Below are 72,089 nucleotides of genomic sequence, written 5' to 3'. Positions count from 1 at the left end.
CCCTTCTCCAGAGGATCTTCCAGGCCCAGGGATCGAACCCAGGTCTCCTGCACTGTAAGCAGATTCTTTACCATCTAAATCACTAGAGAAGCCCCTTGAAGATCAGCAAGCCTGAGTTTAAATCTTAGTTCCTCTACCTATAAGCTGTTTGACCTTAAACAAGTTAATTAACCTCTCTGAGATTCAGTTTCTGCCTCTGTAGATGGGATAGGACTCTGCCTCTCAAGACTGTCACAAATGCAGTAATTGAGACCTTGGACTTGGAGATCAGGCACGTTCTCTGTTCTTTATTAGCTGTGTGACCTTGGGTGATTATCTAACCTCCTTTGAACCTTCATTTCTCCAGTTTTTAAATGGGCATTATAATGTTACCTCCTAGGGCTGTGGAGATGGAGTAGGATAAAGTGTGTTAAATACCTAACATAGTACTTGGTGCATTATTAGGAATTTTTATAAAGGATGATTCTTCTGCTGGTAGACCTGACTGTAAGGAGTGGATGACCCAGATTGCTCAGTGGTTTTTGGTTGTTTCCACTTTTGCTTGCCTGTCTGCCTCTCCCGCCCCTAGGCCTGACAACACACACCTCATCAATCCTCCTCTACCCTAACTGCTCCAGTCATATTAATCTTCCTTGTTCTTTCTTATCTTCCAGCCTTTGCTCCTGTCAGGAGCAACAGAGTGATACTCCCTCGCCTCTCTGCCAAACGAGGCTGAGCACCTCATTCATGCCTTTGTCAAATTAAAATCTTCTCCATGGGGGAAAAAAAAAAATACCATGAACAAAGTAAAAGGACAAACCACAGGAATCTATTTACATATTTATATCCACACAACATGAAGAGCTCTTCCAAATTAGTGAAAAAGAATGATCACTCAATTAAAAACTAGGGAATGGACACATAAGACAGTTTCTAAAAAGGGAAACAAATGGCCAATAAACATATGAAAAGCAGCTCAGACTCACTCACGATGAACAAAAATGCACATCAGAGCAATGAGATGCCATTTTCACAATTATGCTGGCAAAACAGTGATGACCACATACGATCAGACAAGAGGATGGGGAGAAAGCCAGTCGGGTACTGTTAATGGGGATGTGAGCTGGCGCAGACTCTTGGGACAACGGTTTGACAGATTCACCAGTATTTTTAAAGCTTGTCCCCTTTGAGAGGGCAATGCCGCTGCTAGGAGCTATTTCACAGCTTTAATTACATGTACACCTCTGTTTGTTCAGCAAATCTGCCGTTACCCCCCACTGTAGACGCTCTTCTCGGCAATGAGGGGAGGGCAAAACACAGCTACCTCTGGATTAGTTTCTTACGGCTGCCAGCACCGATTACCATGAACCGAGTGACTTACAGCAACATGGATTTATCGCCTCACAGATCTGGAGGTCAGGTGGCCTACCATCGAGGTTTCAGCAGGGCTGAGCTCTGCTGGAGGCGCTAGGGGATGATCCTTTCCCCTGATTCCCCAGATTCTAGAGACTTCCTGCATTCCTTGGCTCATGGCCCCTCTCTGACTCTGACCTTCCTGCCTTCTTCTTAGGAGGACACTGTGAGACATTTAGGGCCCACAGGAGTAATCCAGGACGATTGTCCCAACCCCAGATCTTTATTTTGATATTTTTATGTATTTCCTTTTGGCCGGGCTGGTCTTTGAGGCTGTACGGCTTTATGTCTAGTTGCGGTGAGCGGAGACTACTCTCTGGTTGTGGTACGTGGGCGTCTCACTGCAGTGGCTTCTCCTGTTGTGGACCACAGGCTCTAGGTGAGTGGGCTTTGGGAGTTATGGCTCACGGACTCGGACTCAGACTCAGAGCACAGACTCAATAGCTGTGGCACATGGGCTTAGTTGCTCCAAGGCGTGTGGGATCTTCCCAGACCAGGGATCAAACTTGTGTTCCCCTGCATCGGCAGGCAGATTCTTATCCACTGCGCCACCAGGGAAGTGTCATAGCTTTAATCACAACTGCAAAGTCCCTTTTGCTACAGAAAAGAGCGTGGCCAAAGGTCCTGAGGATTAGGATGTGGGCATCTTCCCGGGTGGTGCTAGTGGTAAAGAATCTGCCTGACAATGCAAGAGACATAAGAGACGCAGGTTCCATCCCTGGGTCAGAAAGATCCCCTAGAAGAAGAAATGGCAACCCACTCCAGTATTCTTGCCTGGAGACTTCCATGGACAGAGGAGACTGGTGGGCTACAGTCCATAGGACTGTAAACAGTTGGATATGACTGAAGTGTGTTCTGCCTGCAACACAGCCTCATGGGGTTAATATTCTAGTGATATTTACGCACAAAGATATTCATAACAGTATTACTTGTAACAGCAAGAACTTAGCAAAGAAAAGCCTAACCATCAGTAGTAGTGAACTGGTTAAACTAGATACGATACACCCACTTAGTGGACTCCCGGGCTGCCTAGGACCTGAACAGTAGAGCTATGTGTAGTCCCAGGGCTTCATCTCCCAGACACTTTGCCAGGTGAACAAGTGACCCCAGAGCAGGATGAAGAGTAAGTTGACAACTGGATAGACAGAGCAGCACTTGTACTTCTACAGGTATAGACTATATATCAAACTATACACAGGAAATTACTAACGAAGACTGAGCTGGGGAACTAGAGTTTGAGTCAGAGGGAAACTTACTCTTCATAATATATCCAGTCATAATTCTTTTTTTTTTTTTTTTTTTACCTTTTGTGAAAATAACTTTTCAATTAAAAAGAAATCTGGCCAAAGAAAAGATAGAAATGACACTCTCAGTGTCTTACCTGTCACCTCCATCACGTCCCCAAAGCTCTACCCCATCATCTTCCTCCATGACCTCCTCTCCCAGGTGCCCCAAAGCAGGAGGGAGTTTTCTGCAAACTTGAAGCATCAGATACCCCCATCCTCGGAGGACTGGCTAGAGGGCCAAGGGTGCTCAGAAACTTCAGGCTGAGGCAGTGACAGAGTGTGGAGGCGGGATCTGAAAAAGAAGGGAAGTAAAGGCAGGAAAGAGAACCCAGCTAGTCTTCATTCATTCACTCAACACAGAGATGTAGGGAAGCCCTGTGTGTAGGGTCTGAGTCAGGGCCTGGGAGGGGCAGCTTGGAGATAGCCCAGGGGGATGAGCTTGAGCCCTATCTCATAAGGTCCCCCATCTCATTTCAGACTCAAAAACATGTGTCAGTTGCCCACCCTCTGCCAGGTCCTGGGCTGGAATTCTGCCCCATGGAATAATGAAGTCAGACTTGAACATTAGAGACCCCTTTGGGCTGCACGGGGCCCAGAGATTGGACAGGCCGCAGATTAAGGCAGGAGATCAGCTGGAGGCTGGTTCAGGGGAGAGGGGACAAAGATCCAGATTGAGACAGTGGCTGCTGGGGAAGAGGGAGAGGATCTGAAGGTGACTTGTGATAGAAATGAAAGGACTGGGGGAATTGAAGCGCTCAAGCCAGGAACTATTGGCTCTCTGAGAGACTGCTTAGATGACAGCATCTTCAAGCAGGAGAAGCGATCTGGTGAGAAGGTCCTAGGTTGGGTCTGTGCAGTAGAGGCACCCGTGGGGCACTCAGAGGGTAGTGAGGCTGCAGCGGAGGAAAGCCGAGGGGGCCCAGGCAGCGGGGGTAACCCCCAGGAGGGACAGAGCAGCAGCCCTGCTGGAGCGGAGAGGCTGTGTGCACATGTGCAGCGCTCTGGCTTAGGTTACGTCAATAGAAATAGCAAGGTCTTCTAAGGTGTGTTCAGTCAAGCTCTACTGCAGAATGAGAAAACATGCGCTTCATGGGGAGCACTTCACTCAACATTTTTTTTTTTTTCCTCTCCTTTTTCTTCTTCCTCTGATTTGGAGGGTGCTTTGGGAGGCAGCAGGTGGAGTTGCAGGATAATCACCCTCAGCCACCCCTTGGCATCATCCCCACTAGGGAGCATGTGGACAATGAAGAGAGAAGTGAATGCCCATTTTTGAGTCACAGGAAAAGGGAAAGAAGCCAGGGAGGAAGGCGGAGGGAGAGTCAGGGGGACAAGTGGAGTGAGACTCCAAAAAAGAGTGAGAAAATCAGGGGGAGAGAATGTTTCAAAAAGCTCTATGTGCTTTTTGAATTAAAAAAAATTTTTTTTGAAAGGAAGTAATGATTAACACAAATATCTCCAATATTTATGTATCTATCTATCCATCCATCTACCTAGTCTAGTAAATACTTAAGACATGCCTGCCAACAACAAGACATCACATTAGAATCTGTAGGTAATGCTATTAAGGCACAGTATACTCTAGTCAGTTGAAAACTGAAACTAGCTATAAAATATTTAAATAACATTTTAACCCTGGAGCCACAATGGAAAATACTGACAAATTTGACTGCACAAAAATTAAAAGCTTTAGTGCAAGTGGAAAAAACCTTCAGGACAAACTGTAAAGGTATTTGTAATGCATATGACAGACAAAAGACTAATTTCCTTCATTTACATTGTAAGAATCATTCTGAGACAGACCCCAAATGAGCAGATGTGAACAGGAAGTTCTCAAAAATGAAAGCTGATATGAAAGTAGTCTCAACCTAACGCATAATTAAAGAAATGTAATTCAAACCTTCATTAACCACATCTCAGGCTGGCAAATATGAAAATGCTCATTACCGTCCAGTGCCATGCAGAGTGTGGGGAGACAGACAGCCTCTTGCTACTGGCACCAGTTAACCGCTGCAGAGCTTTTATGGGAGGTGATTTTGGACCAGGTCAACATTTAAAATACATATCTCATTTGACCTAGGAATCCCATCCTAGGAATGAGCTTTACAGGTGTCTTGCATAGACACCAAGGTGGACCAGGAAGGAGCTCCTGGTGCAAAGACTGCACACAACCTAACATCCATCAGCTGGTGAGTGGAGAGATAAGTGATGCTGTGCCTGACTGTGGAATATCATGTAGCCATCAGGAAGCCATCAGCTCAGCAGAGAGCAGTGTATCATCTCTCACTATGACATGACACTGATAAAAATTATATACATGATATACAGATTATATTTACATTTTGTTTTGGAAGAAGATTCGTGACGTTAATGACCATTTCTGTCTTGAGACACTATGTGAATGTTCCATCAAGTGAGATAACAGATACAGGTGCAGGTCTTTGGGTGAAAATCATGTCTATTGACTCTTGAGTGTAAAGTATACTTGGGAGGAGGACTGAACACAGTTCAATATAGAAAGGAAGGCTGCTAGTATCTAGTTTATGTTTCCAAGTTCTATATGAACTTTTAACATTATGTGCATGTACTATATTTTATAATATATAAAATATTTTATAATAGATTTTAAATAAATTGCCTATTAAGGCAATCCTTGAGCTGTTGGCCCAGGGCCACATGTGAGAAACACCATTCAACTTTTCCCCCAACAAGGGCCAGGATGGGAATTCTTTGTGATCACCCCACTATACCACAAGTTGTTTCTCTACCTTGTGAAATCCTTTCATCACTTTTTGTTCATGGAGGTCCTTAGGAAAAACCCCTGAAAGATTCCTGAGATGCGCCCTGCCCCAACCGCCACAACCAACCCCACCATCTTGCCTCAAGATAACCATAACAGGATTTTGTTCTGAACCATTTCCATTTCCCTGTAATCCCCAAACATCAAAGTATGGTCTTAGCCAAAGATCTAAAGAATCATGCAAGTGGCACTAGTAGTAAAGAATCCATCTTCCAATGCAGGAGATGCAAGAGACACAGGTTCCATCCTTGGGTCAGGAAGATCCCCTGAGGTAGGAAATGGCAACCCACTCCAGTATTCTTGCCTGAAAATTCCATGGACAGAGCAGCCTGGTGGGTCATAGTCCACGGGGTCGTAAAGAGTCGGACACGACTGAGAATGCATGTTGACACTGACATTTAACACATCACTGATTTGGACAACTGTGTGTACCTGTGTGCTTGTGTGTGTGTGTGCATCCCAAGGTGAGCAGAACAGTGTAATCAGTGGACAGAGCCCTGAATCAGGGACCAGAGGGCTTGAGTTCTAATCCCCCTCAGCAGTTAACCAGCTGTGTCCTGCGGCCATCACAATGCCTCTTGACCTTCATCACTTGTCTCTTAAAAGAAGAAACCCAACTTAGTCATGGTCTCTAATGATCCTCGCAGGTCAGACATTCTGGTTTTTCTACATTTCTTTCCTGGCCCCAACTCAAAGCTTGGTTATATATTCTTCCATTTCTCTACTTTACCTAGAACCTCCTGTAGGGCTGATCCTGCAGAGGTCTGGTGTGCATGGCTTCCTGGGGTGGAGAGTTTGGGCCTTAGAGGCAGATAACCTTGGCTTTCAACTTCATTTTTGCTCCTCAACAACCATGGAATCAGCCAGTTATCCTCTCTGAGCCTTGATTTCTCCATCTATAAAGTACATTCAAGGCGGTGGTACAGACTAGAGACTGCCACCTCCATCTCAGGGGCTTGGCACATGATGAAGGTGAGTCACTTCAGTCGTGTCCGACTCTGCGACCCGTGGACTGTGCCCCCCCCCCCCCCAAGGCTCTTCTGTCCACGGAATTCTCCAGGCAAGAAGACTGGAGTGGGTTGCCATGTCCTTCTTCAAGGGATCTTCCCAACTCAGTGATCAAACCCAGACCTCCCACATTGCAGGCAGATTCTTCATGGTCTGAGCCTAATAGGTGCTCAATAAAAAGGGAAATTCTTCTAATGGCATCAGAAAGCAATGGCAGAAGGGCACAGGATGCCTCCTTCCTTACCTCCTTCAAGTCTCATCAAACACCCTTCCTCCCTCTGGGCGTTTGAGTCCTCACTCTTCTGACAGTGTGTGTTGTATTCTATTGAAATTGTCTGTTGATGTCTCTGTTTCGCCCACTAGACGGTGGAATCCTTGGGATCCTGAATCATGGTCCCTAGTACCTGGCACATGCGTGCACTGTGATACATAGAGGTCTATGTGTCTATCTTCTATGGGCTTCCCAGCTGGCTCAGACGGTAAAGAATCCACCTGCAGTGTGGGAGACCTGAGTTTGATCCCTGGGTCAGGAAGATTCCCTGGAGAAGGGAAGGACTACCCACTCCAGCATTCTTGCCTGGAGAATTCCCATGGACAGAGGTCACCAAGAGTCAGACATGACTGAGCGACTTTAGATATATGGTCGTAGCCGAAGATAGAATGAGTCACTAACTTGGACAACTGTGAGTGTCTGTGTGTGTGTCAAGCGTTACCTGTCACAGGTAGGTCTGGGAGGCCTGCAGACTTTGGGGGCGGTTTTGCCTCAGGCTCAAGCTATCCTCGGCCCACATGTTTCAGCTCTGACTGAGCTAACCTAGGAGGGTTCCTGTATGCAGTGGGGAGTGGGGGGCTCTCTGGGCACACTGATATAAGCAGTGACCCCTCAGCCCAGTGCCTGGTGCAGACTCAGCTGTCAGCCAGCCAGGAGTCCCAGGGAGAAGCAAGTCCATTCATCCAGGAGATAAAGAGCCTTCAGGTGCAGTGGAGAGCATCTGCAGGCGCCACTCACCAGAGGAGGAGGCTCATTTTTAATTAATTGCAGCCTCTTTCATCAATGACAGCAGGGGCCACAATCAGCATCACAGAATCACTTTAATTGCCTCTGAGAACTCTCCACACTTCGGGTGTCCTGGGAGGGTCTCCTCGGCAGGCCCAGGCAGCCGCACGGTCTCTCCTGTTCACACCAATTGCACAACTCCTTGAGGGTTCCCACAGGTCAAACCCAAGCTTTTCTCTCCCTCAAAATGCCCTCTGCTTTGGTGACTAGCACAACTACAGTCCCGGGCACCCCAGCCAGGAGCCCAGGAATAAGGCTGGAGTCCACCCTCCTCTCCAGGCATCTGGTTGGAGAGGCCCATCCCGTGCCCCTTTCCCCTGTTCAAGGCCTCGACATCTCTTAGCTGGGCTGCCATGCCAGTCTCCTCACCACTCTTGACCCGTAAAAGTCCAGCCGCCCCCCACCCCAAACTTCACCCAGCTCCCTCTTCCTAGAGCGTCTTCCCTCTGCCCTCACTCCTCGAGCTGACTTTATCCACTCCCTGCCCTGGGGGGAACTCTTGCTAGAAGCTGCCAGGGATCTCCATCACCCCCCAGTGGTTCCGTCCTCCTCTGGGTCCCTGGGTCTTGTATTTAATGGCCTAGCTGTCTGTGGATGGTTCTGTTTCGCAGTTGGATGGAGAGTTTTGGAGGGTCAGGCTGCAGGTTGCCTCCATCCCCACACCCCTACACCTGACAGACACAGTGTGTCTGGGCAGAGTATGTTGGAACAAAGTTAAATCCAACGTGTTTATAGTGGAAACAGCCAGAGGAGACAGACAGCTTCTGCCAAGAAAAAGATGAGCTGTCGCGTGCTGGGGGTACCGCCTGAGGACAGAGGGCGTGAAGAGTCCCCAGCAGCCCCTGGTTACTGAGGGGCTCACTGAGACCCCGGGTGTGCCCCTGTGGCGGGGTCTCTGCTGCCCTGCTCTGCCACCTCCCCAGGCCACTGGCCATCCTCAGGCAGGCCTGGGATGGGGCGGCTTTTCAGAGGCTTTGGCCCCCTGGTACCCGGACCTTAATTCACAGATGGCATAGTCCTGAGACTATATGCATGAAAGCCCCCTCTTGGCTCTTTTCTGACCTCTCTGGCCAGTCCTTGGAGGAAGCCCCTAGTTAGGGGGTTCTCCATGCACAAACTGTTGGAGATGTTGAGGGTTGGGGGGGCTTGGGAAATGACCTAGTCTGATCCCACCTTGTCCAAATAAGGAAATGGGTGCCCAAGGGGAAGGACCTGGCTGGAGGTCACTTGACAGAGTAGAGGCTGGGACTCAGGCCCCTGACTAGTTTGATGCCTTGTCATTGTAGAATTCTACCTCAGTCTCCTCCATGCTTTTCAGAAGTTCTTCCATCAGACCTGCTGTGGTTGCCCCCTCCTCCTGCCCAGCTTCTTTTCCCTGGGCTGTGGGCATCCACAGCATTGGCAAGAATGGGGAAGGACATGAGCTTTGGGTCAACCTTGGGATTTGGATTTCTAGCCCTGCTGCATATCAGCTCGCTGGTCCCCCAGGGTAAAAAATCTAACCTCTCTGAGCTTCTTAGTAAAATAGGAGCCATAGAATCTCATGAGATTGTTCTGAAGAACTAATGTATATAAAGAACCTCACACAGTACTAGTTCACAGTGAGTACTTAATGAATGGGAGTTCGGCAACACCCTAAAATAAAGGTGCTGACCCCCTAAATGGTCCCTTTTGAATGGCTTCCGTCCAGGGCCAGCAGTAGATTGGTTACTACCGGGCATCAGGAGGAGAAACGGAGGAGAGAGTTTCGTGGAGGCCCGGACCGGGCACAGATGAATCATATTTCTTCTGAGCGGTGGGCTGCGTCCAGCCTGGAGCCTTTGCGGGGATCCGCAGCCTCTCTAGTTCCGGCCCTGGCAGAGCCTGGCAGAGACTGAGGTCGGAGCCTGGCGGGCTGAGCACGGCCTGCAGCGCCCCCTCGTGCCCGCAGCGGGAAGGCGGCCTCCCCAGCGACGTCTGCAGGCCTTGTGCTCTGAGAGGAAAACGGTCCAGTTGATTCTGCGGAGTGGGTGTTTGTGGGGCAGGAGACTTCCCCAGACTGTCCCCCGGTCGCAACCCTGCCACCGTCTGCAAAGGTCAGTCATTGCCCAGTGTTTCCCGAGTTCTTGGAGTCCCCCAAGCCTGTGGTGCCAAGCACCTTCTGTGTTCCACACAGCATTCTTCCCAGCCCCCAGCAAAAGGGGCAGAGGGCCAGAGCAGAGCTCCCATCTGCTTATTGCAGGACTCCAATCAGAAAATCCAGAAAAATGTCGTTCTAACATGCATTTTAACAAGCATGCAAATTTCATTTGATGGTTTGTATGATTTTGAGTAGGGCTTCCCAGGTGGATCAGTGGTAAAGAATCTGCCTACCAATACAGGAGATGCAAGAGACACAGGTTTGATCCCTGGATGGGGAAGATCCCTTGGAGAAGAATTGGCAACCCACTTCAGTACTGTTGCCTGAGAAATCCATGGACAGAGGAGGCTGGAAGGCTACAACCCATAGGATTGCAAAGAGTTAGATACAACTTAGCGATTAAAAAACAACAACATGATTTTGAGTGCATTTAGTGAGGAGTTACCATACAGCTGTTTGGTTCTTTAAGATTTTATCATACAGATTTGGGTAAGTGGTAGGGAAGGAATCCCACTGGTCCTGGGCCTGGAAGAGGGGAGTTCAGAGCAGAGACCCCTCGGGTCCCCGCATTCGTGGACCAGACCAGCCCATCACTCTGTGCTGACGTGTTCACTTGTGGTTTTCCCCCTGAACCCTGACCTCAGAGGTCACGAACTGGGTTTTTAATTTTTGTGTCAGTGGCTCCCTGCATAGCACCTCACATGGAGAAGGCACTGGTAAATGCCAGATTAGAGGGGCAAAGGCAAATGTGAGAAGGTGAGGTTGGGAACACGGTTGTGACAGGTGGAAGGAAAAGAGAGGTACAGTACAGAATTAAGCACAGAGGGGCCCCTGTTAAAGACACCCCCAAACTCCCCTGGTAGGACATTAAACCACATTCATTCATGTACCAGAGCCCCCAAATTTTCCAATCCTGCAGGAAACAGGACTTGACCAGGTGAATCCTGGGTTAAGGTGGTGCTCAGCAGGGTGGATGGAGTCAGACTATGCAGTTTTATCAAGGGCATGTCCAACAGGCATGTGTGCGGAGGGCCACTCATCTCTGTCATCAGAAATACTGGGTTCAAATCTGGCCTCTGCCTCTTGCTAACTGTGTGACCTTGAACCCACAGCTCCTTATCAGTGATCCTAGGAATTCCTAACTTGCAGATTGTTCTGAAGTTTGAGAATATGTGCCTGGCAGAGGGAACCCTCAAGATAGTTGCCCAAATACTCCTAATGTTTCCAGCGAAGGTGGCCATGCAGCCCTGCCCACTCCAGCTTCAGATCTTTCTCTCTCCATTGGCCCAGGACCCATTCCTCCCCAGACCCCACTCAGCTGCTGACTTTGGCTCCTGCCCTCTGAGAAGATAGAAACAATCAGATGAGAATTCCCTCATCCCTCATCTACCAAATCCACTGGCTTCCGCATCTTTATTCAGGTTTCCACCTTCCTTCCTGCTATCCTAGAACTATTCCTGTCCCCGCCAATTGCTCAGAACCCTCTAGTCCTCCTAAAGATCTGGCTCGTGAAATCGTGCCCTCCCTCCTGAATTATTAATTGAGCCTATCTACTATGCTCATTCCCATCAGCATAGAAACAGGACTTCATCTTGTTACAAAAAATAAAGCCCTCCCCTGCATCCCAGCTGTCCCCCTCCAGCTGCAGCCCCATTGCTCTCCACAGCCACACAGCCAAATCGTCTGCTGGGCCCTGCCCTGTCCTGTCCTGTCTGCGCACCAGTGATGCCCAATGACAGGCAGGGAGACTGGGATGCAAAGTCTGAGGTCGGGAGGGGGATGGACCCTGATGAGTCCATTTATTGTTTACATTAAATACTTTCTTTTTTCCTTTTTTAAAAATTTATGTTTACATTTTTAAATTGGGGGATAATTGCTTTACAATGTTGTGTTAGTTCCTGCTATTAAACGAGCTGAATCAGCTATAAGTATACAAATATCCCCTCCTTCTTGAACCTCCCTCCCACTCACCCCAAATCCGTCTGCTCTAGGTCATCACAGAGCACAGACCTGAGCTCCCTGTGTTACACGGCATCTTCCCCACTAGCTATCTGTTTTACACATGGTCGTGTATATATGTCAATACTACTCTCCGAGCGTCTGTGAAGGGTCTTGAATGATCATAATAACCCAGACTGAGCATTTACCACATGCCAGGCAACGTTTAACATGCTTTCCTTTAACTTATCATTTCTTTTGGTTTTTCTAAACTTTATCTTTTACTTATTTGTTTTTATTGGAGTATAGTTGCTCAACAATGTTGTACCAGTCTCTGCTATACAACAAAGTGAACCAGTTACATGTATATATATATTTTTTTTTTCCAAAAACATGTTTATTTTTTCTGCACAAGCACCCTTGCATAGTAAAAGTATCTACTTTTTGCTCATTTGTTTCATTGCTCTACACATTATCTACAATTTAATTACACATATACAGCAAATAGGTAAGCATGGCTTTTATATCCTTAATGATTGTTTTCTCTTCAGGTAGATTTAAAAAAATAGTTGAACAATTTGCCCAGTAATGTGACATGTAATGCATGTACCTTGTTCTCATATTTTTTAAAATATGTGTAAAACAAAGGTTCAGTAATTTTAACTCAGTATTTATCTTTTATTTATTTTTAATTTTTTTCCATTTATTTTTATTCATTGGAGGCTAATTACTTTACAATATTGTATACATGTATATTTATATTCCCTCTTTTTTGGATTTCCTTCCCATTTACGTCACCACAGGTCACTGAGTAGACTTCCCTGTGCTATACAGTCGGTTCTCATGAGTTATCTGTTCTTTACTTAGTAGTGTGTATATATCAATCCAGATCTCCCAGTGCTTTCCCCTCCCACTTCCTCCCCCCCCCCCCCGACCTTGGTAACTGTAAATCTCTACTTCTGTGACTCTATTTTTGCTTTGCAGATAAGTTTATCTGTACCATTTTTCTAGATTCTACATACAAGTGATATCATACGAGAGTTTTCTCTTTCTGAGTTACTTCCCATCTATAGGTCCATCCACATCTTTGCAAACGGCACTGTTTCATTCCTCTTTATGGCGGACATAATATTTCATTGTATATATGCACCACAGTTTCTTTATCCATTCCTCAGTTGATGGAATTTAGGTTGCTTCCATGATACTGTAAATACTGCTGCAATGAACACTGGGGTACATGCATCTTTTCAATTATGATTTTCTCCTGATATATGCATAGGATTGGGTTTGCTGAATCATATGATAGCTCTGGTTTTAGTTTTTTATGAAATCTCTGTACTGTTCTGCACAGTGGCTGTATTAATTTACATTCTCACCAATAGTTTAAGAGAGTTCCATTTTTCTCCACACCCTCCCCAGAATTTATTCTTGGTAGATTTTTTGATGATGGACATTCGAACTGGTGTGAGGTGATACCTCATTGTAGTTTTGATTTGCATTTCTCTAATAATTAGTAATGTTTGGCATCTTTTCATGGGTTTGTTGGCCATGTGTATCTCTTCTTTGGAGAAAAGTCTATTTAGTCTTCCACCTATGTTTTTGATTGGGTTTTTTTTTTTTTTTTTTTATATATATTGAGTGCATGAACATGGCAGAAAGTGAAGAAAAACTAAAGAGCCTCTTGATGAAAGTGAAAGAGGAGAGTGAAAAAGTTGCCTTAAAGCTCAACATTTAGAAAACTAAGATCATGGCATCCAGTCCCATCAATTCATGGCAAATAGATGGGGAAACAGTGGAAATAGTGGCTGACTTTATTTTTATGGGCTCCAAAATCACTGTAGATGGTGATTGCAGCCATGAAATTAAAAGATGCTTACTCCTTGGAAAGAAAGTTATGACCAACCTAGACAGCATATTAAAAAGCAGAAACATTACTTTGTCGACAAAGGTCCATCTCGTCAAGGCTATGGTTTTTCCAGTGGTCATGTATGGATGTGAGATTTGGACTATAAAGAAAGCTGAGTGCTGAAGAATTGATGCTTTTGAGCTGTGGTGTTGGAGAAGACTCTTGAGAGTCCCTTGGACTGCAGGAAGATCCAACCAGTCCATCCTAAAGGAGATCAGTCCTGGGTGTTCATTGGAAGGACTGATGTTGAAGCTGAAACTCCAGTACTTTGGCCACCTATGTGAAGAGCTGATTCATTTGAAAAGACCTGATGCTGGGAAAAATTGAGGGCAGGAGGAGAAAGGGATGACAGAGGATAAGATGGTTGGATTGCATCACCGATTCAATGGACATGAGTTTGGGTAAACTCCGGGAGTTGGTGATGGACAGGGAGGCCTGGCATGCTGCGGTTCATGGGGTCGCAAAGAGTTGGATATGACTGAGTGACTGAACTGAACTGAACTGAACATGACCTGCTTATATATTTTGGAGATTAATCCCTTATCAGTAGTTTCATATGCAAATATTTTCTCCCATCTCAGAGTTTTATTCTCATCTTGCTTATGGTTTCCTTTGCTGTTCAAAAGCATTTTAGTTAGGTCTCATTTTTTTTTAATTTGTTTTTATTTCCATTGGTTCAAAAAACATCTTATGGTAATTTAGGTCAAAGATGTTCTGTCTGTATTTTCCTCCAAGAGTTTTATACTATCTGCCTTTACATTTAGGTCTTTAATCCATTTTGAGTTTATTTTTGTGTATGGCATTTCAGTTCAGTTAAGTTGCTCAGTAGTGTCATGGACTGCAGCACGCCAGGCCTCCCTATCCATCACCAACTCCCAGAGTTCACCCACACCCATGTCCATTGAGTTGGTGATGCATCCAACCATCTCATCCTCTGTCGTCCCCTTCCCCTCCTGCCCTCAATCTTTCCCAGCATCATTTGGGAGCATGCTATTTTGATTCTTTTACATGTAGCTGTCCAGTTTTCCCAGCATCACTTATTGAAGATACTTTTCTCCACTGTATATTCTTGCCTCCTTTGTCATAGATTAGGTGGCCATAGGTGATTGGGTTTATTGCTAGATTTTCTATTCTATCCTGTTTTATTGATCCATATTTCTGGTTTTTGTTTTTGGCAGTACCATACCATTTTGATTACTGTAGCTTTGTAGTATAGTCTGAAGCTGAGGTGCCTGATTTCTCTAGCTCCATTCTTCTTTCTTTAGGTTGCTGTAGCTATTTGGGATACAAAGGATACATTTTTTTGTTCTAATTCTGTGAAAAATGCCTTGTAATTTGATAGGGATTGGATTCAATCTATAGATTGCTTTGCATAGTATAGTCATTTTGACAATATTGATTCATCTAGTCCAAGAACATGGTATATCTCTCCATCTCTATCATCTTTGATTTCTTTCATCAGTATCTCATAGTTTTCTGAGTATATGTCTTTTACTGCCTTAGGTAGGTTTATTCCTATGTATTTTAGTCTTTTCAATGTGATGGGAAATAGGATTGTTTCCTTAACCTCTCTTTCTGATTTTTCATTGTTAGAGTATAAGGATGCAAGAGATTTCTGTGTGTTAATTTCATATCTTGCAACTTTACCAAATTCATTGATGAGTTCCAGTAGTTTTCTGGTTGTGTTTTTATGATTTTCTATGGATAATATCATGACATCTGCAAACAGTGACAATTTTACTTATTTTCCAATTTGGATTCCATATACATATATTTTTCTCTGATATCCATGGCTAAGACTTCCAAAACTATGTTGAATGAAAGTGGTGAGAGCAGACAGCCATGTCTTGCTCCTGACTTTAGAGGAGCTAAGGACCTCCTACCTCAGTGTTAGAGGAAATGCTTTCAGCTTTTCACCACTGAGTATGATATTAGCTGTAGGTTTGTTGCATATGGCCTTTATTATGTTGTAGTTTCCCTCTAGGCCCACTTTCTGGAGAGTTTTTATCCTAAACGGGTGTTAACTTGTCAACAGATTTTCCTGCATCTATTGAGATGATCGTATGCTTTTTACTGTTCTATTTGTTAATGTAGTATATCACAGTGATTGATTTGCATATATTGAAGAATTTTTGTATCCCTGGGATAAATCCTACTTGGTCAGTGTGTATGATCCTTTTAATGTGTTGTTAGATTTGGTTTGCTAGTATTTTGTTGAGGAGTTTTGCATCTATGTTCATCAGTGACATTTGTCTGTAATTTTCTTTTTTGCGAGATCTTTGTCTGGTTTTGATATCAAGGTGATGGTGGCCTTATAGAATGAGGTTGTGAGTGTTTCTGCCTCTGTGATATTTTGGAAGAGCTTCAAATGGGTAGGTGTTAACTCTTAGAATTTGCCTGTGAAGCCATCTGACCCTGGACGTTTATTTGTTGGAAGATTTTTAACTAGTTTCAATTTCAGTACTTCAATTAGTCTGTTTATGTTTTCTATATCTTCCTGGTTCAGTCTTGTGAGATTATACCTTTCTAAGAATTTATTTATTTCTTCTAGATCATCCATTTTATTTGCATATAGTTGCTTGTAATAATGTCTTATGATCCTTTGCATTTCTGTGTTGTCCTAACTTCTCCTTTTTCATTTCTAATTTTATTGATTTGAACCCTCTCCTTTTTTTCCCCTGATGAGTCTGGCTAAACGTTTATCAACTTTGTATATCTTCTCAAAGAACGAGCTTTTAGTTTCATTGATCTTTGCTATTGTTTTTTTTTTTTTTCTTTGAAAAAAAATTTAATAAAATAATATCAAGCAAGATTGAGCAAGAAAAAAGATAAAACTTCAAATTGACAATACAAAGAATTAAGGAGGGGACATTTCCATATTTTCTTTTTTAAATTTAATTTTTTTTTTATTAGTTGGAGGCTAATTACTTCACATTTGCTATTGTTTTATTTGTCTCCATTTCATTTATTTCTACTCTGACCTTTATGATTTCTTTCCTCCTATTAACTTTGGGTTTTGTTTGTTCTTCTTTCTCTAGTTGTTTCAGGTTGTTTATTTGAGATTTTTCTTATTTCTTGAACTAAGATTGTATTGTTATAAATTTCCTTCTTAGAACAGCTTTTGGTGTAGCCCATAGGTTCTGGATTGTTGTATTTTCATTGCCATTTGTCTCATTTGCCATTTTTTATTTCCTCGTTGATTCCTGAAGTGATCCACTGACTACTTATTAACATATTGTTTAGCCTCCATTTTTTTTAAACTGTTTTTTTCCCCCTGTGTTGATCTCTAATCTCATAGTGCTATGGTCAGAAAGGATGCTTGATTTGATTTCAATTCTCTTAAATTTACCAAGGATTGATTTGTGACCCAAAACGTGATCTATTCTGGAGAATGCTTCATTTTCATTTGAGAAGAAAGTGCATTCTGTTGCTTTTGGATGGAATGTCCTATAAATATCAATTAAGTCTAGTTGGTCTAATTTACGGACTGTATTTTCTTATTAATTTTCTGTCTGGATGATCTATCCATTGGTTTAAGTGGGGTTAAAATCCTCTACTGTTATTATGTTACCATTGCTTTCCCCTTTTATGTCTGTTAGCATTTGCCTTATATAGTGAGGTACATATATATTATATACTGTGTACATATATATTTCTAATTGCTATGTCTTCTTGGATTGATCCCTTGATCATTATGTAGTGTCCTTCTTTATTTCTTATAATGGTCTTTATTTTAAAGTCTGTTTTATCTGATATGAGTATTGCTACTCCAGCTTTCTTTTGATTTCCATTTGCATGGAATATCTTTTTCCATCCCCTCACTTTCAGTCTATATGTGTCCTTAGGTCTGAAGTGGGTCTCTTGTAGACAGTGCATATGTGGATTTGTTTCTGTATCCATTCAGCAACATCTATACTTTTTTTTTTTGGAGCATTTAATACATTTACACTTAAGGTGATTATTACTATTTTTAAATATTTTTATTTATTTATTTTGCTGTTCCAGGTCTTAGCTGAGGCATGTAGGATTTAGTTCCCTGACCAGAATCGAACACAGGCCCCCGGCACTGGGAGCATGGAGTCTCATCCATTGGACCACAGAGAATTTCCCCAAAGGTGATTATTGATATATATGTTTCTGTTGCCATATTCTTAATTGCTTTGGGTTTGCTTTTGTCTTTTTCTTCTCTTGTGTTTCTCACCTAGCTAAGTTTCTTTAGCATTTGTTCTAAAGCTGGTTGGGTGGTGTTGAATTCTCTTAGTTTTTCTTTGTCTGTAAAGTTTTTGCTTTCTGTGTTGAATCTGAATGAGATCCTGCTGGATGGAATAATCTTGGTTGTAGGTTTTTCTCTTTCAATACTTTAAATATATCTTGCCACTCCCTTCTGGCCTACAGAGTTTCTGCTGAAAAATCAGCTGATAACCTTATGGGGATTCCCTTGTATGTTATTTGCTGCTTTTCCTTGTTGCTTTTAATATTTTTCTTTGTATTTAATTCCTGTTAATTTGATTAATATGTCTCTTGGCATGTTTCTCCTTAGGTTTATCCTGTATGGGACTCTCTGTGCTTCCTGGACGTGGGTGACTATTTCCTTCCCCATGTTAGGGAAGTTTTTGAGCATATTCTCTTCAAATACTTTCTCAGATCCTTCTCTTCCTCTCCTGAGACTCATGATTCAAATGTTGGTGCATTTAATGTTGTCTCAGAGGTCTTTAAGACTGTCATGACTTTAAAAAAATGTTTTTTTCCTTTGCTCTGTGGCAATTCTTTCCATCATTCTATCTTCCAGCTCACTTATTGTTCTCCTACCTCACTTATTCTGCTATTGATTCCTTCCGGTGTATTTTTCATTTCAGTTATTGTATTGTTCATCACTGTTCATTTATTCTTTAGTTCTTCTAGTTTCTTGTTAAACATTTCTTGCATCTTCCCAATCCACGTCTCTATTCTTTTTCTGAGATCTTGGATCATCTTTACTATCATTACTCTGAACTATTTTTTCAGGGATATATATTTTCTATATCTTCTTCATTTATTTGGTCTTGTAGGTTTTTACCTTACTCATGTGTCTGCAACATATTTCCTCCGCTGTCTCATTTTATCTAACGTACTGTTTGTGGTCTCCTTTCCATGGGCTGTGGGATTGCAGTTCCTCTTGCTTCTCGTGTCTGCTGCCTGGTGCGTCAGCTTGACTCAGGGGCTTCTGTTGGTTCCTGGTAGGAGGGGCTTGTGTCTACGCTGTGGTGGGTGAAGCTGCGTCTTGTTCCTCTGATGGGTGGGGCTGCATTGGAGAGTGCGTTTTGGGGTGGCTGTGAGTTTAGTATGACTTCACCGCTGATAAGCGGAGCTGTGTTTCTGTCTTGCTGGTTGTTTGGGACGACTCCCTGAGGCCTCTGCTATCAGTGTGATTGTCCCCACGGTGAGCCACAGACAACCCCTTTCTTCCCAGGAGGCCCTCCGAGACCTCTGGGTAGGTCTCTGTGCATGCTGTGGGCACGTTGCAGACAGCTCAAACTCTGACCTGGCCCAACACCCACATGTACTTGTCCCCAAAGTCCACAGCTGCTAAAGCTAGGCCAGTCTCAGTTGTGGGGGCACTTGTGTCCATTCATACAGGCTGCAGATGCTGGGTTTACCAAGCTGATTGCTGGGGTTTAATCCATGACCTACTTGTCCCCAAAGTCCACAGCTGCTAAAGCTAGACCAGTCTCAGTTGTGGGGGCACTTGTGTCCATTCATACAGGCTGCAGATGCTGGGTTTACCAAGCTGATTGCTGGGGTTTAATCCATGATCTGTGCAGTTTCTTGGAAAGATTTCCATTCTTCTTCCTTAGCTGCACAGCCCCGGGCTCAGTTTTGGTTTTGGGCCCAACTCTGCCTGTGGGTGACCCTCAGGTGCCTGTCCCTTGCCCAGGTGAGAGGAGGTCAGTGGCTGACTAGGGTGCTCTTGCTTGCTTAGGTGGGAGGGGCAAGAGGCTGCTACCGACTGGAGTGCAGGCTCACTCAGACGAGAGAGATAAGGCAGCCATGTATGGGGAGCACGGGTTCACTTTGATGGGATTCCCCTCTAGTGCCGTGGAGGCAGGGGCTGGTGTGGTGGGGAGAGGGTCTCCCTGTCGAGGACTCCTGATGGCCACCCCTCCACTTGTGCACCACTCAACAATGGCCCCTCGCTTTGGAGGCAGACCACGTTTCCTCCAGGAGCTTTCTGGGATGTGGAGCTCCTCACCCGTGTCTCCTCAAGCTGTCGCCATGCAGCCAACAGCAGTCTTCTCCCCAGGTCTGCTCTCCCAACCCCACACTTCAGCACCCAGCCCCTGCCTGCACTGGCAGACAGCCGTCTCAAGCTGGGGCGCCCAGGCTATGACCCGTCTCCCTCCAGTTCAGTGTACTTTGCTGCCAGGAAGGGCGCCTCCCCAGGTGCAAAACCCCTCCTCTCCTTCAGCTCCCCCCTCCCAAGGCGTGTGGGTCCCATCCTGTTCCTTCTTTCCTTTTTCTCCCCTTTTTCTCCTCCATCCGACCTGGCCGTGCTGGGGTCTTTTCCTGTCCTTTTAGATGTCAGAGGTCCTTTGTTAGAGCTCTGTGTGAACTTTTCAACTTGCAGATGTACTCCTGATGGACTTGTGGGGAGAGGCGAACCCCAGGTCCTCCTATTCCATCATCCTGACCTTGACCTTAACTTATCATTTCAATGAATCCTCACAAGATATCTAAGAGGGGGAAGCTGTTACTAGCTTTTATTTTACAGATGAGGAAACTGGGACCCAGAGAGGTTCAATAATTTGATTGTGCCGGTGGAGGCCTGTTAAATGGCAGCACCGGATTCTAACCCAGGATGTCTGACTCCAGAACCTGAGTCCTGAGTTGCATTTCTAGAGTCGGACGCTGGGAAACTCTCTGAGCTTGCCCTGCCAGGGCAGTGATGGGGGTCCTGCGCACAGAGGGTCCTTCGAGGGCCCTGCCGTGTCTGCCGTGCCCAGCCAGTGTGCTGAGTGCTGGCGTCCGTGCTGCTGGCCTCAGCGAGGGTCCAGAATCCCCAGGAAGGGGACGCAGGACGGAGGAGAGTGTTCTCAAGTGGATGGCAGAGTCACGCAGAGGTCATGCCCATCATATGGCGGCCCCAGGCCCCTCGCCTGCTCTCCAATGGTTGAGAATGCTGTCCTGCTAATTTTACCCAGTTCCTCTTCAGCCCCACAACGAGCCACCAGTCTGCCACAGCACCAGCAGGCCACATGCTGCGGCCAAGTTCTGTGGTCACTGTGGTTCCAGAGGATTTCCTCAGCTGAGCTCGGCCGGAGAGCTTACCAGGAAATCAGGCAGACGTGTAGGCAGCAACGCTCCTGCTGTGTGAATCCCCCGCTGCTTCTTATTAGCTGCGTGTAGTTTTCTTAGGCCGTTATTACTATAAAACAAACCACTCCTAAACCTAGTGGCTTTCAACCACAACCATCTGTGATTACTCACGAATTTATGGGCTGGTCTTCTGATGCGGGCCAGGCTTGACCCGTCTTGGCTGGGCTCACTAACGTGACTGTGGCCAGTTGTATGCTAACTCACGGAGGATGACCTCAGCTGGGCCAACTGGGTCATGCTTCACACACTTCACACCCCACACATGCCTCCTCCATTAGGTTTAGGCTGGGCTTGGTTTCATATCATGGTGGGAATTGCGAGAAAGACAGTGAAAGAGTAACAGCCCTGCGTCCTGTTAAGAAGAGCAGCAGTCACGTCGCAAAGGCCGTCAGTAGAAAGACGGTGGACTGGAGCCAACATGCCACAGGCCACACCTCTCAGAGCCTCAGTCCGCACACTTGTAAGGTGGGCATGGTATCCCTTGGATCATGTGCTGCTCTGGTGTGCTGAGTTCTCCGATGGGATGGTTGGTCAGGTGTGGCCTCAAGAGGGGACCCAGAAGAGGTGTGGGGATTACACTCACCAAGACAGAGTCCCTACAGGTTGAGAGAGGTCCCAGGGAGCGGGTCAGCCACTTAGACGGGGAGCCAGGAGAGGGTGAAGACTCATGGACAAGGGTCTTCGCTGGGGGGTCAGGATGGGGTACACAAGCAAACAGTGTGAGGGGATTTCATTGGTGCATTTGAATGTCACTGGGTCACAGTCACTGTGGGTGGGGGGAGGAAGGGGGATTTGTGGCAGGGGCCCAGCTTATCACACCGGTGCCCCGATCACCTGGGCTGGTGCTCACAGCCTGTTTGTGGCGATGCTGAGACAGTGGGAAGATAGGATCTTTTAAAATTTACAATACACCTTGCAAAACGTGGACCTCATAATTTTGTTTCAAAAGCTAATCTCCTAAAGTGTGAAAGGCCTAAGATTAGACTTGCCTTTGGAGAAAATCTTCTTTGTATTGAGGAACCACTGCACAACAAGGATATGTCTCTCGTCAGAGGAAAGACTGTGAAGCAATACCAATATTGAAAAGCTAAGTGCTCTGTTTAGCATTCCTTCAGAGAGCCAGTCAGAAAATATTTATCACCAGTTTGTTGTGTAAGAGACGTTATGTAAGAGCAACTGAATGAACAAAGGGCTGGAGGTAATAAAGGGGAAATGAAACACTAAGGTTGCAGGAGGGCTTTGTGAGATTGTCAGGGGCACAACCTTGTAAGTCACGATGGTGAGTTTGACCCACCGCCTAAGGGGATGGGGAGCCATTGAAAGATATAAGCATAGAGCGGCACAGTGAGCTGTATGATTTCTAAAGATCTGTCTGGCTGCTGCCTGCAGAATGAATAGGCGGTTGGTGGAGCACGGTGGAAGAAAGAGACTGATTAGAAGCTCCAAGCATCCAGGCCATGGGGCAGTGGCCTGGACCGTGATGGTGGCAGAGATGGAGACACCTGAGTGGACTGGAGAGACATTTGGGAGATAGAATACTTGGTGCCTGGTGGAGGCATGGCATCTGACACCCAGTTTCTGTCTTGGACACTGGATGGCGGGAGCAGGTTCTAGCTGCCTGAACTTTGAGGTGCTTGTGTGGAGGCAGCTGGTGGACATATAGGCAGCCAGAGCTCAGGAGAGAGGTCTTTACTGGAAGTATAGATTGGGGGATCAACACCTAAGAGATGAACACCAAAGCCATGGAAGGGAAATTTAGGGTGTGTTGAACTGTGTTTTTCAGCTTTCTTGCTGGAGGAGGGGAGGGGTAGGGGGAGGTTGGTTCATTCTCTGCAAGGATTTTGTCTATTTGGCGTATAAACTATTATTTGTTCCTGTGGAAAGATGTGTGTGTGTGTGTGAGAGAGAGAGAGAGAAGAGTGCATGCACGCTCACACATCCCTAAGAATGACGCAAGGGGTCCCCCAGGTAGGAACCAGTCCCACAGTCCATCACTCTTGGAGGAGGCAGATCCTGGGAAAGGAGATGAAGATGGGAGAGTTGGGCCTGATACTCCAGGGAGAACCCTCCTCTTTTTCTGTCTCCTTATCTCCTTTCCCACCTTCCCCAGGGAGGGGCAGGGGGCTTTCACAGTACCCTTCCTTCCTGCTTGCTCTGCTCTGACCTCTTGCACTTAAAACACTGCAAGCAAGTCAGCCAGGCTTGGCTTTTGGTAAGCCGAATGGAAAAAAAACAGAAAACTGTTTCTGCTTTCAACTCTGCTTTCATGGTTCTCCTGCTTCTAAAGAGGTTCAGAAAGTCACTTTGAGATTCAGATGGGAGAGATGACCCCCCTGCTCTGTTTCAGGTTGGACCAGCTCTTGACTTTCCTTGTGGGTGGGTGGGTGGGTGGGACTTGTTAGGATAGAAGGAATGGGCAATAAAATTTGAGAGGTAAGGAGGCTGATAAGACACACAAGTTACATTTGTAAAGTACTACATCTTAGAACCCCTGACAGGCTTCCTTCCTCCCTGACCTTCCATTCTTCCATCCTGAAGCACCAAGAAAACCTGCATCATTATAGAGGTTTCTACCAAATTAAAACAACCAGCTTTCACATCCTGGTCCCATTCCCCTCTCTGTGCCCAGGTCCAGAGAGCTCTCCCATCCCCCTGCAGCTCTGACCCTGCTGCTGATTTCTGAGCAGCTGCAGCCTCTGAGAGTGCAGACTGGGTCCTGGGTGGCTGGTTGAGCTCTTGAGGGAGGAAGCCCTGTGGTGTCCGCTCCGTCTCGCAGCCCTTTCACTGCTTCTCCTGGACTCTACCATTTACAAGTGCGTGCATCTGTGCTAAGTCGCATTAGTCGTGTCCGACTCTTTGTGACTCCATGGACTGTAGCCCACCAGGCTCCTCTGTCCATGGAATTCTTTAGGCAAGAGTACTGGAGTGGGTTACCATGCCCTCCTCCAGCCGGATCTTCCAAACCCAGGGATCAAACCCACATCTCCCGAGGGTGAATAAAATGGATGAAAGTTCCTGCGTATATGGAACTCACGTCCTAATGAGAACAAATTTTCATGCTTAAACGTACAGTTCCTATTTTCCATGCAACCTGGTGTCAACTACATGAGGTCTCTTCATTTGCTGGCGAGTAGCTCCAGTGCTGGGGGAACCATCCACTGCTGCATGAAGAGGCTACATCTGATCGACTGAAGGGCTGGTCATGACTAATTCTGACAACAGGTGAGCCCCACTTTCACCATCGGATTTCAGCCCACATGTACCTCGGTTCTGAGCTAAGATTCCACTGTCCCTGTGCATTGGGTGGGGGTGCGAGGAGCATGAGGACTCAATGAAGCACTGCGTGACAGGAGAGACGAGCTGGTAATTTCAGCCACAGCCCAGGGCGGTGCCAGGTAGCACTTTGAACTTTATTGGCTTTATTGAACCCACTTCAGAGGCTGCCAGCCACCTCTGGGAGCCCCTCAGAGAGCACCGCCTCCCTTCGAGGGCTGAGTGTCTTGGCTGTGGACACCTTGGGGGCAGAGTGGTGAGTGGGCTGTGGGGTCAGCTGCAGCTCACGCCCGCATCCTCACTGTGGTTGCAGTTGTGAGAGCCCCAGCTGCTCTTGTTGCAGTCCCACAGGGTCGATTCTGACCCTCGACACGCAACATCGTCCAGCCAGATGTTCCCAGAGCCTGGACACAGAGAAAGCAAGGAGCGAGAGGAGTGTGGGATTAGGGGCCAAGCTGTGTGGTCCGACTGTCCTCAGGGTCTTCCACAGGGAGCTAGACTGATCATTTCTCCTGCAACTGCCCAGGCCCACGGTGCGGACGACTGATCTGCTCTCTTATGATGACTCTGCCTCTGTTCTGCTCTCTACCCTTTGATAAAAGTCTCATCCAAGTATTTAATATGTAATCCAAGCATGATTTGAAGTCTCCTAGGGATCTCTCAGGGTTTGTCTCTTCCTTAAACGCCTTTGTAATCAGGTCATTCCCAGTCCCAAAGCATTCATACTTCCTTCAAACCCCCTTCCTTCTGATATAATCGATATCAGATCAAGAGCTTAGAGGAATCACTGGCTTATTTGATTCCAGTAATTTATACTACAGTGTAACAATCTATATAGGCTTAATCTGTGGGAGGAAATGTGTATTTTGAAGGAGCTTTATAATCCAACTAGACTCAATTAAAAAGTAGGTATGCATTTTTGGTGGAGTGGAGGGGGAAGGGTAAGGGCAGAGAAGATTTGGGGACAGGAGCAGGAGAAACCAGCCTAGTGTCATTGGCAGGTCAGCTCTTGGCGGTTGTTTAGTTGTTTAGTTGCCAAGTTGCTTTTGCAACCCAATAGGCTGTAGCCCACCAGGCTCCTTTGTCTATGGAATTTTCCAGGCAAGAATACTGGAGTGGGTTGCCACGCCCTACTCCAGGGGACCTTTCCGACCAAGGGATCGAACTCATGTCTCCTGCATTGGCAGGCAGATTCTTTACCACTGAGCCACAGGGAAGCACAGGTCCACTTTTATGGCCAAAGAAAATGACCTTTTGCTGCAAAATATAGTTGAGTCTCCAGCACTCCAGGACATCTTTCCAAAACTGATTTTAAGAAGTCCCTGTGATTTGCTGTCTCTTCCCTTCTCCTTGAAGTTGATCAAGCTTGGGCTGCCCAGGCCTTCATGCTCCAGAGAGCTGAGATGACCACTGTGCTTGCCTGCCTGGCATCTTTGTTCTCCTAGCTTACACCCCTCAGCTGTCCTTCTGATAGCATCCCTCACAAACACTGTTGGACATGTGGCATTCTGGCTTTAAGGCTGGATGGATAGCAACTTCTGTCCCTGTAGGGGAAGAGTGCCTTCTTTCTCCTGGGGCTGCCAGCCAGAAGGATGTAAACTGGGGCCCTGAGTTGCAAAACTTTTCAGTTGCTTGAACCAATCCCTTTCTTTTAAGCCAACCACTATGAGTCACTTGCAACTGATGGGTGCCAACACCCTACCCAGGAGAGAAAGCTCACATCAATACCTCAAAAAAAAAGTAAAAGACTCCTGGTTGAGGACTGATTCACTCACCAGCTCCCACATTGTAGATAGCAGTTCCAGAGGAGTAACCCAGCATGCGGCAGAAAACGGTGGCATCTGCATTTTCCCAGCCGTCATCGCAGATTGTCCCCCATGCACCGTTATAGAAGACTTCAGCTCGGCCTCGGGTCCTAGAGCCGATAATCCGGATGGCTAATGAGGAGTCGCCTGGTGACGAAACACACGGGGAGAGGTGAGGGACGCAGCACCGGGCTTCGGGCAGATGCAGGTTCGGCCTTTTAATTTTTGGAAGTCCTGTTGTTGTTCAGTCACTCAGTCGTGGATGACTCTTTGCGACCCATGGACTGCAGGATACCAGGCTTCCCTGCCCCTCACGATGTCCCAGACTTTGCTCAGACTCGTGTCCATTGAGTCGGTGATGCTATCTCACCAGCTCATCCTCTGCCTCCCCCTTCCCTTTTTGCCTCGGAAGTCCTACAGTTAGGGAAAAGAAGTCTTCTGCTCGGCCGTCTTCACAGCGGTAAGATCCCATTTTACGGCTCCAGCACTATCGGCGGGCTCTGTGCACTGAGGCTCACAGGCCTGAGGCCACAGGGGCAGGCGCCTCTGCGGCTGGCCTTGCAGATCCAGCCCACCATGTTTTCTCACATTGCGGAGGGAAAAAAAGGGAGGAGGAAGAAGGGAGGGAGAGAGGGAGAGAAGAAGGGGGTGGGGGAGAAGCGAGGAAAGAAGGGAGGGAGAGAAACTGTTACCTGTGGCTCTGGGACACGGGAAGGCTTATTCAAGGGACAAGCCTTTTAGCTTTCCCCCAAAATGAGGAACCTCTCTGAGAACCAAGGCCTCTCCCCCAGGACACATACGACTTTCAAGTACAGAGTAGCCTCTATAGCATACGTTAAAGAGAACAGAAATAGCAATTACCTTTTTGACCTTTTTCTCCCTTGGCTCCTTGTGGCCCAGTAGCTCCTGTCATGAGGAGAAAAACCGCACAGTTTGAAGGAAACCAAATCAGAAACCCCCGCTCTCCTTTGCCACTGGTGGGGAGGAGTGCTGGGGGTCGGACTCTCTCCTCCCTCTTTGCTGGCCCCCTGGCATCAGGGGGACTGGATATGCCATGGATCTCCATGGCTGAGCAAGAAGAAATGGGCCTGAGCTACAGCAGGAAGGACTTAAGCTAGATTAGAGAAGGACATTCAAGAGGCATGGAGTGGGAGGTCTCTGCTGAGGTCAGTCACGGAGACTGTAGGGTCCAGGGCTGGGCATGGTGCCGGCACATTGTCACCTGCCGCTCCGAGTGCCCAGCTGTGCCTTAGTCACCTCTGTAAGCTCCGGGCCGAGGGCAGTCCCAGCATGAGACTTCTCCACAGAACCACTAAACCTCTAGCCTTCTGGTTCTGAAAACCACTCCCAACCCCTTACAACAGGCCTCTCCTTTGAACTCTTATGTCAGAAGCCGAGACCTTACCTCTCGATCCAGGCTCTCCCTTCTGGCCACTTGGTCCAGGTGCCCCCTTGAGGCCTCCCAGGCCTGGGCTTCCCTTCTCTCCCTTCATGCCTGCAAGGCCTGGGGGAGAGAGACCACTGCCATCAGATGCTCCGATCTACTTTCCAAGGGAAACTAACAGCCTTGTGTTTAATGAATGAATTGTCCTGAGGGTCCCCCCCCCACCCCTATCAGTGGGCTATTTGGATGTTCAGCCTGGGGGCAGGGGCAGAGTGCTGCCCTTGCCCCAACCCCCCACCTCCCAGGTAAACTCTGGGGAGAAGAAGGTGAAAAGAGCCGACAGGATTCTAAAGTTGTTGGTCCTCATGGGGCCATTATGTGGAAGCCATTCTGGGAGAATTTGCTAGAACATTTCCAGGCCTCAATGTCCCCTTTAGTAAGTTAGAATAGGAAAAGAAAATCCACCTTAGGAGTATAAAGACTGCTCAGGAAATGTGTCTGAGGAGTTTTTGTTTTGGCTCCTTAGGGTGGGGCTGGCAAGAAGACTAGAAATGCCGTGTGTAAGGGTGGGGATGACGAGGCCTGTAATGATAGTCCTGTGAGAAGTAGCAGGAGGAGGGGGTGCCTTGAGGGCCAAAGTGAACAGGGAGATGGACCAAAGAGATACAGGCCAGGCAACCATCTTGGGAACTGGAGAGAAAGGTTGCTTAGCTCCACGGCGGCTGCGCAGCCTGAATTCACCGCCATGGGGCAGCTCCAGAGGCATCTTGACCATTTTCGCTTTCAACTCCACACCCGTCTCTATACCCTTTCCCCTGGGTTATCACTGGAAGAGCCTGAGGCTTGAAAGACAGAGCCTTGGAGGCCTCGGCACTCTGGTGGAAAGTTACTGTGGTTACAGCCCTGCTTTCAGGGTCAACAAAACCCGCCTCAGACAGTCCTTCCAGTCATTATTGTGGAAAATTAAAATGAAGCCAGTGCTTTACCTGGAAATCCTGATTCTCCTTTTGTTCCTTTCTGTCCTTGAAGTCCTAAGATCAAAATACAGAAAAGGGAAGAAGATAATAAAACTTAGATATTAAACACTTTTAATCTTAGACAACCTCTACCTTCTGTCTGATTAATGCAGATGGAAAGGTACATTGGTTCTCCTCGATTGTTTAAAGCCTCTTTAGCAGAGCATAAAAGCAGACAGACTGCAGATAAATGGGGACGTGTATTGGGGTGAAATAGAAATGTGGTGGATGAAGGTCTGGGTTAGGTGAGCAGACCCCACACTCAGTAACTGGCTTTCTTTGTCCAGTAATAACCTGGCTTGATATCTATTCCTTCTTGTTGCAAAAGAAGGAAAAGATTGGAAAAAAGATTTTCTATTGGAAAAGAATTGAGAGATATTTTGAAAATAAAGTTAATTTTATTTCTAAAAGATTGTGGAGGGGACTTAGTGGCCACTAGAAGCTCTGGGAGTCTCTCACCCTCAGTAGATATTCCATAAGTCTATTGGTTTATTTCATTGTGGCCCCCGCTGTAGCTAAACAGTTAGGCAGCTAAAGGGTCTCATGTCCAGAAAATGGAAAAATAACCACTGCAATTATTTGAGATGATCCTATTTGTAGTTCTGATGTGAAAGTTCCTCCCTCCCTCCCTTCCTTCCTTCCTCCATTCATCTCTTTATTCACTAACTTATGTAGAAGGCCCACTGTTCCCAGCACCGTGACGGGTCATTACTTATTGTGGGATAATAACCTATTGGTTTAGCAACTCCATGATCTCTCAATTTCAGGGAAACAGGACTCTCCAAGACAGTCACGCAAACTTGGGGAAAGTAAAGCTCATTACTGATCATGAAGTAACAGTTTCTTGAGGGTAACAATGGGATTGTACTTCCACCATGATCTTGACTGTGGTCCCTTCCAACAAGCCAGCTCGGCTTTAACCAAAAACCCACTCATTGGATGGTCACTAGGAACCAAGAGGAACTCAGTTACTCTCACTGCAAATCGCCTGGGGGACGTTCCTGCCCCCCACTTCAAATTCCTGGCTTTCCTGAGCACCCACTGTGTGCTGGTCAGTGGAGGGCAGAGGCGGGGCCTGACAGGCCTCTTCAGGATCCCTTCTTGGAATGATGAACAAGGGGTCCTGGCTCCTGGCTGCCTTTCAGATGGCTAGCCTGAGGAGGAGGGTCAGAGGGCTGAGGAGCTCGGAGCTGCTGCTGCAGGCCTGGGCACTAAGGGAGGTTGGAAGGGCTGGAAAGATCTGAGAGGGCAACTAGTTTTGCCCCTCATTCTTGAGATGAGGACAAGTTTGAGTCTCAGAGAGTCTCTTCTAAAAGCTGGAGGAACCTTTGAGGTCAGCTGGCAGGCAGGCCCCAGCTCACTCTGGGCCAGCTGTGCTTCCTCTGTTCCCTCTGTTTGGAAAGTCTCACCCCTCTGGTCTCCTGGAGAACTGGATCAAGCCTGTGAAAGCTGCTATGATGCTAGATGTTGCCGACTATAATACCTTCTCTGGCCTTGCCCATGGATGATGCACTTCCTCCTAAGGCAGCACAGGGTCCAGAGTCAGATAGCCTGGGTTTGCATCCACCTCCAAGACATTTAGTCCAGTTCCCTCTCCATCAGCCTAACCTTTCTCCTCTGAGCTGCTGGTTGCCTCGGGGATTGTTATGAGACTGAAACAAAGTCACCTGTGTCAAGCCCTAAGCCTCGTGTCTGGCAAGTGGTGCCATGCGGACCCTGGGGACCTTTTGGTACTTGTATGTATTCCTCCAGTGGGGAGCACCTGGGACCCTGGGGCTAAAGGCCCCACAGGAGCTCCAGCCTTGCTGCCCAGGAAGCCCCCTCCCCTAAATGTTTGCTGTTGATCGTAAGTGGCCCAGCAGGGGCGGCAGATGTGGACTCTCTACTTAGGTGTGTGCTCAGTTGTACCTGACTCTTTGTGACCCCATGGATTGTAGCCCATCAGGCTCCTCCGTCCCTGGGATTTCCCAGGCAAGAATACTGGAGTAGGTTTCCATTTCCTCCTCCAGGGGATCTTCCTGACCCAGGGATCAAACCTGACTCTCCTACATTGGAGGGCAGATTCTTTAGTATGGAGCCACCTGGGAAGTCATCCTCTGTGCTTACCTGTATCTGAATTGCAGGTGTCAAGATTAGGGAGGAGAAACCGCATTCAGAAACCTGTCTTTGGTTGTTAAATAGAAAAATGGTTCATATCTAGACTCTTGACCCCCTCGTGTCTCATCCTAAAGGGTGCCATATTGCACAAATCTTTACCTTAAGAGCCTGTCCCTAGATGCAAGGTTGAAGCCATCTCACACTGTGATCTCTCCTGATTGCCTCCCCACTAAGAAGCCTCCAAAGCCCCAAACAACAAATTTCTTGTACAAGCAGGAGCCCTAGGTAAACCCCGGCTCACTAGGTCCATGGTCCCCGAGGCCTGACTCTCCCACCTCATTTCTCACACCCTTCCCCAGCCCCTCACCTCTTAGAGACTAAGCATCTTCCCCTGCATGCGCTATGCTGGACACCCTGTCAGGGGCTTCCCATACACCTCTCAGCTGCCCTGCTAGGTTGTGCCATTTCCCTCTTTATAGAGGAGGGAGTCTACACTCAGAGATGCTAGGTGATTTATCCCAGGTCACACAGAGAGGGAGTGGTGAAGTTGGGTTTGGGAACCAGGGTTGGCCTCCCACTGGGCACTGTGGCTGCTTGTTCCACCAGCGTGCCGGCTCACTCCCGCCTGGAATTTCACATGGGCTCTCCACCTGGTTCCAAAGCCTTTCAGTAGCCTTGGGCCATCGCTTACTCCTAAATGTGTAGTCAAACTACAGTGAACATCAGAGTCCCCTGTACAAGGTTTGTTAAAAACTTTCTGGGACTTTTCTGGTGGTCCAGTGACTAGGACTCTGAGCTCCCAATGCAGGGGCCCTGGGTTCGATACCTGGTCAGGGAACTAGATCCCACATGCATGCCACACTGAGAGTTTGCATGCTACAGCTAAGACCAAGCACAGCCAAATAAAGAAATAAAAATATTTAAAAATCCTTCTCCCTTACATTTCTAAAAACAAGCAGACAAACAAGCAAAAAACAACTTGCTAAGCTCCACCCCAGAGTTTCTGATTCAGTGCATCTGGTTTGGTCATCTGAGACTCTGTGTGTTTAACAAGTTTCCAGGTATTGCTGATGCCTCTAGTCCAGGAATCAAGGTTTGAGTAACCACTTCCCTAAACACATCCCACTCAGTCTTCAGGGACCAGCTCACAGCTCAGCTCCTCCAAGAAGACTTCCTGTCTCTAAAGTACTAATGACCCCTCCCCTGGCTGAGCTCTCACGGAACCCACTGGCCCTTGGTAAAATGCCCTCTAAGAAATGTATAATAGGTATGAACAGATATATAATAGGTGTAGGTTTTATCTTCAAAACTCCCCTCTTCAAGGGGAGAACACTGGAGTTGAGTTTTGTGTGATTTCTCTCCAGGCCTCCCTTGACCCTGAGAGGGTGCTCATTGAATGGCTGTGCATGGATCCAATGACTAGTAATTACTTTGCTATAAATCAAGGTGGTATCCTGATTGGATCAGGGAGAAGGAGAAATGGCTGAAAAACAGAAGTGCATGTTCAGAAGTGCATGTTGTAAGCCTATACTGGAAGGGAAGGAATGCTGAGTTTGTCCTCTTAACCACAAGCAAACTGGGATTCCCTGGGTGTCACAGGCTCAAGCTGAAAGGGCCCCAAATGTTTATTTGCAAGGTGCTTATTTAGAGACATAATTTTCTCCCAAGAAAATAGTTTAGTTGAAAAGCACAAGCCTTCCTATTGTTTCATGTTCAGTTGGTGCTCTGCCTAAAATCTTTCCCTTCAATCAGGGGAAATTGCCTGTTTCAAATCCAGAATGCTGGCTAATTGTCAGGGACCTGGGTATTATTCTAGACCTTTCCCCATACTCCATAGAGGAGCAAACCAAGGCCTTGCAAGGTTCTATATCAAACTATCATCACCTAGCTAGTTGAGAAGTCCAACATAATACACAGGCCTACTGACTCTGATTTAATGTAGAAATTTCTAGTATGTTGGGAAACTGCCTTCAATACCATCCCAACCTACAGGCTAAGTGCAGCCTGGCAAACTTATGGTTAATTTAATAACGAACAACTTAGAGTTGTCTGATAAGAAGTCAGATCGTAGATAGGGGACCCAAAACTGGGACACATGTAGACTTCTACAAATGTCTCTAAGAAACAGGAAAATGAGGGAAAATCTGTGGCAATTTAGTAATATGAGTTGGGAGAATTTAATAAATTCTTAGACTAACTCAATACTTAGACACAGGGAATGAAATTAGCTGAGAAATTGTATTCATGATCTAGGGCTTAATTGCTATTGGATATTCTTTGTTACTTTAAAAGTAAAACACATCTTAAAATACAGATGAGGAACTAGATTTCAAGTTATTGGCACATTGGCTTAGCCTCAAAAGAAACATAAAAGGACATAGAAAATTCAGATTCTTGTTATATTTTAGACATGAGTACTGTTGAGATGCAGAAATTTTGATCAGACTGGTATTTTGGAGCTTAAATGTTTTGGCTGCTTCTAACATCGTTTCATGAGATGAGGAGGTAGAAAGAGAAATGCCATGATCACAAGCTGAAATAAGCCCTTCCTTATTTTCAAACAAAGTTTACTTTTCAAAATGGCTAAAGGATTTAGAGCTAAAATTAGTTTTGTTGTGGATTTTTTTTTTTTTTTACTTTTTTTTTCCTGAAGTCGAGTGATTTTGCAGTCATTTGAAAGATCAAAGGTTAGAAAACACTAAGTTTTGGGGGTTTGTGAATGGTGAAAGGAACTACCATTAGAAAAATTTCTTCTCGGTGATAATGTCCTATCTTAAATATTAGCTATGCAATCTCTCTTCCCAACAGAATGGAAGGAGTCTCCTCTTTGCCATCTTTAATCTGAGATGGCTTCTTTTTCTCAAGGCGTGTAAACATGGGGAAATATTCCACCAGAATGGGTTGGGGTGTGGTTATTGAGTGTTTAAAACAGTAGGAAGATTTGGTGACTAAACTAGGATTGACCCATCTACTGTGGGGTGGAAAATATGGGCATTTCTGATCTCTCTGTGTCCTATACTCTATGCTATTCTATACAACAAAATTTAGAAAAGTGCAATTTTGGAACCAGACTTTGGGATTAAATCTTGGACTCAGTGTATATTAACTATGAGAGCCTGAGGAAAGGTCTTACTTTCTGGGAGCCTTTACTTCCTCAGCTGTATGTGGGTGGATGCACTATGATCATGGGAGTAGAGGCTCAAACAGAGTACCTGGCTTAGAGGTGTTGTTAATAATAAACAGACTTCTTTCTTTTGTAATTAATGCACAATAACCGGGCTTCCCAAGTGGCTCAGTGGTAAAGAATCCACCTGCGAATTCAGGAGACACAGGCTTGATTCCTGGGTTGGGAAGATCCCTGGAGTAGGAAATGGCAACTCACTCCAGTCTTCTTGCCTGGGAAATCCCATGGACAGAGGAGCCTGGTCCCTGAAGTCCATAGGGTGGGAAACAGTCAGACGCAACTGAGCATACATGCACAAAAATGAGATCTAGCTGTTACATAGGTTAATTCAAGGGACCGTAATTTCTCTGTTTTCAATCCCATGCAGCTGGATAGTCTCCTGTGAGACTGATGATTTTATTTACAAAATGGGAAATACATCAGTTTGAAAAACTGGCTTGATATAATCAAAACTGAACAAATACTGCAGTACCACTAGCTTGGGGATCACCAACATCCTGACATTGACAAATAGAAATTGCCTTCCATGATGAGAAGATCTGGCTCCCACCCTCCCTTCCTTCTCCCACTTCAGAAATCTGACCTCTCCAAAAGTCCATTAACCCATGACTTCAGGATGATACACAGCCCTGGCTACAGCTAGCCAGGTTATGGTCCCACGGGAATCCAAGCTGTCTATGTGAACCATCTGCTACTTGATCAAGGGAAACGTTTGGATTTGAGTGGGAAACCTATGCAATTTGGAATAAGTTATGATCATCCCACACCCCAAATTGAAAATGCAATCCATCGTGTTTACTTGAGCAACTGGAGTTAAGGAATAACCTTCAGAATTTTCCAGGTTTGGTATTCACCACTAGGCGTGGCTGATGGAAGTTCCCATAAAGGAGCCCACCTAATATGCAAGTGTGCGTGCTGAGCTGCTTCAGTCATGTTTGACTCTTTGTGACCCTCTGGACTGTAGCCCACCAGGCTCCTCTGTCCATGGGATTCTCCAGACAAGAATACTGGAGTGTGTTGTCATGCCCTTCTCCAGGGGCTCTTCCCAGCCCAGGGGTAGAACCTGCATCTCTTATGTGTCCTGCATTGGTGGGCAGGTTCTTTACCACTAGCAGCCCCAAGGGACTTGATAATGGAGGTAAAATGATTCCCAGTCAACCAAAAGTGTCTGTGGGATCTTGGGGTGGGATCTTGGGTAAATAACAAAGAACTATAGCAGGGCCTGACAGCTCTGTTTCCTTCTAAGAGTGGAAGAAGCTGTTGAAGCTTCTGCTCTGATCCTTCCAGGACTTGGGTAGAGAGAGAAGGTGCTCCTCATCGGAATGCCCTGATGGGGTGGGGGTGCTCTCAGGTTCTTTGAGGGAAAAGGCAGCATGATCAAGTATAATGGATGCGGCCCCAAGTTTTGAGTCAGCCAGCCCTGGATTCCAACCCTAGCTGCATCTCTTACTGTGAAGCAGCTCTAACAAGAGTGTGGATCCTGTTGCGCTATCATGAAAATGCCCTTTTGAGTTTTAGGAATCAAACCCTCCCAGGATACAGAGTGCAGGCAAGATTCCCCACCTTCGGACAGTGGGAGACACAGGCTGGGGACCTGAGAGGTGGGTGCAGTGCTGCTTGGTGTAAAATCTTGTTTTATCACCCAGTACTCTTGCTTAGGCAAGAATCACTAGTCTGGCAAAGGGGGGATGGGGTTCAGGGGCTCCCCCCAAAATTTATAACTGAGGGAGAAAAGCCAACATCGCCATGAAGCCAAGCAGAAAACTCAGGGGTAAGACAGTTTTAGGCCTCAGAATCAGAAATCCTAAGATCTGGGACAGGAAAGACAGAAGTATAAGATCAGAAAGAAGCAGCCAATAAATTGGGGTTGCCTGACCACTACACCCAGATGGAGCCTAGAAGGCGAGACTTTGCTGAGAGCCTTCAGGTAGCATCCACATGGGATTGGGTAGCAGAGCCCCTGCCTGTCCTGCCCCACCATCTGTGAAAAGGAAAGCAGCTTTGAAGACGGATGGGTTAGAAGGACAGTGTGTGTAGGAGTCACCTGTGTCAGGGCTCCTGACACCCTTCAGGGGAAACCCAAATGTCAAAGGCCCAGAGTCCTAGGCTCAGAAAGTGGCCTGCCCAGCTCTCTGGCCAGAGCTTCCCGAACCTCCACCAGATGCCAGACCTGGACTCAAGGGATGCCGACCTACAGAGCCCTCCCTCACCTTCCAAGACTTCACCTGCTCTGTTCCCTTTCTCTAGACTTGCCTTCCTCTCTCCCCCTGGCCAAGCCCTAGTCATCCTCCATGACTCAACTCCAGCTCTTCCATCACTCGTGCAAGATGCTACATTTTGCTACCCACACCAGGGGCCACTGTGAACTTGAAGATTTTGACAGAGCCAAGTCACATCTGTTTAAAAAAAAATCAATCAATCCATTGACCACTTGATCAATGAAAAATGAGAGGGCCTGCTCCCAGTGTGGGTTTCTAGCGTGGCTCTGGGGTGAAGGCGTCCAGGTTGTCTAACTCAAGTATGACCTTCCACACTGGCAGTGACTGTCCACAGACATCCTTGGAAGATGCCCAGCCCTTCCTCACCCTGCACTGGCCACAGCACCTCCTGGCCTGCACCTGGCTTCCTAAATGACACGTGGCACTCCTCCACGCAAAACCCTCAGCAGAGTGGGCCTGACGCCATCTGACAGTCAGTCTGCCTGTCTCCTGCACCAGCCTGTATGTCTGAGGGCAGGAACCAGGTCTTATGTGTCTTGGAGGCCCAACTTTCTAGACTCTCCAGTGGACCAGACTTCCTAGATCATCATGGGTACCCGGACTTACTTAGTGACTAGCAAATTTAACAGTTGTTTGTAAAGCAGACCACATTGGTAGGATGGTTTATAACTTTGACTAAATTGGCCTACTGGTTTACGACCTTGACTAAGTTGGCGTGATGGTTCATGAACTAGTCTCTGTGAGTTGGGTAACTGTGGGTCCCTCCTTTCAGCCTGGGCCCCCCTGGGAGAATGTGCAAGAAGGGTTTTTTGACAAAGTGAAATCGTTCAGTAGTGTCCGACTGTTTGTGACCCTGTGGACTGTAACCTACCAGGCTTCTCCATCCATGGGATTTTCTAGGCAAGAGTACCGGAGTGGGTTGCCATTTCCTTCTCCAGGGGATCTTCCCAACCCAGGAATCAAACCCGGGCTCCCGCATTGCAAATGCTTTACCCTCTTGAGCCGCCAGGGTTTTTTGACAACTGCTGCCCAAATCCAGAGCCCTGACCCTTGGGGCCCCACCTCAGGTCAGTGGAGAGAGCGGACTCTACATCCACAGCTGGAAGGCAGGACAGGAGACAGTGCGAGCAAGGTGCCCACACCACCCCCTCCTGTTTGCCAGTGGAGATTTGATTGTGGCATTCAAGGTCTCTCATGGACTCTGGGCAGAGACAAACAGCCACAGGGCCTTGGACTCAAAGGGCTCTGGCAGAGAGAAGTGCCCTTCTTAAATCCAGATGCTTCAGGGGCCAGAGCACAGGAGACCCTCTGCCTCCTTCTGATGGTCCTGCTGGGCAGTAGTCCTGCTCCGTGTCCATCACTGACACCCAGAAACCCCACCTGCCCACCTACCCACAGCCTCTGTTACCTGTGTCCCCCTTGCTTCCTTTCACACCTTCGACTCCTGGTGTCCCGGGCATCCCTGGTGGTCCTGGACAACAGATGCCACAGAGAGTGTCAGGGCTGGGCTGGGTGGGTCTTCAGACATCACTCCCCACACCCACCACAGGACCCAGGACCTCACCTATTGGCCCAGGGGGGCCAATGCTGCCAGTCTCACCCTTGGCACCTGGGGATCCCACAGCTCCTGGAGAGCCTGGAAGACCCTTCACTCCAGGTGGTCCTGAAAGGAAAGTCATGAATAGAAGGCTGGGGGTGGTTGGTAGAGGGCCTGGCTGCCTATGCTTTCAACACACCTCTGTTCTCTGCAGTGACACATGCATCTCTTAACACCTTAAATATTCCCTGGGCAGCTTGAAAGATCTCCCTTTAGAAGCTTTAAATTAGCCCTATTAGTGGGAGGAGAATTACAGTCTCAGCAATTTATTAATTTATTTCCATTCACTGCTGCAGGGTTTGAAGCTTATGGACTTACTCAGAACTTGGGGTGTGAGTGTCTGGCTGCACAGGCCTGAGCAGCAGAGTGAAGAGAAGCTCTCTGAAAGAATATCAATTAGGCCTGCCCTCTGAATACTGCTCTGTTCCTCTTAAGGATGGGCCAAGTTTTACAAAATCTCAGAGGCTCTGGGTTAATATTACAGTCAAATACAGGACAGGGACAGTACCTGGAATGATGCCCATTCCTACAATTCTTACCTTGATCACCTTTGATTCCAGGAATTCCAGCCACTCCTAAAATACAGAAGGATTTTTAGGGATTGTGTTTTTACCCTCTAGCTTCAGCCTGCTAGACAAAAGGGGAATACCCACAGGACAGCAGACTTGACAGTGCAGACACTTACCTGGGGAACCGGGCTTTCCTGAGTCACCTTTGTCCCCCCGAGCTCCGGGGGGTCCCATGACCCCCATGTCTCCTTTCATGCCCATGTCTCCTTTTCTTCCTAAAAAACCAAGAAACTGTGGTCAGACGTGGGAGGAGGGCGGGGCTTCCCTGGTGGCTCAGTAGTTAAAGAATCCGCCTGCGGTGCAGGAGACCCAGGTTCGATCCCTGGGTCAGGAAGATCCCCTGGAGAAGGAAATGGCAACCCACTCCAGTGTTCTTGCCTGGAGAATCCCATGGACAGAGGAGCCTGGCAGTTTACAGTCCATGGGGTCGCAAAGAGTCGGACACAACTTAGCAACTAAACCACCACCACCATGGGAGGAGGGCAAGCCCGGCCACCACATCCAACTCTGATACTTCCAGTCCCACTCAAATTCTAAACTCAGACTCCTTGAACCCCTTGGTGCCCAGAAGTGGAAGATACAATGACTGCCCTCAAGGAGCACACCACCTTGCCCAGACACCAGGCATAAACTCATGAAAAATGGATGAGAGGACCTGGCCTGGCTGATGGGAAGTGGAAGGTCCCAGAAGCTGAGCTCTCCATAAGCATTGCCTGGCTTATTTCAGTGTCTGAATTTGGAGAACTATTTTTTTAAACTTCCCAAACCGAATTCTGAATATTCCAGAAAGCAGATTTCAAGTGCTGAGAGCAGAAGCTTTGAGGTGCTGATGGGGAGAAAAACATTGCAACTTTTCCCCCTAGTGGTTCAGACACCTGGTGGCCAAGGTTTCAAATTTTCCACTTGGCATCAGTATTCCGGGCTTGCCCCAGTCCATCCTCTCCTCTGTCCTCCATCACTCCCCTCTCCTTCCTGCCGCTGTTCAGAGCGTATCAATCGAGGGAGGCTCCTCGCTGGGCAGGGCTCGGCAACTGCTTCCTGAACCTGCCAGCCACCCGTAAAGGGCCTGCTCATCGGTACCCACTGGCTGAGAAAGGCTGGTGAGGTCCCACCATCAGCAGAGTCCCAATCCTAGCAACTCCCTCAGGGGGCAGGACTGGCTCGTTAAGATGGAATTTGGTTAAAGGGCTCTATTCCATTATTTTCATGATTCCAGAGCTGGAGGGAGAAGGAAATGGCAACCCACTCCAGTGTTCTTGCCTGGAGAATCGCGGGGATGGAGGAGCCTGGTGGGCTGCGGTCTTTGGGGTCACACAGAGTCAGACACGACTGAAGTGACTTAGCAGCAGCAGCAGAGCTGGGGAGAACACAGAAACGCCCTGGCCTCCTCTCTAATGAATTAGGAAAGTAGGCATAGTGGTCTTGAGTGGAGGCAAAGAAGTAACTGCCGTACAGAACTCTCTGGGTATAAGATTTGAGAGTTGTTAGGTGTAAGTCTTGAGAATGAGATTCTTTGAGGTGGTTATAGGATACTTAGAGAATGATTATTCCTTGATGGAAGACAAAACAGCCATAGAGAACTTGATTGCAATGGAAGTCCCTTAGAACTGCCTCAGATGCAAAAAGCAAACAAGTTTTTGGTCCTTCAGAGCATCCACTTGAGCAGAAGGGCCAAAAGGCCAGGGCAATGCAAGGAATTATTTTCCTGAGGCATTTGTTGGTGCCCTGCTGCTCTGGGCCAGTCAGGGTCATCACGTTAAGGCAACTGTGTGACTGTATGAGGTTTCTTTTCTCGCTCTCCCATGCAGTTTTCAAGATCTTAGTTCCCCAACCAGGGACTGAACCCCAAGAGAATGGAGTCCTCACTACTGGACTGCCAGGGAAGTTCCTGTAGGAGGTTTCTTGAAACTGGTGTGGGCCTGAGTGAGTGTTGCTATGACTTCTGTGTCTTCACAAAGAGGACCACCTTGGGAAGCAAAGTAGTACTGGTGAAAGTACCGGAATCTGGCACCAGCTGAGGAATCACAGCTAATCTGACTTCAGAACCTCCCCATCATCACAGCTAAAGGTGGAGTGAAGGAGATTGACATGATCCCCTGGAACCTCATCACAGTGGCATTACCCATCTTCTGGGACAAAGAGGGGAAGACCTCAGTACTCAATACTACAGGGGCGGGTCCCGCTTGGTCTGCTAACCCTGTCTGCAGGCAGTGGATTGGGCAAACAGTGGGTAATTTGGGAAGAGGAGTCCTGATTTCTGAAGACATGAAACCGATGCATTTCCCCTCGCCAGCTGCAGTACTCTCAGCCCCGAGCCTGGGAGTGGCAGTGGGTGAGGATGAGGTGGGAAGCGGTGTGGTTCAGACTCCACAGGCAAAGGCTTGGCTCTCATCCATCCCCGCTCTGGGGCTGCCGGGGCCACCTTGAGAAAGTCTGGGCCACAGAGAATTGTGGAGGGCCACCTTTGGAATCAACCTGACAAGTCAATTGTCCGACCACCTACCCGGTGCAAGGATCCCCCTTCTGTTCCACCAAGGAGAATTCTGTAGCCCCTCCTCTCCACCCATACATCCGCTTGTTTCATTGTGGGGCAGCCCCAAGTCTTAACTGTTTGTTCCTCCCTTACCTCAGCACAACTGGTTCTCCAGAAACCTCTGCCCCTTGGCCTCCGTTCTTCTGCCGGGTACCACTGAGAGCCAGTCTATTTTCTCTTCCACAAGAACCTTTCTAGTATTTGAGGATGGCCAACACGTCCCTAGAAGGGCTCACTTCGTGAAGGCAAGCACCCTCAGTTTCTTCTGATGTAGATAATTCCCACATGCCAGCTACAGTATCACACATCTTCTGTCTTATATTTCTGTTGTAATCAGTCCTCACTGAAGGTTACTAGTACTATCCCCCTTTCATAGGTGAGTTAATTGAGTTTCAGAGAGATCACACAGCTGGTGAGCCACGTTCGAACCCAGATCTGTCTGACCTAGGAACCGAAATCCCTTTCCATGTTACAGGATCATTCATACCACCTACAATGTAGCAGAGTTTGAAAACAATGCTCTCCGACCCTTATAGCTGTCCTGCAAAGCACATATAATTTAATTAGTGTAATTTTAGTGTAATTGCCATTCGTTGCTGAAATGAAGTTAAATCTCGGCAAGCCAAGTGATGTGTCCAGTTACACAGGTGAGTAGGCACGGAGCAGGAGTGGCAATCAAGTCCGCTGGCTCCTCAGCTCCATCCCGCTACTGCACCCCGAGCCACCCCCAGGGTGGTCTCTGGGGAGGCCGGACACCAGGAGCATGAGCTGCTCAGTCAAGGCCAGAGCAGTGGGCCGTGCTTCTCAAAGCTGGTCCCCCACACCTCCAGGGTCTGAATCCTCCACGGCCTCTAAAGCATCTCGAATCGTTCTTATTCATGGCCATTAGCTTGAGAAGCACTGCTCTAGACCAAGTGCGGGCCATCAAGGGAAGATTCTAGATGCCTTATCAGCCCCTTTGTCCTCACCACCAGCGGTCTCCCCTCCTGACCCAGGCCCACCTCAGGCCCCACTCGGGTCCCCCACCTTTTTCTCCTCTGAGTTCCCAGCACTGTCTGTGTCTGCCCTTGCCACCAGTTGTACATGGCAGGAGGTCCTTTCCCCCCCTCACTCTCTTCTCAGATTTCCCATCCTGTCCTTTGCTCGCCTGGACAGAAGGGACCACAGCTGTGCCCCTGGGATGCCTGGCGACCCACCATCCTCTGCGTGGCCTTGCCCCTCCCTGGCCCTGAAGGCTGAGTGAGTGAGTGTGTATGAGTTTGTGGTAGGGGTGGTGAGTGCATGTGAGTGCGTGTGTGGGTGTGTATGCATGTGAGTGTATGTGCACGTGTGAGCAGGTGCCTAGTGCGACCGTGCATGTGTGACTGTGCCTGGGTGGGCCCCTGAATTCTCCTCCGACTGTTTGCCCATCCTCCATTCTGAAAACCTTCCCCAGAGAAACCCTGCTGGAGACTTAGAACTCTAGGCCCTCTGGGATTTCCCCTTCTATTAAAATCTTTCTAAAAATTAGTTCCTGGGAAAAAAAAAAAGAGTTTTCCCTCCTAACAAGTTTCCCTTCTGCAAATAGTGGTGTTTTTCTTTCTGTCTCAGTGTTCTGGAGACTTAGAGGCTCTCAGTCTATTTCCCCCTTTCTTGCAAATCCTCTCATTCTGCTCTTTCTTTAGTAACAGCTTTCTTGGCATTTTTACAACTCAGCAGCCTCCACCCCTCTGGGGATTGGAGGTTTGAGAGTCTAAGTGAAGGGCAGAATAGATTGTAACAGCGATGAAGCCCCTCTCCCCCAGGGGCCAGCCGAGCCCCCACATTCTCTGACCCAGCCTTGCCGTGGCCGCTGGTAAGGCACCTGGGCATATTAAGGCCACAACCTAAAAAAGAGAGCCAATCATGGGCTTTGAATTGTAATTTTAACTTCCCAGTAATCCTCTGAAGCATTCTTATCCCCATTTTACAGACCCTAGTAATCCTCTGAAGCATTCTTATCCCCATTTTACAGACCCTAGTAATCCTCTGAAGCATTCTTATCCCCATTTTACAGACAAAGAAACTGAGACCCAGAGAGGTAAAGGAGTGCTCCCCAGGTCATGCAACCAGTCTGTGGTGAAGGCAGTTGTGTCAGGCTCTGGAGTCTGGACCAATGAGCTTGACTCTCTCCAGGGATGCTCATAGGCTTGTACTCTGAGCACCAAGGAGGGTCTTGAAGTGTCCTCACCCTTCCATCCACACCTAGGTGTCTCCTCCGTGAAGCAGGTACTTCCCAGCATCCCAGGATATGTAGGGTCTCACCCCAGGTGACCTCCCTCACACACAGACCCCACTTGGAGTTCAGACTCTCAGGGTGGGGTGTGTGTTTGCAGCTGCTCCGAGACGGGCTGCTACCTGGCTGGCACACACACCCAGCCCCTGCTCACCTGCCTCTCCCTTGATTCCTGGTGGGCCTCGGGGTCCTGGGGGTCCTGGAAAGGAAAAGGAATTCAGAATGTAGCCTGGACAAGCAGGAAAAAAAGGATTATGGGGCCAGTAGACAGAGGTGGTTTCTATGACTTCTCTGCGAGCGGTCCTGGCAGGTGGGGGAGGCGAGGTCCACCCTGGGCCCCTTTGGACCTGAAAGACCTAAGGAAAAGGAGCGGAGGCACCATGCCCCAATGAACAAGGTGCCACTTACACCATCATTCATTCAACAAGTGTCATTGGGCACACGGATCAGCCAAACGGTGTGGAAGGAAGAAAAGACGGAGTGCCTTCCCACAAGAAGCTCATGGCCCAGCAGGCAAAATTCAGTTGTGTAGATGATGACTCCAGAGGGAGGCTGAGCCGGACAGACCAGGGTTTGAACAGCAGCAGTGCCCCTTTAGCTGAGTGACCCTGGGCCTGACCTTTCATCATCTGGAGCATCAGCTTTCTCATCAGTGAACTAGGGTTCATATACCAGTTAAGCAGGGCAGTTCTGAGGCTGTCACATGGAAACCCACATAGAAAGCGTGCCCAGGCTGTGATACATGGCACCCATCGCTGCTGCTACCCATCAGATCTCTCCCTTTCCAGCACTGCTTTGGGGATGGCAGCCTCCCAAAGACTTGGGTGGACGTGACAGGGCTCCTCGTCCTGTCTTAGTCCATTCTGGCCACTATAACAACACACTATGGACTGGGGAGGTGGGGTTTAACCAAAGAAATTCACTTCTTAGAGTTTTGGAGGCTGGAAGCCCCAGACGAGGCGCCTGCGGGGTCGAGCGCAGGGGAAAGCCTTCTGTGTGGCAGTCTGCACCTCTCCCTGCGTCCCCACGTGTGGGAGGAGCCAGGGTGCTTCTGGGGTCTCTTCTACAAGGGCAGGTCCACTGTCCGCTCCCCTCCATGGCCCCTGCTTTGGCCAGACTGGCGTGATGCCCGCCATTCCTCTCTCCAGCCACAGACCAGTATAGTTTGCCACTTGGAAGTGGTCCTGGGAATCGCCCCAGGCTCTGCATTTTACCTGCCCTCCTGAGCATTCTGGGCTGGTCTGAGGGTTTTGGGACTCAGACCTGACCTTTGGCTGGTTACTGAAGACCTTGGCTCTTGGATGTCATAATCATTTGGACAGGGTCCTTGGCTCCTAGCTTCCTGACCCCACTCTCACCAGATCTGTCTGCAGTCACCCAGGGTGCCTGTAATTTCACACCCTCCTCATTCAGCCTTCACCCCCTCTCTTGGCCTCCAGGGTCTCATGCCAGGCCAGGGTCTGGGAAGCCCCTCTGCCAAAGAAGGGAATTCAGGTCTAAAGACCCTCTTGTCCACACACAAGCAGCTCCCCCATTCCCATTCTCTCTGGAGAGTCCCAGCTCAGTGGGGAGGGACCAACCTGGGAGCTGAGTAAAGTTGTCCATCTGCTGTTGTAGCCTCTCCTGCTTGGCGAGGACTTGGGTGATCTGGGCCTGCGTTTCATTGTTGTGGGGCATCTCCAGGATCTGGAGCCGCTCCTGCAGGTTTAGAACTGGACACCCCACACCCCAGCCCTTCAGCATTCTTTCAGGGACTTCATTAAAGCCCAGGGCATTTGAACATAGCCCTGACATTCTGTGTCATATGTGCTCAATTCTGTAAGTTCTGACTGTGTAAATGCATGTTTTGTGTACTGTGGGGAACTAGTGTGAGCACAGAGCTTTGTCTGTATCTTGCACACGGGCACTTCACACTCACAGATGCTACACGTCCATGGAACACACTGGCACAGTCTGTGCACCCACTGCATCCATGATCAACCTGCGTGCAGTTAAGAACTCTGTGCATGCTGGAGCGTGAGTGCATGGCCACTAACGTGCTGACCTGGCCTAATCATGTGAGGCATTAATATGCGTGCGATGTGCGTTTGTGACAGCTGGGCACATGACACGCTTGAGCAGCTTCACTGTCTGTATGAGGGGATCGCTTCCTGACCTAACCATTTGGACTGGGAGCACTTTGAAAGCCAAATCATGTTGAAATGAAACACTGATCAACAAAGCTCCTTCCTAAACCAGAATAGAAAGAGACACGTGCACCCCAGTGTTCATCGCAGCACTGTTTATAATAGCCAAGACATGGAAGCAACCCAGATGCCCATCAGCAGATGAATGGACAGGAAAGCTTTGGTATATATACACAATGGAATATTACTCAGCCATTAAAAAGAATGCATTTGAATCAGTTCTAATGAGGTGGATGAAACTGGAGTCTATTATACAGAGTGAAGTAAGCCAGAAAGAAAAACACCAATACAGTATAATAATACATATATATGGAATTTAGAAAGATGGTAATGATGACCCTATATGCAAGACAGAAAAAGAGACACAGATGTATAGGGCAGTCTTTTGGACTCTGTGGGAGAAGGCGAGGGTGGGATGATTTGAGAGAATAGCATTGAAACATGTACATTATCATATGTGAAACAGATCGCCGGTCCAGGTTTGATGCATGAGACAGGGTGCTCGGGGCTGGTGTACTGGGATGACCCGAGGGAGATGGGAGGGGGTTTCAGGATGGGGAACACATGTGCACCCATGGCTGATTCATGTCAATGTATGGCAAAACCACTACAATATGGTAAAGTAATTAGCCTCCAATTAAAATAAGTAAATTAAAAAAGAAAAAAAAAAGCTCCTTCCCATCCAGAGACAGGGAATTCTTGATGGGAGATGCACAAGGCATACCTGTGTGAAATCACTGCCTCTTTGACTGCTTCAGACACACACATGTGTGGTCTATTTCTCCTTGCCTCCCTCTCCCCCGCCCCCCTCACACACGCACACACACACACACACACACACGTAACACGTAACACACACTCCCCTTTCTGCTTTTCCCTCCCCTCCCCGCACCACCCTGGCCGCCCAGGGCCTGAGAACTCTCTCCCAGCAGATGGGCAGCAGTGGCCCCGGGGGTCTCCCCTGAGCCTGGGTTCTGTATCTGGTGGGTCCACCTTGTTACCCAAGGAAGGACCAGGCAGGACTCAGGTGGTTTACCTTGTATCACCAATAGCCCAGCGCCCACGGTGAGCAGAACCAGGTACATGACCACTAGGACCATGATGCAGTTCTTTCCATTTCTCCTCTTGGGCTTTGGACCTGAAGTGGAACACAGGCAGAAAGCAGCTGCTAGAGAGGGTGGAGAGCAGAGGTCCCTAGCCTGGGCCCAGATGCCCTCTGGGTGAGCAAGGGGCTCTCCCTGAGGTTCCATGCGGGGAAGGACACAAGGGCCAATGACAGCCAAATCCTCCCCTTGACCCTCCTTCCACAAGGCAAGAAGCCACTCGCTTGTGTGGCTGGGTGAAAAACACCTCTGCATGTATTCTTTGCTATATCCTTAAACCAGATATTACATCAACCTTGCTCACTGTAGAAGCCCCCATGTGCCATCTGCTCCAGGGGCTGCTCAGTAGATGTACATCCGATTAACCGATGAATTAACATATTTCAATTTCAAGAGTTTTGGAGGAAAATGATTGTTCCCATTTTATAAGCAGTGAGTGAGGTTTGGAACAGTTGAAAAACCTATTAGGTTATAAGACAAGATCTGCAAATTTTGCCCAGGCCTTTGCTTTCTTTTTCTTTAGATTTTTAAATTATGAAGGTAAAACATGCATAATATAATGCATCAAACAATATGGAGAGCATTTCAAGGGTTAATAATCTCATAATTAATCCCCTGAGGTCCTAGCCTGCTGAGGTAAGCTTCATTAGCTTTCTGGGATGCGGCCTTCCTCCCATTCCCCCATCCTAACAAACTCATATCCTCCTAGATGGAGTGTTTCTCCTTTTCATTTTACACCAATGATATCATATTACAAATACATACTACTTAGCCCATGTGCTTATCATGTGTGCTCATCACATGTGCTTTAGTAGTATGTAATCAACTAAAGCACATGTTCCTTCTGCAATGAAGAATTTTTCTGTGGGTTTCCTTCTAGTTTTCTCAGTAGACAGAGACTTAACTCTTCTCTTTATTAGCTGCTTCATATTGCTTAGAGACACATGGCTACTCCATCTAGCACAGGGTGTTCTCCCTACCTGCATGCACGCCTGAAGTCCAGGCCCACATCGCGGCCTGCGTGAGTTCTCCAACACACATCTAGCCCCAGTCGCTCCCTGGTTTTCAGCCCTTATGCTCACTGCCCTCAGGACAAACAACTCCCCTGTGGGTCCATGTAGCCTGGTCTCCAGCCAGCTCTCCTGTGGCCATGCCTCTCTACCTCACCTCCACCTCTGACACAGACCAACGGTCAGGCCAGACCACGGGGGTTACACCCTTCTGACTTCAGACAGTATCTCCTCTGAATACCCAAAGAAGGAATATTCCTTCCTTCTTTATGCATAACTACTTCTTACTCATCCTTCGGGAGCAGAGTAGAGACTTCCCTGCGCCTCAGGCTCCCCTGGGATGGGTGGGACCTTGCGCTGCTTCCCCACAGAATTGCGTTTTTATCTGCTGTGACCCTGAGCACCTTGAACTATTTCTATGTCTCACTCTCCTCTATATGGTCTGGAAGTTCCCAAGGCTGCATTCCAGCATCAGTATGATATGCTGGGAAAATGGCGACTGGCTCGTTGAATGGATGAATGAGTCGTCTGTGTGCCAAGTGTGTGCAGAGTTGAACACTGCCAGTTGAAAAGCGTTGGGAGAGCATCAGGAATGCAACTTAAAACCTCAGGTACAGTATAGTCATGATAGTGAGAATGAATAAGTGTGAGGGGAAGCCTCACGCTTAATAGAAGATGGTGGACGGCAAATACAGCCTCATAGACAGCACAAAATGTGACGAAACTTAACATGTGATGGCAATAGAAAGATAAACTATGTTTCAGAGACACACATATCATAGATGCTAGAGATAAGGGTGAGGGCCAGCATGGAAGATACAGATATTTTCAACTACATGGTAGGAACACGGTGTAAGGTATTTGCAAAAGGATAACAAGAGGAAAAACAGACATGACAGGGAGCTGGGAGTAGTTCAGGTCCAGAATGCAGAATGCTTTTAAGTTCAGAGCTATAACTGGCATAAAGGCAAAGTATTTTAGAACTGGGAACTTTAAATCTGTAGGTTTTGTCTAACTTGCTCTGTACAAAGCAAAGGATATGATAAATTCTTTACCCCTATGTTGATCATTAACAGAAGCAAAATATATTAAGAACAGGTGGCAAAAATACATAGAACTATACAAAAAAGATCTTAACGACCCAGATAACCATGATGGCATGATCACGCACATAGAGCCAAGTCAAGTGGGCCTTAGGAAGATCATTACGAACAAAGCTAGTGGAGGTGATGGAATTCCAGTTCAGCTATTTCAAATCCTAAAAGATGATGCTGTGAAAGTGCTGCACTCAATATGCCAGCAAATTTGGTGATCACAGGTGGTCACAGGACTGGAAAAGGCCCGTTTTCATTTCAATCCCAAAGAAAGGCAATGCCAAAGAATGCTCAAACTACCACACAATTGCACTCATCTCACATACTAGCAAAGTAATGTTCAAAATTCTCCAAGCTAGGCTTCACCAGTATGTGAACTGAGAACTTCCAGATGTTCAAGCTGGATTTAGAGAGCAGAAGAACCAGAAATCAAATTACCAACATCTGTTGGATCATCGAAAAAGTAAGAGAGTTCCAGAAAATCATCTACTTCTGCTTCATTGAACATGCTAAAGCCTTTAATTGTGTGGATCACAACAAACTGTGGAAAATTCTTAAAGAGATGGGAATACAAGAACACTTTACTTGCCTCCTGAGAAATCTGTATACAGGTCAAGAAACAATGGTTAGAAGCAGACATGGCACAATGGACTGGTTCCAAATTGGGAAAGGAGTACATCAAGGCTGTATATTGTCACCCTGTTTGTTTAACTTATAGGCAAAGTACATCATGCAAAATGCCAGACTGGATGAAGCTCCAGCTGGAGTCAAGATTGATGGGAGACATATCAATAACCTCAGATATGCAGGTGACACCACCCTTATGGCAGAAAGCGAAGAAAAACTAAAGAGCCTCTTGATGAAAGTGAAAGAGGAGAGTGAAACAGTTGCCTTAACACTCAACATTCAAAAAATGAAGATCATAGATCCCATCACTTCATGGCAAATATATGGGAAAACAATGGAAACAGTGACAGGCTTTTTTTGGGGGTGCTCCAATATCACTGTAGATGGTGACTACAGCCATGAAATTAAAAGATGCTTGCTCCTTGGAAGCAAAGCTATGACCAACCTAGACAGCATATTAAAAAGCAGAGACATTACTCTGCCAAAAAAGATCCATCTAGTCAAAGCTATGTTTTCTCCAGTGGTCTTGTATGGATATGAGAGCTGGATTATAAAGAAAGTTGAGTGTCCAAGAATTGATGCTTTTGAACTGTGGTGTTGGAGAAGACTCTTGAGAGTCCCTTGGACTGCAAAGAGATCCAACCAGTCCATCCTAAAGGAAATCAGTCCTGAATATTCATCAGAAGGACTGATGCTGAAACTCCAATACTTTGGCCACTTGATGAGAAGAGCTGACTCACTGGAAAAGACCCTGATGCTGGGAAAGATTGAAGGAGGAGAAGGAGATGACCGAGGATGAGATGGTTGGATGGCATCACCGACTCAATGGACATGAGTTTGAGCAAGCTCTGGAAGTGTGGTGTGCTTCAGTCCATTGGGGTTGCAAAGAGTCAGACACAACTGAGTGACTGAACTGACTGATGTCGATCATTTCAACTATTAGTGGTTAGAAGAAACTGTCAAGAATGATAGCCCACAAAATGGGCCAGAATCTGTCTAATAAACCTAAACAGTTTATGCAAGAAACTTAAACCTAAAATCATTGAGATGACACCAGTGTTGGAATTATTCAATAAGATTTTAAAGCAGCCACCACAAAAATGCTTTAATGAGTACTTACAAACAAAACTTGAAAAAAATCTCACAAGATAGAAGATATATAAAAAACTCAGATGGAAAATTATATAATTTCAAAATGCCAAATATCCTTTTTAAACCTCACCACATTGGCTCAATAGTGTAATAAATATGACAAAAGAAAGAATCACTCAACTAAATGATAGAACAATAGAAATTGCCCAGTCTGAAAAACAGAAAATCAACAACAATAAAACGACAAATAAACAGAGCCTCAGAGATGTGTGAGTCAATAAAAAAGACACACACACAAAAAACACATAATACTCATCACTGAAGTCCCAGAAAGAGTGTTTAGCCAAAAAAAAAAAAAAAAAAACCTCAAAAAAATAATGGTAGCTGAAAATTTCTCAAATTTGACGAAAGACCCTACAGATCCAAGAAGCTGAGCAAATCCCAAACATGGTAAATTCGAAGAAATCCATATCAAGACACATAGGCAAAAATCCAAAAAATTTAGACAGAAAGAAAATTAAAAATCTAAACAGAAAGGAAAAGTCTTGAAAGTAGCCAGAGGGAAAGGAGAAATTACTTATAAAGTAATATCTATTTGGAATGTCAGCAGATTTTTCATCTGAAAGCACAGAGATCAGCTAGAAGTGGCACAATACTTTTTGTGTGCTGAAAGAAATTGTCAACCATGAATTCTGTTTCTGGTGAATCCTTTAACAATGATTGGAAAATAGAGGTTCTCAGATGAAGGAAAACTAATAGAGATGATTGCTCGTGAACTTACCTTTGAAGAATGGCTAAAGGATATCTTCAAATAGAACGGCAATGGTGTAGGAAAAGGTTTGACACCTCCAAAGGGAAGAACAGGAAAAGGGGAAGAAGAATGGGTAAAATACAAGGATCTATATTAGATCATCCTTCTCCTCACAGCTTTTAAAGGTCACAATTGATGGCTGAAACAAATATATAATACCATCTAATGTGACTCTCAGTGTAAGTAGAAGAAATACCTCAGACAATTCATTTTAAAAAATGAAGACAATAAAAAGACATAAATGTAAATAAGATTTTTACACTTGACTCAAAGTGGTAAAATGTTGATACCATAGACTGTGCTAAGTTATGTATGTATATTGTAATGCCCAGAGAAACCACTAAATAAACTATTAAAAGAGATATACCACAAACAAACTATAAATAAGTAAAAATGGAACTTTAAAAAGTGCTCACGTAATCTATAGGAAGATAAGAAGAAACAGATGAATGGGAAATAGAAGAAGCAAAGAGAAAATACAAACTAGGATGGCAGATTTAAACCTAACGTAACTATAATTATTTTCATAAATAGGCTAACTATACCAAGTAGAGGGAAGAAATTGGCTAAGTGAATGAAAAACCATGACCCCTTATAAGATGTATAAGAAACCAAACAGTAGAACTTCTATTCACATGAAACAGAATTGATATAACAGAAAAGAGAAATGGACAAATCCCAGTTATAGTTAGGGATATTAATACTCCATTCTCAGCAATTGATAGGAAATCAGCAAAAGTATAGAACTGAACAGCAACAGGATCTAACTAACATTTATAAGACGCTCCATGCAACAACGGCAGAATATACATTCTTTCCATGCATACATGGAATATTTACTAAGACCATATCCTGAGTCATAAAACAAACCTAACAAACTATAAAAGAAATTAAAATTTGCAGATATCCTCTGACAATAATGGAATCAAAATAGAAAATAATAACAGAAAAATCTTCAAACAATTGGAATCTTTTTTTAACTTCTAAATAATGCATGGGTCATAGGAAAAGTCTCAAAGGAAAAAATCTTTAAAAGAATTGAATGAAAGTGGAAATAAAATATATCAAATTATGGAATGCATCTAAAGCAGCACTGGAAAGGAAATTCACAGCCCTGAAAGTTTACAAATGAGGAAAATTCTCAAATCAATAAACTAAGTTCTTACCTCAAGAAAACATAAAAGAAAAGTAAATCATAAACATTCAGAAAAAAAAAAAAAAAAGAATAAAGACCAGAGCAGAAATCAATGAGATTTAAAATAAGAATACAAGGGAGAAAACAAAAAACCAAAAATCTGGTTCTTTGAATAAAATCAATAAAAATTGGTAAAGCGCTATCAAGACTGACAAAGATAAAAAGAAAGAAGACACAAATCACCAATATCAATAATAAAACAGGATGTATCACCACAGATGTTGCAGTCATTAAAAAGAAAACAAGGAATTACTACTAACTTTTTGCTAACAACTTAGAAGAAATGAACCAATTCCTGAAAAGTCACAAACTACAAAAACTCAACCAAGGTGAAAGAAATAGTATAAATGTCTATGCCTATTAAACAAGTTTAATTTGTGATTTAAAATTTCTTATAAAAGAAATATCCAGGTCCAATATCCTAACAAACCTTTAAGAAAAGAATTAACACCAAGTTCAGACAATCTCTTATGGTTTAGAGAAGAGTAAAGAACACTTTTTAACTCATTTTGTATTATCATAATATAAAAACCAAAGGCAGTACAAAAAGAAAACTAAAGATCAATATGTCTCATGAATGTTGACACAAATATCCTCAACGAAATAGCAGTAAACCATATCCAACAGTGCGTTAAAAAGATTGATATACTAAATGGGATTTCCAGGTAAGCATGACTGGTTCAATATTAGAAAATCAATGTAATCTACATATCAATAGACTAAAGAAGAAAAATCATGTAACTGTATAGTTAATGCAGAAAAAAGTACTTAACAAAATTCAACTCATGATAAACTGTCATAATTATTACTCTCATAATAAATAACACATTTATAATAAAACTCAGCAAATTAGAAGAGAACATTCTCAAATTTTCCTTTTTAAAAAAGAGTATCAACAGCTATCTAAAGCTTACATCACTCTTTTTTCTTTTTTTGATGTGGACCATTTTTAAAAAGTCTTTATTGAATTTGTTACAGTATTGCTTCTGTTTTATGTTTTGGTTTTTCACCAGAGAAGCATGTAGGATCTCCATTCCCCAACTAGGGGTTGAACCCACACCCCCTGCATTGTAAGGCTGTCTATACACTGGACTGCCAGGGGAGGCCCCCTGCTTACCTCACTATTAATGGTGAGACAGAAAACTTTCCTCCTTAGACTGGGAACAAGGCAAGGATGTGTGTTGCCGCTCCCTTTTTCTATATACAACTGACAAACAAGTGGAAATCAAAATTTAAAACACACATTTATAATTGCTTTAAAGAAAATGAAATACTTTGATATAAATTTAACAAAATGTACACAAGATTGGTATGCCCAAAAGTTACTAAATTTTCACTAAAAAAAAAAAGCAGCAAAGACCCAAAGAAATGTAGGAACATACCAAGTTCATGGATTGTAAGACAACATAAAGATGTAAAGATGTCGGTTTTTGAACTATCTAGAGGTATAATATAATTCTTACAAAATCCAGCAAGGTTTTTGATGGTATAAATTTATCCCAAAATTTATATGGAAAGGCACAAGCCTCAGAATAGTTAAAATCATCTTGAAAAAGAAGAATAAAATGTGAGAAATGACGTTACCTTATGTTTAGAGTTACAATAAATCTACAGTATCAAGACAATGTGGTATTGGTGCAGGGACAGACATGTAGATGAATGGACAGAATAAAGAACACAGAAATAGACTCATACAAGTAAGTAAGTGTAAGTGTTAGTTGCTCAGTCGTGCCCGACTCTTTGCGACCCCATGGACTGTAGCCCACCAGGCTCCTCTGTCCATGAGATTTTCCAGGCAAGGATATTGGAGTGGGTTGCCATTTCCTTCAAGTGTGCCCAACTGATTTTTGACAAAAGTGCAAAAGTAATTTCCTTGAGGAAGGATAGTACTGATTGCTTCAATACCAGCAGGTGGTATTGAAGCAGTTGGACATCCATAGGCAAAATAAACAAACCTTGACCTAAACTTCACATCAACTCAAAATGAACCATGATATTATAATATAAAACTATAAAAGCTTTGGAATTACACATAGGAGAAATCTTTGGGACCCAGTGCTAGGTAAAAAGTTCTCAGACTTGACACCAAAAGCACAATCCATAAAAGGAAATGTCAATAGATGGGACCCCAATAGAGTTACATACTTTCACTTTGCAAAAGACTTTGTTAAGTGGATGAAATGACAAATTACAGATTGAGAAAGAATATTTGCAAATTGCATATCCAGCAAAGGACATATATTTTGAGTATATGAAGAATTCTCAAAAAGTTTAGCTTTAGTTTAGCTTAGTAAAAAAGAAAAATCTTATTAAAATATTGGCAAAAGACACAAAGAGACATTTGACTGAGGAGGGTATGTAAGTGACAAATGAACACATGAAAAGATATTCAACATCATTAGCTACTAGGAAAATACAAATTAGAATTACAGTGAAGTGTTACTACCACATGCTTATCAAAATGGCTAAAGTAAAAATAGTGATAATACCAATTGCTGGCAAGGATGCAGAGACAGTGAATCAGTTGTACACCACTGATAGGAATGTAAAATGGAACATCCACACTTGAAAAACAGATCGACTGCTTTTTATAATACTAAACATAACTAGAATCCAGCAATTAATTGCACTTTTGGGCATTTTTTCCTAGAGAAATGAAAATTTGTGCTTGCACAAATACTTTTACATAAATAATCATAGCAGTTTTATTTGTAATAGCCCAAAACTGGAACCCAAAAGTCTTTCAGTGGGTGAATGGTTAAACCAACTGTGATCCATTCATATCACAGAATAATACTCAGTAAAACTCATTAATAATATAGAACCAACTATTGATACATACAACAATTTGGATGGATCTCAAGGGGGGAAGAAGCCAATCTTTAAAAAGTTACATACTTGTAATTCTACTTATGTAACTTTCTTTAAATAGCAAAATTATAAAGAGGAGGCGCTGATTAGTGGTAGCTGGGTATAGTGATTGTTGGACAGGAAAGAGGGCATGTGTGTCTCTAAAAAATACCATGAGGGAGATTTTGTGGTGATGGAACTGTTCTATATCTTGATTTTGGTGGTGGTTACACAAGTATACACATCTGTTAAAATTGTAGAGAACTATATTCACACACACAAATGAGTGCATGGAAAACTAAAGAAACCTGCATAAGCTCTGTGGATTGTACAAATATCAGTTTCCTGGTGGTCATATTGTACTAGAGTTATGTAAGATGTTATCACTGGAAGAAAAGGGTGAAGGTCACAAAGACTTCCCTGTACATTATTTGCAACTTTCTGTGAAAATTACAAATATTTCACAATAAAAACTGGAAAAATACCTCTGGGTAGTCAGATTTTTAAAAAATGTTGAGAAATAGGGACATGACAAAACACAAAAGTCAGAACAACAATGTGAAATGAAAGTACTCCTTTCAGCAAGGCTGACCCCGCATAGACTCCAAAGTTAAAGCTTGTTAGCAGAATATTTAAAATTAACTTCAGAGCAGGAAGAAGGGGCAGCCAGGTCTGATGCTGGGGCCAAGGTTCTGTGTTAATTAAAACAAACAATACCCCCCCACACCATAACTTCTCTATTTGCATTTTTTGGGGTCTTCTCTGTCAAGAAGGATGTTCTTCAGATGGAAATTGGTGGGAAGAAATATCATGATGAAAGATATAAGTCCTAAAATAGTTGAGGGCTTTGCATGAGAGGTCCAGATTACATTCCACAGAAAACAGCAAGAGCATGCTGATCTAGTAACAAAAGTTCAGATATCTGACACAACTCGTAAGGATAGTGACAGGAAGATGTGAGCCAGAGAAATGCTCATATTTTCAAAAAGGTGAAAGAAGTACATTCCAGAAAGATATGGACCACAGGGACAAATGTGTATTCTGTCATTTGGGCTCAAATGCTCCATTGTTGAAGGGAAGAGCAACTGATACTGGTTCATGAAGGAAGACCTGGAGTTTCATTCGGTCTTAAGGTCAGCAAGAGCCTGCAGTCTGCTGAGCCTCTTCAGGTAACTTAAGCAATCTTCAGTTGACAGAAAGGTAGGTAGATAGATAGATGATGGATAGATAGATAGATGGATAGACAGATAGATGAGGCTGGAGCCATTTACTGCTGAAGCAAATAGTTTTTTTTAGTCTCAGTAAGCCCTGAGGTGCTACATAATCTCACAGTGAGCACTGTCCATAATGGTATTCATCTAGAAAGTTCCATGCATTCCATGTTCTTTGTATGAGGAGATAGGAACTTGTGGATGCATTTAGGAAAATGTTCTCTCCAAACAGGAGTGATTGTGGTTAGATTTTTACTTCATGGTATCTGTAACCCCAGTCAGAAATCTAGGATTCACCTTTGACTTATGCATCATCCTCACTTGCCGTGACTCCCCTACTATAGTCTTGCTGATTTGACTTCTGTTTCTCCAGAGCATCCTCTCTTTTCCTTCCACACACCCACTGTCTCTCATCATCTCTGGCTGCCAAACTCCTCTCTGTCCCCAGGGTTACTCTTTCCAACTCATCCCCTATCTGTGAGGATAAGTAACTGAAGTGCAAATCACTGCCTCTCAGCCAACTTCAGTCTCTACAAAGCTCCCCACTGCCCTTGCTACCTACAAATTGGCACCTACCATCTACCTCTACAAGGATTAAATCATGAGCTGCTGAAGCTGTTTTCAACACCCTCTGAAAGGAGTTCAGTGTGGAAGTCAAGAATGAGGCATTCTTGTACTCTGGGAAAAATGGTAGAATAGGTCTTCAGATAGATAAATAGGATTAGATTTTATGAGCCCAATTCTTTCCTCTCCTCACATCTGTAAAAGCACTAAAATCATTAACAGTGACATCTGCTCTTTGTGATTGGCAGCAAGCCTCTGCCAAAATGTGTACTTGACTGCAAGTATCCCCTTCACTAAAATCATATATAGCTCTGACCTTCCCCTTTGCCTCTTTGGAGCATTTTCTCAGAGCTATTTGAAATGCTATCTCCAGGGCTATTGTCCTTATTTTGTCCCAAACAGCACTGAAATATATACATTTGTTGTTGTGTTAGTAGCTCAGCTGTGTCCAACTCTTTGTGACCCCATAGACTATATAGGCCACTAGAATCCTCTGTCCATGGAATTCTCCAGGCAAGAATACTGGAGAGGGTAACCATCCCCTTCTCCAGGGGATCTTCCTGACCCAGGGACGGAACCCTGGTCTCCTGCATCGCAGGCAGATTCTTTACTGTTTGAGCTGCCAGGGAAGCCCAAAATATACCTTCAGTTCCGTTCCATTCAGTTCAGTTCAGTTCAGTCGCTCAGTCGTGTCTGACTCTTTGCGACCCCATGAATTGCAGCACACCAGGCCTCCCTGTCCATCACCAACTCCCAGAGTTTACTCAAACTCATGTCCATCGAGTCGGTGATGCCATCCAGCCATCTCATCCTCTGTCGTCCCCTTCTCCTCCTGCCCCCAATCCCTCCCAGCATCAGGGTCTTTTCTAATGAGTCAACTTCACATGAGGTGGCCAAAGTATTGGAGTTTCAGCTTCAGCATCAGTCCTTCCAATGAACACCCAGGACTGATCTCCTTCAGGATGGACTGGTTGGATCTCCTTGCAGTCCAACATTCCCATGTGTAAAATAGCTAGCTAGTGGAAAGTTGCTGTATAAGACAGCAAACTCAACCTAGAGGGGTGGGGTGAGGGTGGGAGAGAGGCTCTAGAGGGCGGGGATATACTTATGAACTAAGATGGCTTGGCAGGAAAGAGCCCACCTGCAATGAAGGAGATGTGGCAGGAGTTGTGGATTCAAGTCCTGGTTAGGAAAATCCCTGGAGAAGGAACTGTCAGCCCACTCCAGTGTTCTTACCTGGAAAATCCCATGGACAGCTCATGGGTTGCAAAAGAGTGGGACGCCACATAGTGACTAAACAACAACAATGGTTGATTCACATTGTGTGCAGCAGAAACCAACACATTATAAAGCAATTACCCTCCAATTAAAAATTAAAAAAAAACTAACTCAGTGCTCTCACATTGTGCATTTTTTTTCAGTAGGCGCTTTCAGGACAAGGTCTGGCTTAATTAGTCCTAATCTCAATCCCCACTGAGTATCTCCACCCAATTTTGAACCAAACAACATGGAGCTGTTTGTTTTTTTCTGAATATTCCTTGTGAAAGTATCACAAACATGTGGTGCCCTTCTCCTGTCCCAGCTTCCATTTCCTTTCTCAATGGATCCTCTTTATCCATTAAACTTTAGAAGAGATCTCAGCTGTGCCCTCCAGGGCCCCGCACCAGATTAGATCTGTCCAGAAAGTCCTGTGCAAATCTCAGTGACAGCCGGTGACAAATTGTATAGCAATGAGTTAGGAATAGGCTCACTGTGCCATCCTCCATCCTACATGACTGTGGGATCCCTGAGGCCAGAGACTGGGTTGATTCTTGTCTATGTTTTTGGTGCTGAGTACAGAACTCAGCAGGTAGTACGTACTGAGTCTGTTTGATCACCTTACTTTGATTGAACATTTTCAGTACCTTAAAAAGTCACATGTCCATAACGCTGCCTTCTCCAAAGTTCTGAATAGCCAACAACTATTAAAGTCGTCTGTAATTCTGCCTTTCTTGTTACTCCATTTGAACACCTAAAGGCAGAGCACCAGACCCTTCATCTTTGTCACCCTTTCTTTCCAGCCACTGACTTGCACAAACAGATCCTGGACAAGAGGGACCGTTAAGCCAGAGGACAGCACTGCAGTTGTTCCTACACATACACCTTCCAGAAAAGACAGAGTGGGAATGACTGATTGACTTGGAAGACAAATCCAAGAGGATATTCTGAAATAGGAAATCAGAGATCCCCTGTGGGAAGCATTCATTGGTGACTTTCAACGTTGTGAGTTCTAGGAGATTTTACAAAATACATCACCTGTGTAACATTGAGGGAGAAAATAAAACAACAGAGTTGACTGAATTTTAAAATCTGAGTTTAAGACAGACTAGTTATGCCACTATAACATATTTTTTGTTATATAGGTGCTAAATCGTGTCTGACTCTTTTGTGACCCCATGTAGCCCACTGTGGCTGTAGCTCTAGGTTACATCCTTTTGTGTATAGCCCACTAGGCTCCTCTGTCCATGGAATTTCCCAGGAAAGAATACTGAACTGGGTTTCTATTTCCTTCTCCAGGGTATCTTCCTGACCCAGGGATCAAACCCGAGTCTCCTGCATTACAGGCGGATTCTTTACCACTAAACCACTGAGGAAGCCCACAAGTAGAGAACGCATTCCCTGAGCAACACATGAGTATTCACAGAAACTATCAAAGAATTTTAACAGAATTGCATTAAATAAACATGACACTTGGCCTCACTTTTCTTGAACTTTTTCATCCTTCTTGTTTTGCATTTTCCTTTTGTTACTAACATCACAGACATAATCTGTGTGTCAATGAGACATTAGCAAAAAGGAGGGACATATAAAAAGTATTAGTATTAATGAAAGGGAAAAATATTTAAATACAATTTAAACGAGTTGTGAAGCTAAAAAAAAGAAAACCCAACTGCATGCTAAAGCCATAGTTTCTATTACTAGCATTATACAGATTTCAAATGGAAGCATTCCAGAAATGCATCATTGAATCTCTAAGGCACAAATTTAGACTTTCAATGGACTTGTCTATTCCTATGTTGCCAAGAGAAAGACATCACAGGCAATGTCATTATTGGGGAGTAGTACTTTACCATTAACTTCGAACGTCTCCATCCTAGACAACATGGTTTGGTCGAGAGCTGTTCCGTCTTCACTGCTAGCCAAGACCTCTTTCTCCTTGAGAATTTCCTCATTTTCCATTGCTAAGGTTTATAAATGGCCAAAGTTCTGGAGCTAGCAGAAATGCTCTTTCCAAGAGGAACCACTTGGGGAGAGATTGTTCCCTTTTGACTACTGCTTCTACTTGTAGAGCACACAGGACTTCCTTTGACTCTGATTTCTGAATTTGCAAAATGTTTCCTGACGTGGTCAGGATTAGGCATTTCTCAAAAATGCGGTATTCACACGTGGAGCTCCCGCTTGGTGCAACTGCTTGTGAAGGGGTGTGTGGAGTTGGGGCACACACCACAGGTCCCTGAAATCACCACTTGTTTTCAGGCCCCCAAGAGCAGAACCAATGACCCCCATCTCCTCTGTCTGTCCAGACCCTGCCTTCATCCCAGACTCAGCTCATTGTCATGGGACCTCTCCAACCCACAATGAAACCTGACTCCTCTGACCTATTTCAATCCTTTGAGTTCGTCCTTGCTAGTCAAAGTGTGGGCCATGGACCAGTAGCGTTGGCATCACTTGGGAACTGTTATAAAGGCAAAATCTCAGCTCCCTCCCCATAGAGACTGAATCCAAATCTATAGTTTAACAAGGTCCCCAGGTGATGTCTGTACACATTCAAGTTGAAGAAACACTGCTCTACCCTATACGTTTTAGCATTTAGTTATGTTTCCTCTCATTGCTTTCCCACGTTCTCTCTGTGTGTGAAAGCATGTGCTTGGTCTGGTCCCAGTAAGATCTGAGCCCCTTAGGAGAAACCCCTACCAGGTACTCCCTACCAGGGGGGTTATATAGCACAGTAGTCAACACATGGACCCTGAAAGCTTAAGCCTGAGTTCCAATTTCACTTCCTGCAAGTGGTTGTGTGACCACGGGAAAGTCACGACAGCTTTGAATATCTCACTTTTCTTGTTCGTAAAATAAGGAAGGTGGTAATAATTAGTGTGTGCATTAAATGACTTAAATGGTGTACGGTGGCCAGGGTGGCATCTGATGGGCAATGAGCACTAGCATTGAGCCGCTGCTTTTATCACGAGAGATGTTGTGAACCCACTGGATTCAGGGAGATGAAGGTAATAATAGCCTTTGCCTTAAGGGATGTCAGTCCAGTATGCAGAATGGTTGTGGATACAACTGAATTCTAGAAAACTGATGTTGGGGATTGGAGCCCCTAGGAGGACAGGGGTGACCTCTAGGCAGAGAAGGCAGGGCTGGGAATGCCACAAAGAGCTTGTCCATTGGATCTGGGTTTGAAGGGGTGACTGGGGATTAACTCTAGAGCAGAATAAGGTGATGGCCTTGCAGGTGGGAAAAAATGGCATCACAGCAGCAGGATACTTGGAGGCAGAGGAATCATGGACCACTGGAGTACGGGGGGCATGAGCTGTGATGTGGCAGGAGATAAAGCTCAGCTAGACTAAGTCTCTTTCTTCAGCCAGTGGCATGGCAGAAAACCCAGGAAAAGGGAGTTACTGACGGTGCCCTTCAAGGTAGAGGTCCCCACCTTGCTCACAATTTCAACATTCAAGAGGTCACTGATTTGGGCTGAGAGTTAGGAGCAGAATCCAGGACAGGAAAGGTTAAAAGAGAAAGTTGGCAGTGAGGAAATGAAGGCAGCTGGCAGCTCCAGTCACAACTCTGGTAGTGGACCGTCCAAGAGGCCAGGGGCTGTAAGGGCTTCCTCCATGGGCAGGAAATCTCCTGGAGAAAGGAACCCATTACTTGGGCTGCAGTGCCTCCCCTCTCTGCCTGGTTATCTCAGCTCTGGCCAAGGGCAGTCCTCACTCATGGGGTTGCAGAAGGGACTCTTTGGAAAATGCTTGTGTTAATTACAGAGTGTATTCCTCTTTAGTGGGAATATTTAGTAGATATCAAGCATAGTCAATTAGCTCTGACTCTGGGGTCAGACAGACCTGGGACCCAAAGGCAGGGTCTAATCTATTTCACATACTTGCTGTGTGACCTCAGGTGATTGGCTTAGCTTCTCTGAACCTCAGCACAATGTAATAGCTCACAGAAGGATTAACTGTTATCCAAGATGTATCAGGCATCAGGCACTGTGCTGGACTCACAATGACTTGTAACTTGCCTCAGATCTTGTGGTTAGAAAGTGATAACACCTGAATTTGAATTCAGGCCATCTTGCCTTTACAGTTTGGTTTAAATCTAGTTTAATCCAGGGGCTCTAATCCAGAAGTTTATACCAGATGAGCTTTTGAAAATACTCCCTGCTATTCTCCTACTCCAGCCTGAGATCCTGGTTTTAATCAGAAGCCTCATGGTTGGTTCTAATGCACAGCCAGGCAGAATAATAAAGCAGTCAGAGGCAGCACAGGGACCATGTGAGCCCTCAGGACTCCATCCTAGGAGGACCCATGAGGTTGAACCATAGGAAATTACTCATATTAATCCCATTTGATAGTTGATAAATGGATACTTCATAAGATTCAAGCTAGTTCATCCACTTAGCAGGGCCAGATAAAGCAAACAAGGTACTAGCTTGGGGTGAAAAAGATTCAGTAATCAAGGTAAGTAATATTTTAACCACAATCTTTAAAAATCAGAATTAATGTAAAATGTCCATCATGAAAACAAAGTCAACATTTTAAATAGACCACAGGATCCCATGCTGCTTTGTGCAGTGACTCTGGTCACCCACTCACCCAGGTCCCAGCGCTGCTCCTTACTCTGTTTCAGCATCTTCATTTGCAAAATGGGATACCAACAGTGTCCCTATTTTTCCATAGTGTGGGTTTAAGGATCAAACTAAATAATAGAAGTCTGTTTGTAAACAAAATGGCATTCAGTGGAAGAGCATCTTATCCAAGCTGGTACATAGTGTGAAACTTCTGGATTGTGGATGTTACCCTTAAAAATCCCTTAAGTCTTCCATGAAGTGCAAAAGACACAATTTGGAGACTCTTGTACAGTTTCTTCCTAAGTCCCACTCAGACACTTTTATCTCCGGAACACAGATTTGGCTGTTACTTTCCTTGAGCACCAGATGAAGTGCCGACTTGCATTTGGGGAGCATGCTGTTCAAGAAATGCAGGGTTTGGCTTTCCTTTTCATGAAGAGTGCATATAATTGCATTGGAGAATTTAAACATGTTTTCAGAGGGGTTCTGACATAGTTTTATCAAGATCTAATGTTCTCCAAATTGCCTTTCTTACACAGGAGTTATGGTGTTGGAGTCCCAAGAAAGCATGACCCCAACTCATGGTGCCCCTGCAGAGTTTGACCCTCTGAACTAGTGGCTCCCAAACTACTACAGTCATCGGGCCACCTGGCAGATCATCAAGAACTCCTGAGTAACCCCATTCCAGCTTAAAACTGGGGCAACCATGATAACACATGACATAAAATTCACCCACACAAACCAAAATATTCAAAACAAACAAACAAAACTTCTCAGCAAACAGACAAGGCAGGTCTCCACGATGCTCTTTGAGTCCCTGTCACACCTCACTGACAGTTTGGCCCACTGTTCTGCCATCTCCTTAAGCTCACCAGTGGAGATGATAGAAAGAGGGACCTGGGCTAAGGAAAATAGAAAGGAGACAAATATTAAACATTTCTATCTATTGACCTTATTTTTCTTGCTAGTCATGCATGACAGTGGTGGTCAGTGTCCCCCATGACTAGCTCAGCACTTACTTAATTTCATTAATGGTACTTAATGAAGCATAATTATTATGAATTCATTTTAAAAGTTAAAAAAGCTCAACAACACAAATGAGCATCATTAGATTAACAGGTAAAGAAATTTTGGTGTATCCATTCAATGGGCTACAGCAATAAAGAGAAAGAGGCAGCAATATAGGTGAATCTTAAAAGCCATTATGTTAAGTGAAATAAGCTAGACCCCAATAGAACATTGTATGACTTCATTCATGTAAGTGTACAGAACAAGTCACACTCATCTATAGTGTCAGAAAACAGAACCATCAGGCTTCCCTGGTGTCTCACTGGTGAAGAATCCATCTGCCAATACAGGAGACATGGGTTTTATCCCTAGTTTAGGAAGATTCCACATACCACGGAGCAACTAAGTCCGTGCACTGCAACTACTGAAGTCTGTACGCCCTAGAGCCCATTTTCCACTGAAGCCTGTGCGCCCTAGAGCCCATTTTCCAGTAGTAGGAGAAGCAACTGCAATGAGAAGCCTGCGCACTACTAGAGAGTAGCCCCTGCTTGCTGCAACTAGAGAAAGCCCACACAGCAATGAAGACCCAGCACAGCCATAAATAAATAAAAAATATTACTGTTGACTAAAAAGATGCACAACATTTGAGAGTGATGAGTTAAGTCTGGGCAGAGTGAGGACTGCAGCCTGGGAGACAGCACTCAGATTGAGACACTGCTCCAGAGAGGCAGTGGGGAAAGGTCAATATATAAGATTTTGGTGAAGGGAGAGTTCAATGCAATCAAGCACTTAGTTTACAAAAGGTTTTCTCTTAGTTACAAGGAGATGACGTGACCTTGAGGGGATTTAGTGCTTTCCTAGATATGAAGAGATGCAAGGATTGGGATCATGAAAACAGTTCCTGAAAATATCTAACTATCTAAAGACCTGTTCCACCCGTTTCCCTGGAGCACAGAGTGCCTCGCTCTCCACCCTGAATTCCCTCTAGGGAATGTTGAAGGTCAGCAGCTGCAGCAGAGCAGGCAGATGGCAAATGCCCTTGTTGTGGTTGTTCAGTTGCTCACAAATGCTCTTGGTAAGTGCCAATTTGTAGTAGACAGGCAAGTGCCAAGTTGTAGTTGACAATTTAAAAACAATACTAGAAAAAAAAAAAGAAAAGAAAAACAGAACCATGGTTTCCTGGAGGTAGAGGTAGGGGAGAATCGACTGATCAGGAGCACCAGGGAAATTTCTGCATTGATGGCAGTGTTCTGTGTCTTGATTGGGTGTTCATTACAAAACTCAGCAAATTTTACATTTGAAATACATGTATAGTTTGTGAATTATACTTCAATAAACTTAATTAAAACAGAAGTTAAAGAAAAAAAGGAGACAAAATTATTATTGTTGGACCCTGGCCCAACTTGTAGAAGTTTGTCCTTTGAGAACCATTGAGAACCATTGGAGGTGAAGGGTGTGAGACCTTGCTGAGCCACCCACATCTTCTCTTCCCTGTGAAGGGATGCTCACACGCATTTTGGGATTGCTGCATCAGGACTGCAGCCTGTGCTCCAGAACAGAGGGAAGGAAAGGGAAGCAGACTGGTCTGTGGTGCAACTTTCTCTCTGAACCAGAACTCCAACTCAGGGCACACCCAGGGCAAAAGCAAGAGAGCCAGCTGTGAGTTTCTGGTCTGATTTTTTTTTTTTTTTTAAAGTTCTCCTGACCACAGACACCACCCTCTGCCTTCCCGACACATACAATGTTTTCACAGGAACCAAAACTTTTTCCTGTTGTTGTTTAATCACTAAGTCGTGACTGACTTTTTGTGACCACCATGAGCTGTAGCTGCCAGGCTCCTCTGTCCATGGGATTTCCCAGGCAAGAATACTGGAGTGGGTTGCCATTTGTTCTCCAGGAGATCTTTCCAACCCAGGGATGGAACCAATGTCTCCTGCATTGGCAGGTGGATTCTTCACCACTGAGCCATCAGGGAAACCCAAACCTTTTATTACCCTAATTTAAATGTATTCTTTTTTTTTTTTTTTGGAGATTACTCATACTGAAGAATAAATAAGCAATATTATTCCTTTCCCAGAGAGACTTTTGAGAGTTGGAGGATATGCACAGGCAGGTAAGAGTAGAACAATTCTAGATCCTGGAAGCCTCTGCACAAGAAAGTGTTAAATGTGCACTTAAAGAAAAAGAGAGAGAGAGAGAGCGAGTCACTATTAGAGACTGTGCAGGCTTTGTGCCAAGGGTCACCTGTGCTAATTCTCATTGATCTAAAACAATTCTGCCTGAGCAATTCTGGACTGAGAACAATGGGGACGGGACAGAAAAGATAGGAAATCGATCAGAATTGCCTAGGGTTGGTTGTCAGTCATTCCCCATTCATTAAACAGATGTTCACTGGGTGCTAACTCCGACCCAAGCCCTGAACTGGTAAGAAAAGAAAGCAGAGTCTCTGATGGTCTGGTTCTTCACCCCGCATTTGTCACATGCTTTCAGGTCATACCCTAGCCTGTCATTTTTACTGATAGTAAATCTTTCATAATCACTCTTCCATTCTACTCTCTGGCACACCTCCAGGTCTTCCTTCAGTATGCTAGTCCCAACAATCCTTGGCATCTAGGACTTCTGATCTGTTATTCTGCCACTCTTCCACTGTCCATTCCCCACTTCTTGTCCTTTCTCGTGTTTAAACTTATGGTCAGTCATTTTAATCATCCCCTGGCACAAGTCCTCAACTGTTGCTCCTGTTTTGCTTCATTGTACTCACTTGCCAAAAAACAGAGCACAGGTTGGATCCAACCCTCTGGGCAGCTGGATGTAACTGGAGTAAGTGATGCGACTATGCGGGTGGTCTCATTGTGACCACCCAGCTGGCAATAGGGTATAGGTCTTTATTCAAGTCTCTCTGCCAAACAACCCATTCATTGTCACTTGATCTCCTGTCTTCGCTCTGAGCTGATGATCTTGCCCTCTTCCTTATTATGAAAATTCAAGCAACCAGAAGTGAAACTCTGGATTCCCACCATTACTACCATCTCTACCAAGACGCCATCCACCTGCTTTCTTATGACCTGGATGAACTGTTCAAGCTCCTGTCAAGAACCACTCTTTCAACCTGTGCACTGAATTCACCACCTCTTACCTCCTTCTGAGGATTTCCCCAGCAGCTGTCCTTCCTTCTCTCTCCTTCACAGCACCAATAATGCAATTTCCACTGGATTGTTACCAACTGCTGAACACACATATTGTTAGCTCTCCATTTTGAAACACTTAATCATGGTACACTTCCTTCAACCTACTATCCAATTTTTTACCCTCCTTTGTGGAAAACTTCCTTACAATTGCTACTGATACCCACTGTTGGTAATTCCTCTCCTTCTGTGCTCTTTAAATCCACCCCAGTGAAACTTTCATCCCTGTGATTCAACCAAAACTACTCTCATATTATCACCAATGGATTGCTCACCCTCTCCTTAAAAGAATCTCTTCTGTTGTCTTTTAAGACATAGCACTTTCTTGATAGTTTTCATATTTCACTGGTCACTCTTGGTTTATTTTGCTGATTCATTCTCTCTTTCTTCATCCCTTTTTAAGTTATGGTGCCCCGGGATCTGATCCTTCATTGTCTTTCCCATTTATACTCACTTCTTTGGTGATGTTATCTGGTCTCACAGGTTTAAGTTCCACCTGTGGAATGACACCTATGTGTCATTATTCACAAATTTGCATTTCTAGATCAGACTTCACTCTTGAACCGCAGATGCCTATTTCTACACACCTGTCACATAGACATCTCAAGTTCTAAGTGCTCCTGAATTTGCTCCATCTTAGTGGATGGCAACTTGTTCACTCCAGTTGTTTTGATTTAAAAAAACAAACAAACTGATACCAACCTTGACTCCTTTCTTTCTCATAGTCTTTCTCTCACCACACTCAATGCATTAAGAAATCTTTGCTTTTACCTTCAAAATATATCCAGAATTTGAAAGTTCTCACCATTTCCCCACTACCACTCTGGTATAAGTCACCACAGTCTCTCACCTAAATACTTCATTAACTTCATTTTTGTAAAGAAATAGGATTTTAATATAATATTCAACCCTAGCATTTACTATTCTTTTCCTTTCAGTTTTATTGAGATATATAGTCTAAGGTATACAGCATAATGATTTGACTTACATACATCATGAAATGATTATTGCAATAAGTTTTGGGAACATCCATCATCTCATAAAGATATATACTATTAAAGAAATAAAAATGTTTTTTTTTCCTTGGGATGAGAATGCTTAGGATTTACTCTCTTAACAACTTTCATGTATAACAGTCTGCAGTATTAATTACATGTATCATGCTTTACATTGCATCCCTACTTCAGTAACTTTCTAACTGGTGTTCATACTACAATATGGTCCACATTCAATATAGCAGCCAGAGTAATCCTTTCAAAACATAAGTCAGGCATGATGTCAGAGAAGATGATGGAGTAGAGAACTAGCAGGTGTCTATTTCTCCAGCCAAATAGCAATTATACTGGCAGAAACAGTGTGAAGTGACCAAGTTGTAGTTCTGAAGTTTATTTGAACATTTGTGGTTTTTAGGAAACAACTTGGCTGATAAATTGCAGTTAATTTCTATCTATAACATTTCAGCCTTCAGCATGACGGCAGCTACCCATCTCCTACTTGCCCTCACTGGCAGACATCTGCAAGGATAGAAACCCAATTTCTGGCATGACTTTCTAGAACCAGAGTGTGCAGTAAGGACTTTGTCCTCCAAATGTTGGGGGTTCTGTGTTCTGACTAGATTGCTCCTTCATGTTACAAAGGAGAAGACATGGCGCATGTTTGCTATTGAAGTTGGTATAAACTCTAATTAGACTGTTATAACTTTAGGATTTGAATTTAATGGTTGAGTGAGTGAAGTGAAGTCAGTCGTGTCTGACTCTTTGCAACCCTGTGGACTGTAGCCTACCAGGCTCCTCCATCCATGGGATTCTCCAGGCAAGAATACTGGAGTGGGTTGCCATTTCCTTCTCCAGGGATTTAATGGTTACCTAAAAGAAAATATTTATAGATTTCACATGTAAGAAAATGACAATGGAAATCAAAATGTTACACTAAAAAAATTTAACTGAACACAAATAAGGCATTATTGGAGGAAATGAGGGGGAAAGCTATAATTCATGTAGAAAACAAATAGCAAAATGGCAGCAGTAAGTTTCTCTTTTCTTGTAATTATTTTAAATGTAAATAGGTTAAACTCTACAACCCAAACAGAGAATTTGGAAGAATATGGGGTTTAAAAAACATAATGCAACTATATGTTGTCTACAGGAGATTCATTTTATTTATTTGTTCTCCTTGTGGTGTTTTATTTCATGAATTTTTATACCTTATGCTCAAGTAATTTTCTTTTACTGGAGTTGCTTTAAAATGTGCTAGTTTCTATTGTACAGCAAAGTGAATTGGCTATATGAATACACATGTCTACTCATTTTAGATTTCCTTTCTGTTTAGGTCACCACAGAGTATTGAGTAGAGTTTCCTGTGCTGTACGGTAGGCTCTTATCAGTTATCTGTGGTTTATATAGTAGTTATATACGTCAATCCCAACCTTCCAATTCATTCCACCCGCCATTTCCCCTCTTGGTAACCATGTTTGTTTTCTACCTCCGTGATTCTAATTCCTCTTTGCAGGTAAGTTTATCTCTACCATTTTTCTAGACTTCACATGAAACTGATATTATATGAGATTTGTTTTTCTCTTTCTGACTTACTTCACTCTTTATGACAATCTCTGTGTTCATCCATGTCCCTGCAAATGGCACTATTTCATTCCTTTTTATGGCTGAGTAATATTCCATCGCATGTATGTACAATATCTTTATCCATTCCTCTGTTGGTGGACATTTAGGTTGCTCCCACATGTACTGGATATTGCAAATAGAGATGCAATGAACACCAGGGTGCATGCATCTTTTCAAATTATGATTTTATCCAGGTATATCTCTAGGAGTGGGATTGCTGGGTCATATGTTAACTGTGGTGTGCTGCAGTCCATAGGGTCACAAAGAGTCAGGCATGACTGGGTGACTGAACAACAACAATAACAATGGTAGCTCTGTTTTCAGTTTTTTAAGGAATGTCCGTAGTGGCTGCAGCAATCTATATTCCCATCCACAGTGTAGTAGTGTTCTCATTTCTCCACACCCTCTCCAGCATTTATTCTTTGTAGATTTTTTAACAACCATTCTGAACAGTGTAAAATGGTACTTCATTGTAGTTTTGATTTGCATTTCTCTAATTATTAGTGATGTTGAACATCCTTTCATGTGCTTGTTTGCCATGTGTATGTCTTCAGTGGTCAAATGTCTGTTTAGGTCTTTTGCCCACTTTTTGATTGGGCTGCTTGTTTTTTTGATACTGAACTACATGAGGTGCTTTTATATTTTGGAGATTAATTCCTTGTCAGTTACTTCATTGCAAATATTTTCTCCCATTCTGAGGGTTGTCTTTTTGTTTTATGGTATCCTTTGCTGTGCAAATACTTTTAAGTTTAAATAGGTCCCATTTGTTTGTTTTTGTTTTTGTTTTCATTACTCTAGGTGGTGGATTGAAAAAGATTTTGCTGTGATTTTTGTCAAAGTGTGTTCTCCCTTTATTTTCCTTTAAGAGTTTTGTAGTGTCTGGCCTAACATTTGGGTCTTTAGTCCATTTTGAATTTATTTTTGTGTATGGTGTTTGAGTGAGTGAAACACATTTACTTTCCTGGAGTATTTTAGGGAGTATTCTAATTTCATTCTTTTATATGTAGCTGTCCAGTTTTCCCAGCACTGCTGATTGAAGAAACTCTCTTCTCCATTGTATATTCTTGCCTCATTTGTCATAGATTAGGTAGCCATAGGTGCATGGGTTTATCTTTGGATGTTCTGTCCTATTCCACTGGTCTATACATACTGTTTTGACTATTGTAGCTTTGTGATATAGTCTGAAGCCAGGGAGCCTGATTCCTCCAGCTCCATTCTACCTCAAGATTGCTTTCTCTATTTGGGTTTTTTGTGTGTTTCCATACAACATGTGAAATATTTGTTCTAACTCTGTGAAAAAAGTGCCTTTGGTAATTTATAGGGATTATACTGAATCTATAGTTTGCTTTGGGTATTATAGTCATTTTCATAATATTGATTCTTCCAGTCTAAGAACATGGTATATCTCTCTATTTGTGTCATCTTTGATTTTTTTCATCAGTATCTTACAGGTTTCTGAGTATAAGTCTTTTGCCTCTTTAGGTAGGTTTATTCTCAGGTATTTTATTCTTTTTTTTTCTGCAATGGCAAATGGTATTATTTCCTTAATCTCTCTTTCTGATCTTTCACTGTTAGTATATAGGAATGCAAGGTTTTTGTGTATTAATTTTGTATCCTGAAACTTTATCAAATTCATTGATGAGCTCCAGTAGTTTCTGGTAGCATCTTTAGGATTTTCTAGTGTAGTATCACGAAATGAAGTGAAAGTTGCTTCATTGTGTCTGACTCTTTGTGACCCCATGCACTATACAGTCCATGGAATTCTCCAGGCCAGAATACTAGAGTGGGTAGACTTTCCCTTCTCCAGGGGATCTTCCCAACCCACGGATCAAACCCAGGTCTCCCACATTGCAGGAAGATTCTTTACCAGCTGAGCCACAAGGAAAGTCCAATATAGTATCATCTCAAACAGTGACAGTTTTACTTTTTTTACAATTTGGATTCCTTTTATTTCTTTTTCTTCTCTAATAGCTGTGGCCAAGACTTCCAAAACTATGTTGAATAAAAGTGATGAGAGTGGACATCCTTGTCTTAGAGGAATGCTTTTACATTTTCACCATTGAGTATGATGTTAGCTGTAGGTTCATTGAATATGGATTTTATAATTAAGGTAGGTACCCTCCAGGCCCACTTTTTGGAGAGTTTTTATTTTAAATGGGTGTTCAACTTTGTCAAAAGATTTTTCTGCAACTATTGAGGTGATCATATGCATTTCATTCTTGTTTGTTAATGTGGTATGTCACATTTGTGTGTGTTGAAGAATTCTCACATCCCTGGGATAAATCCCACTTGATCAGCAGGTGTGATCCTTTCACTGTGTTGCTGGATTTGGTATGCTAGTATTTTGTTGAGGAGTTTTGCATCTAAGTTCATCAGTGATACTGCCCTGTATTTTTCTTTTTTGTGATATCTTTGTCTGGTTTTGGTATTAGGGTGATGGTGAATGACGTTGGGAGTGTTTTTAGCTCTGTGCTTTTTTTGGAAGAGTTTCAGAAGGGTAGGTGTTAACTTTTCTCTAAGTGTGTGTAAGAATTTGCCTGTGAAGGCTTCTGGCCCTGAACTTTTATTTGTTGGAAGATTCTTAATCACAGTTTGAATTTCAGTACTTATGATTGGTCCATTTACATTTTCTATATCTTCCTGATTCTGTCTTGTGAGATTGTACCTTTCTGAGAATTTGTCCATTTCTTCTATGTTGTCCATTTTATTGGCATATAGTTGCTTGTAGTAGTCTTTTATGATTCTTTGCGTCTCTGTGGTGTCCATTGTAACTTCTCCTTTTTCATTTCTAATTTTATTGATTTGAATCCTCTCCCTTTTTTTCTTAATGAGTCTGGCTAAAGGTTTATCAATGTTGCTTCTCTTCTCAAAGAATCAGCTTTTAATTTCACTGATCTTTGCTATTATCTAGATTGTCTCTA

General features: G+C 44.8%; 1 protein-coding gene across 1 annotated transcript; it reads right to left on the bottom strand.

Annotated features, from left to right (window-relative positions):
- Positions 1–24,352: 24,352 nt before the first annotated feature.
- On the bottom strand, positions 24,353–59,743 carry MARCO (macrophage receptor with collagenous structure). Its single transcript, XM_061135552.1, has 13 exons — positions 59,641–59,743; positions 46,010–46,111; positions 44,368–44,499; positions 42,942–42,986; positions 38,117–38,215; positions 37,971–38,006; positions 37,399–37,497; positions 37,243–37,305; positions 28,305–28,349; positions 27,340–27,438; positions 26,796–26,840; positions 25,905–26,081; positions 24,353–24,533 (listed from the first exon to the last, which is right to left on the bottom strand). The coding sequence occupies exons 1-13, from the start codon at positions 59,672–59,674 to the stop codon at positions 24,403–24,405; spliced, it is 1,107 nt and encodes a 368-aa protein (XP_060991535.1). The 5' UTR covers positions 59,675–59,743; the 3' UTR covers positions 24,353–24,402.
- Positions 59,744–72,089: the final 12,346 nt, after the last annotated feature.

This window comes from Dama dama, chromosome 33 (genome assembly GCF_033118175.1).
Source record: "Dama dama isolate Ldn47 chromosome 33, ASM3311817v1, whole genome shotgun sequence".
Lineage (NCBI taxonomy): Eukaryota > Metazoa > Chordata > Mammalia > Artiodactyla > Cervidae > Dama > Dama dama.
The sequence above is the reverse complement of the archived record's forward strand: the minus strand, read 5'-3'. Positions and strand labels throughout refer to the sequence as shown.

Coding starts and splice junctions, on each gene's coding strand:
- MARCO (XM_061135552.1), bottom strand. CDS start 59,674: ATGTTGTCTAGGATGGAGACGTTCGAAGTTAATG. Junction 46,112..59,640: donor GGAGACGTTCGAAGTTAATG/GTAAAGTACTAC, acceptor GTTCCACTTCAG/GTCCAAAGCCCAAGAGGAGA. Junction 38,007..38,116: donor AGGAAAGCCCGGTTCCCCAG/GTAAGTGTCTGC, acceptor TCTGTATTTTAG/GAGTGGCTGGAATTCCTGGA.